This window comes from Phodopus roborovskii, unplaced genomic scaffold, assembly GCF_943737965.1.
Source record: "Phodopus roborovskii unplaced genomic scaffold, PHOROB, whole genome shotgun sequence".
NCBI classification, from domain to species: Eukaryota; Metazoa; Chordata; class Mammalia; order Rodentia; family Cricetidae; genus Phodopus; species Phodopus roborovskii.
The window spans coordinates 4,519,945-4,592,033 of NW_026126447.1; positions in this window are offsets into that span (position 1 = coordinate 4,519,945).

The window sequence follows — 72,089 nt, forward strand, 5'->3', positions numbered from 1 at the left end:
AAGGTATCCCTGCCATGCTTACTATAAAGAACAATTTCTGTTTAAGCCCAATCATCTTGTCCGTACTCACAATGACCATTCTCTGTTATCTACTTGACTATATCTGGAATGAATGATAATCAAGAAATGGAGGGCACACTGTGATCCAGAAATTGAGGCAAGAAAAAACATTCTGTTGATCTGAATCTTGAGTCTGGATGAAACAGACCTTGAGTTTCAAAGGCACATGTTTAACACAGACCACATCTTCTGCTGCAGGTATAATAGAAATAGGAAAGGGTATGCTCATCATTGGCCTGCTTGTCCTCACTTAATCAACACATCAGTTTCTTCAACGGTATTGGAGGCAACTTCTTCATGATTCTAGCATACACAGAAGTCCAGATAAGACATCCAGCATTGGGGGACTGAGAAATTCTAGATTCATAGACTTTACCTACACAGCTACCCACTGTTGGACTGCACCCTACAAGTCATTCCAATAAATTGCTTTTATGAATATATATACATACATATGAGAGAGAAATTCTCTAAGTTCTATGATTCTAGAGAACTCTGACAAATGAATATATATACATATATACAGGAGAGAAATTAATTCCATAAATTCTATGATTCTAGAGAATTCTGACACTTCTAATTTTCATAAACATAATTAAGTAATGGTTAATCACATATTAAATCTATCTTTAGCAAAGAGTGGCTACATTTCTATCATTATCACATCTATCACCATAACTACATATATGTGAATTCCATATGTCAGCTTGAACTAGTCGACTCTAAATAAATATTGAAAGAAACCTAAAAGATTGCTGTGATTGATGCCAAAAATAAGGCATTTCCAGTTACTCATTTTGTTTTCTTTCAGTGGGAGGCCCTAGAGTGGCTTAGCATAATTAATAATTCCCAATAGATTATCTATAGAAACAAGTTCAATTCTTCACTGGTAAAGAAAGTGTTAAGCAGCTAATAATGTTAAGCAGTTCTTTGCATAAACTGGGATGAGATGATGATTGTGCACACATTTTAAACACTAAACCTTTTTTTTTTCAGCACTTTACTATAAGAATAAATGTAAGACATGGCCATCACCCAAATTTTCCTTTAATAGGAATAGAATTTGAGACTGATTGGGTTAAGCCAAGTACAATTTCTGAAACATGCATTAGAAACCCTAATGGCTTTTCTTGTGTACTTAGGTTCAATAATACCACCCCAAGTACAAATATAAGACAAAACAACTTTAAAGTAACACAAACTGGATGAAAAACAATTTCAAAATTCTTTTTTTTTTTTTTATTTAATTTTTTATATAACAAAGTCCAATTAAATGAAAACAAACATTTATACACAATATTTGGGAATTTGGGCGTCGTTCCTTCCAAACTACTTCCTGCTGGTAAGGGGCACTGTCTTGGGGGATTCGAAGAAGATTCAGATATCCTAGCTGTAGTCTGTAGGGCTGTTTTGTCCAGCTATTTGGAATGTAGGATCAGCTTGTACTCTGTTTCAGGCGGTCTGGTGTGATCAAACCACATTAGTCTGGAAGGAATCCACATCTTTTCATTTTCTGTGGAAACAAAAATAGAAATACTTTTCCCCAGTAACTTGTTCTTCAACTTAAATTTTGGAGTCAAAGCGTTTTTTTTTTTTTTTTTTTTTTTTTTATTATTTTACATGTCGATCCCAGTTCCCTCTCCCTCCCTCCCTCCCTCCCTCCAAGCCCTCCCTCCCTCCTTTCCTCCCTTTTGCCCTCTCTACCCGCTCCCATACACTCTAAACCCCCTCCCCTCCCAACCCCCCACCACAATACAATATGTAGGGGAATGCCATCCAGTTGGGGTCATGTAGATCTGACAGGTCCTGTGAAGTAGAGACTAGGGCTTATCTCCTATCTCTAGAATAAGGCAGTTATCCCTCCATGGGGGATATGTTTGCAAAGTCCTTTTGTGCACCAGGGATACATCCTGGCTCCACTGTCTGAGGTCTCTTAGACTGCTCAGACCTTCTGGCTGAGACCCATATTCAGGGGGGGTCCGAGTCAGTCCCCTGTTGGCTTCCCAGCTATCAGTCTAGTGGCCCTTAGCTCCTCCTTGTTCAGGTAAGCTGTCTCTATGTACTTCTACCGCATGGTCTTGTCCTCTCCATCTGCTTCTGGGTTCTAGTTTGACTCAGTGTTTATGTATGGGTGTTTGCTCCTGTTTTCAACAGGCATTAGTTGAGGACTCCGTGGATAAGTTAGTTGTTGATCTCACTCTCCGGGAAGGGCATTCATGATAGCCTTTCCACGGAAGCTGAGATTGTTAGTTGGGAGCAGTCTTGTAGTTCCCTCGACCTTTCTTTGTGTTCAACTTTATCTTCAAACCAATATTGGCTCCCTCTTTTATGTTCTCTCTCTCTGTCTTTGTCTCTCTCTCTCTTTCTATTTTCCATTCCTAACCAGGCTCAATCCTCCTGGTCGCACATGCCTTCCTCTCCTCCCTCTCATTTTCTCCTACTTCTCTCTCCATTAGCTGTCCTCCCCCACTATACCTGAGGTCTGGGGGACTTGTCCCTTCCCAGTTCTGTGAGGGACTTTATATGAATCTCTTAGAATACAACTTGTATCCTAGTTCCTCTGGTGATGTGAATTATAGGCTGGTGATCATTTGATCTAGTTCTAAAATCCATATATGAGTGAGTACATACTGTGTTCCTCTTTTTGTGACTGGGTTACCTCATTCAGGATGGTTTCTTCAAGTGCCATCCACTTGCCTGCGAATTTCAAGATACCATTATTTTTTTCTGCAGAATAGTATTCCATTGTGTAGATGTGCCACATCTTCATTAACCATTCTTCAATTGAAGGGAATCTAGGTTGCTTCCAGGTTCTTGCTATTACAAATAGTGCTGCTATGAACATAGTTGAACAGATGTCTTTGTTGCATTGATGTGAATCCTTTGGGTATATGCCTAAGAGGGGGATTGCCGGGTCCTGTGGTAAACTAATTCCCATTTTCCTGAGGAACCGCCATACTGATCTCCAAAGTGGCTGTAAGTGTTTGCACTCCCACCAGCAGTGGAGGAGTGTTCCACTTTCTCCACATCCTCTCCAACATAAGTCATCACTGGTGTTTCTAATTTTAGCCATTCTGGCAGGGGTAAGATGGTATCTCAAAGTTGTTTTGATTTGCATTTCCCTGATAGCTAAGGATGTGGAGCATTTTCTTAAGTGTCTTTCAGCCTTTTTGATTTCCTCCATTGAGAATTCTTTCTTCAGTTCTGTACCCCATTTTTTAATAGGGTTATTTGGTGTTTTGTTGACTAGTTTCTTGAGTTCTTTGTATATTTTGGAGATCAGCCCTTTGTCGGATATAGGATTAGTGAAAATCTTTTCCCAGTCAGTGGGCTGCCGTTTGGTCTTGTCAACTGTGTCCTTTGCCTTACAGAAGCTTCTAAGTTTGAAGAGGTCCCATTTATTAATTGTTTCTTTCAGTGTCTGTGCCCCTGGAGTTATGTTCAAGAAGCAGTCTCCTATACCAATTTGTTCAAGGGTACCTCCTACTTTCTCTTCTAAGAGGTTCAATGTGGCTGGATTGATGTTGAGGTCTTTGATCCATTTGGACTTGAGTTTTGTGCATGGCGACAGACATGGGTCTATCTGCAGTCTTCTACACACCCTCATCCAATTGTGCCAGCACCATTTGTTGAAGATGCTGTCTTTGCCCCATTGTATAATTTTAGCTGTTTTGTCGAAAATCAGGTGTTCATAGGTGCGTGGATTAATATCAGGATTTTCAATTCGATTCCATTGGTCTACCTGTCTATTTTTATGCCAATACCAGGCTGTTTTCAGAACTATAGCTCTGTAGTAGAGCTTAAAGTCAGGAATGGTGATGCCTCCTGATGTTCTTTTATTGTATAGGGTTGTTTTTGCTATCCTGGGTCTTTTGTTTTTCCATATAAAGTTGATTATTATCCTTTCAAGGTCGGTGAAGAATTGTGGTGGGATTTTAATGGGGATTGCATTGAATCTGTAGATTGCTTTTGGTAAGATTGCCATTTTTACTATGTTTATCCTACCTATCCAAGAGCATGGGAGGTCTTTCCATTTTCTGTTATCTTCTTTAATTTCTTTCTTTAGAGTCACAAAGTTCTTATTATATAGATCTTTTACTTGTTTGGTAAACGTTACACCAAGATACTTTATGTTGCTTGTGGCTATTGTAAAGGGTGATGTTTCTCTGATTTCTTTCTCTGCCTCTTTGTCGTCTGAAAAAAATAGGGCTACTGATTTTTTTGAGTTTATCTTGTATCCTGATAGTTTGCTGAAGGTGTTTATCAGCTGTAGGAGTTCCCTGGTAGAGTTTATTGGGTCGCTTATGTAAACTATCATATCATCTGCAAATAGAGACAGTTTGACTTCTTCCTTTCCAATTTGGATGCCCTTGATCTCCTTTTGTTGTCTTATAGCATTAGCTAGAACTTCTAGTACGATATTGAAGAGATATGGAGAGAGAGGACAGCCTTGTCTTGTTCCTGATTTTAGAGGAATTGGCTTAAGTTTCTCTCCATTCAGTTTGATGTTGGCAGTTGGTTTGCTGTATATTGCTCTTATTATGTTTAGGTATGTTCCTGTTATCCCTGACCTCTCTAATACCTTTATCATGAAAGGGTGTTGAATTTTATCGAAGGCTTTTTCCTCATCTAGGGAGATAATCATATGGTTTTCCTTTTTCAGTTTGTTTATATGGTGGATCACGTTGATAGATTTTCGTATGTTAAACCATCCCTGCAATCCAGGTATGAAGCCTACTTGATCATGGTGGATGATTTCTCTGATGTATTTTTGAATTCGGTTTGCCATTATTTTATTGAGTATTTTTGCATCGATGTTCATCAGGGATATTGGTCTGTAATTTTCTTTCTTAGTTGTGTCTTTGTGAGGTTTGGGTACCAAAGTTATTGTGGCCTCATAAAAAGAGATTGGCAATAAACCTTCTGTTTCTATCTTGTGGAACAGTTTGAGGAGTAGTGGTAGTAGTTCTTCCTTGAATGTCTGGTAGAATTCTGCACTGAATCCATCTGGCCCTGGACTTTTTTTCGTTGGAAGGCTTTCGATGACTACTTCTATTTCATTTCGGGTTATAGGTCTATTTAAGTTGTTTGTCTGTTCTTGATTTAATTTTGGTAAGTGATAGTTATCCAGAAACTTGTCCATTTCCTTTGAATTTTCAATTTTTGTGGAATACAGATTTTCGAAATATGACCTGAAAATTGTCTGGATTTCCTCTGTGTCTGTTGTTATGTTCCCCATTTCGTTTCTGATTTTGTTAATTTGCATGTTCTGTCTCTGCTTTTTCGTTAATTTGGATAAAGGTTTATCAATCTTGTTGATTTTCTCAAAAAACCAACTCTTTGTTGCATTGATTTTTTGTATTGTTTTCCTGGTTTCTATTTTGTTGATTTCAGCCCTCAAGTTGATTATTTCCTGGCGTCTGCTCCTGCGGGGTGAATTCGCTTCTCTCTGTTCTAAGGTTTTCAGTTGCGCTGTTAATTCATTTATGTGACTATCCTCTGTTTTCTTCATATGGGCACTTAGTGCAATGAACTTCCCTCGTAGCACTGCTTTCAAGGTGTCCCATAAGTTCGGGTATGTTGTATCCTCATTCTCGTTGAATATTAGAAAGTCTTTAATTTCTTTCTTTATTTCTTCTTTGACCCAGGAGTGGTGCAATTGCACATTGTTAAGTTTCCATGAGTTTGCAGGTTTTCTGCTATTTGTATTGTTGTTGAATTCCAATTTTAAAGCATGGTGGTCCGATAAGATACAGGGGACTATTTCTATTCTCTTGTATCTGTTGAGGTTTGTTATGTCTCCTAGTATGTGGTCGATTTTAGAGAAGGTTCCATGTGGAGCAGAGAAGAAGGTATATTCTTTTGTCTTTGGATGGAATGTTCTATAGATGTCTGTTAGCCCCAGTTGAGACATAACTTCTGTTAATTCTTTTGTTTCTTTGTTGAGTTTCTGATTTGTGGTCCTGTCTAGTGTTGAGAGTGGTGTATTGAAGTCTCCCACTATAAGTGTGTGAGGTTTTATATGAGCTTTGAGTTTTAGTAGTGTTTCTTTTACGAATGTGGGTGGCTTTGTATTAGGGGCATAGATGTTCAGAATTGAGACTTTGTGTTGATGGATTTCTCCTGAGATGAATATGAAATGACCGTCTTCATCTCTTTTGACTAGTTTTGGTTTGAAGTCTAGCTTGTTAGATATTAGGATAGCTATGCCTGCTTGCTTCTTATTTCCATTTGTTTGGAAAATCTTTTCCCAACCCTTTACCCTGAGGTAATGTCTATCTTTGGAGCTAAGATGTGTTTCTTGTATGCAGCAGAAGGATGGATTCTGTCTTCGTATCCATTCTGTTAATCTGTGTCTTTTTATAGGTGAGTTAAGACCATTAATGTTGAGGGTGAGTAAGGACCATTGATTGTTGATGGTTGTTTGATTTAGGTTTGTTGTTGGCAGTGGTATTGTGAATATATTTGTTCTGCTTCTCCCTAGGTTTCTGGTGTAGTTGGATTATCTGTTGCCTACATTTTTGTGGGCGTAGTTACCTTCCTTGGGTTGGAATTTTCCTTCCAATACTTTCTATAGGGCTGGATTTGTAGATACATATTGGGAAAATCTGGTTTGGTCATTGAATATCTTGTTCTCTCCATCTATATTGACTGAGAGTTTTGCTGGATATAGTAGCCTAGGCTGGCATCCGTGTTCTCTTAATACTTTTAGAACATCTATCCAGGACCTTCTGGCCTTGAGGGTTTCCATGGAGAAGTCAGGTGTAATTTTGATAGGTCTGCCTTTATATGTTACCTGTCCTTTTTCCTTCGCTGCTCTTAATATTTTTTCTTTATTCTGTATGCTAGGTGTTTTGATTATTATATGTCGAGGGGTCTTTTTTCTTTGGTCCAGCCTATTTGGGGTTCGGTATGCTTCTTGTACTTTCATGGGCATGTCCTTCTTCAGATTTGGAAAGTTTTCCTCGATGATTTTGTTGAATATGTTTTCAGCACCTTTGAGCTGGGCTTCCTCACCTTCCTCTATGCCTATTATTCTTAGGTTTGGCCTTTTCATGGTGTCCCACATTTCCTGGATATTGTGTGTTAAGGATTTGTTGGATTTATGGTTTTCTTTGGTCGATGAATCTATTTCTTCTAGTTTACCTTCTGCGCCTGAGATTCTCTCTTCCATCTCTTGAATTCTATTGGTTATGCACGTGTCCGTGGTTTCTGATTTTTTGCCCAGCTTTTCAATTTCCAGCTTTCCTTCCATTTGTGTTGCCTTTATTTTCTCAATTTCGGTTTTCAAATCTTGAACCGTTTCCTTCACCTGGTTAATTGTTTTTTCTTGGCTTTCTGTACTTTCCTTAAGGAATTTGTTCATTTCTTCCACTTTTTTGTTTGTTTTTTCCTCTATTTCTTTAAGGGATTTTCTCATATCTTCTTTGAGGGCCTCTATCATCTTTATGATGGTGATTTTTAAGTCGTACCCTTCTGCTTCCTCTGCTTTGTTGTTGTGTTCCATTCTAGTTGGTGTAGATTCCCTAGATTCTGGTGGTGTCATGTTTGTCTTTCTGTTGTTAGGTGTTCTCTTGTATTGCCTTCTTCCCATAGTTTCTTCCTGTAGGTGTTGGTGGTGTCTCTTCCCTCTCTCTATGGTCCTTCCCAGATGGGCTTATGTGGATCAAATATTCAATGTCTGTATCTCTGTGTGGTCCAAGCTCTCTAGGAGGCTTCTCTCTGGCCAATAGCCGGCAGAAGAGGACGAGGGCTGGACTGGAACTTTAGAAGGTTTTGCAGGGTAGTGGGATCTCACTGGAAACTGGCGCTCTCCAGCTGAGACCTTGTTCTTTGGCAGGGGCCCGGATTTGTGGGTCAAGGATCTTGCCTGCAGGAACTCCAAGTGGACCCGCAGAGATAGGCGGATCTCTGGGAGGGGACTGGGACTCCAGCAGAGGACTGGAGGCGGAGTCAGGGACCAAGCCGGTGGAAATTACAGGTGGTCCCATGTGGATAGTCAGGTCTCCTTTGTTCGGAGTTGCTCTGAGAGGTCTCCGAAGTAGGGTGGACTGTTGGCTCCACCCTCTGTCCCAGTGCTCAACCAGAGCGGCAGGACTGTAGGTGGGGTAGGGCACAGGGTAGGGGGGTGTAGGCTGGAGGTTGGGATGGGTGGGGGTGTATCAGAGCTCCAAGGGTGCTCTCAAAGGGGACCGGAGACAGGAGCAGCAGGATCAGGGGCCAATCCAGGGAGTTCAGGCGGGGGAGGGGGGAAAAGAGGTTGAAGGGGACAGGCAGCCCCGATTGGGCCCAGACTCACCTCTGGCAGAAGAGGACGAGGGCTGAGCTGGAACTTGAGAAGGTTTTGCAGGGTAGTGGGATCTCACTGGAAACTGGTGCTCTCCAGCTGCGACCTCGTTCTTTGGCAGGGGCCCGGATTTGGGGGTCAAGGATCTTGCCTGCAGGAACTCCAAGTGGACCCGCAGAGATAGGCCCAGGGAGAAATAACTTACAACCTAGACAGATGAACACCAGGAAATTCAACCCGATCCTCTCCTGTCCGAGTCACGCCAGAAAAGCTAAATCTTTTCTTTAGACTCTCAAAATTCTTAACTTCCGTTTTTTCTCAAATTTTCTTTCAGTCTAGTATTAAAGAAGAATTTCCAAGTTTTCATATCTATGTTCATAGGAAAACTAAAAATATACACACTTAATACCTATTGCCAGAGAGTCAACAAGAGCAAATGACAAGAACTCCATATCCAGTCCTAGACCCCATAACATAGATACCTATAGAGTTGTCCTATTCTTGATAGTTTAAGTCTTGTACCTAATATTCCTGTTTAAGAAAATAAAGCAATAATAAAGACAGTCTAGTCTTCAGCCTTATCAAAGACTTGATAAGGAGAATAACAATACTAGAGTAGGCAGGAAGTGCAGTTGAACAACATAAAAAAGGGTCAGTGAAGACAGAAATAACAGGCTACCTCGACAGTCACCCTGTCTCTCAGAAGCATAGGGGCAGCCATCTTTGGCTAAGGCCTAGAGTAACTGACTGACTAACAAATAAACAAGGAATTAGAAAGGCTGTCTAACTCTGATTTGAAAAAAAAATTAAGGCAAAAAAAATTTCTAGAGGTGACTAGCTGTAACATTTGTAGGTAGTCTGCATGGCAAGAAATGCTTGACTGAATTTTTTACCTGAGGCTCTGGCCAGGGTATAATAAGAAGGTGCATCATTTCAGCTAGCTAGTCTGGAGTTGTCTCAAGCATTTTAGTCCCAAACCAATTTTAGGGTTATGTTTGTAGTCCAGATGCATCAAGTGGAATCAATGAAGTGGGGCTCCATCTTCTTTCTAGAGAGTTTGAAGACTGCTGTTATTGTTCACTGTCTATTGGCTTATTAAAGATGGGTGTTTTCTGTTTTCCTGTAAAGACAAGTACAGAGCACTCCCCTTACTTTTGAGAAGTCTCCACACAACTTCTGGGAAGTACTTTGGTGGATGATCTATCATTTATCCTCATCAAGAGATTTCTCTTGTTCAAATCAGATCATTATCAACCTAGATGGTATGCAAAGTTTTTCTTCTCCTGTAGATACAAAGGTGAATCCCCTACTCCAATGTAACACATATACTGGTTCCCATATTGTGGTCAATACATACTTGAAGTACACTGGCTGGTTTAGTTCAGAATTTTTTTCTATCATCCAGTGTCTTTCTGCCCCTGTTTTCCTTTCTCATTAGCTTAAGAAAGTTTAATGTTAGTAAGGCATTATGTAATCTGTGTTTGGGGGGTCTTGGTTCCCTCTGCCTCTTTATATAGCATTTCCTTTAAAGTGCTATTAGATCTCTCAACTACTGCTTGTCCTGTAGGATTGGGTGATATACCAGTTACATGCTTGATGTTATAATATTTTAAAAAATGTATAAAAATTCTTGAGACATATGCTGGAGCATTGTCAGTTTAATTTTCATTTTTTGTTTTTGTTTGGTTTTTGTGTGTGTGTGTGTGTGTGTAGATACACTTATAATGGCCATTACCTCTAATAATTTTGGGATAACAGAATCAGCCTTTTCAGAGTTCAGTGAAGTCACCCATTAGAACCCTGAAAATGTGTACATATTATAATTTTTCAAATTTTGCAAAATCTATTTGCCAGATTTCATTCCTGTGTATACCTTTAGGATTACTGCCTGCTAGTAGAGGAGTTTGATTACAGAATAAACAAGTAGGACCTTTTTTTTTTGTTTGTTTGTTCACTATTTTCTTAGCTTGTTGCCAAGTAATAGAAAAAGTGGGCATGGATTCGTATCCCATTCCTGACACAAGATAGTGATGCTTGGAATAATACACATGGGACAAATATCAAATATGTGTTGTGTATTTTATTCTGGGAGAAGTCATTTACATGAGAAACCAATGACCTAAAATTTCCTACCCTAAGGGTCTAGATCCAGGGTGCTTTCCATGAACAAACTGGAACCAAGAGAGCTAGTTGGTGTCCAGGACCCCAAACTAACCTACCCTCTATTAAGTCTGCACCTGTGACCACACCCAACAAAGACTTCACCAACAAACAATTATTATAGGGTTAGGGAGGTAATTCATCAGTACTGAATTTGTAAAGAACACATGAGGACCTGAGTTCAAATCACCAGCAACAACTAAAAAACATAAAAAACAATCAATAAACAAACAAAAAACAGATGCAATGTACCTACCTATAATCTCAATAATGAAAAGGCAGAACATCAGATCCTTTTATATTCCTGGACTGGCCAGATATCCAGCTTAGCCCAATCAGTGAACTCCTTGTTTGGGGACAGGCCCCATCTCAAAAATAAATTGGAATGGCATTAAGTAATTCACAAGAAATTGACTCTGATGCCCATATGTGCATATTTACACAATGTGAAGTTCTAGTCCATGAAAGCTAGTATGAAAAACTGTATAGGATAACCAGGAAATGCAGATTAGTAGTTACTTATCTATACCAACCAAACTAGTGATCAGGTATGTTTTCAAGGTTAAAGAGAGAAATATTTTAGATAGATAGTCAACAAACACTCCAGAGATCTACAGATACTGCATTTAAATGCTTTAAGTGCTTTCATGACTGTAAAATATGACTGTTCCTTGTAGTACCAATCCAATTCAGAGAGTAGGATGGGCAACAAAGAATGTCCATGTGGAATTTGCTTTAAAGAAACAAACCTTTGCCTTGACTTCTTACAGTATGCTATCCGAATTACATCTTCTAATGAACTTTGCCAAGACAGAAAATGACAGTCTTTCATATTATTTGTATCAAAAAAAAAAAAAAAAATCGGCCAAAGATGGATATACCAGTTTTATAGAGAAGCTTGGATGATGGTCCAGCCAGCATGCTGACTATCATTTCTATAGTTTTGAAAGTTACTTACTCTTCACTTCCTGTGTACTCTGGTAATATTTTATTCTTTTCACATGGTGGTTAAGACTAAATTAGTTATAGTCTTACAGTTTTCCTTGTTACTAATTTCAGAAAACTAACACACAAAATAGATAAAATGTGAAGTTTTAGAGACATAATAACTTAAGTTGTTTATCTAAGAAAATATCTTTCAGGTCTAAAAGGATATTTTTAAGTTGGTAAATCATGTTATGATAGAAAGTGTTTTAAGTTCAAAATTTGGACTCTTCAAGATAGGATATACTATACTATACTAGAGTAGTTTCTCAGAAGATGACAAATGCAAATGGAGTACACATTGTGAATTAAATATTTATCTGATTTTTTTTTTAGTGTATCTATTTTTACGGTGGTAGAGTTAAAATCTTTCTTTTTTACATTTCAAATAATTTTTTATTGAAATTTGAAAGATGTTTTACATATCGATACCACTTCCCATATCCTTCCATGCTCCCCTGTTACCCCCACCAACCCCCATCCCATCTCCTCTATGGTCCCCAGTGAGGGTGAGGACTTCCTTGAGGAGTCTTCATAGTCTGTCATATCATTTGCAGCAGGGCCCAGGGCCTCCCCCATGTGTCTAGACAGAAAGAGTATCCCTCAATGTGGAATGGGCTCCCAAAGTCCATTTGTATACTAGAGATTAATACTGATCCACAACTGGAGGCTACATAGACTGCCCAGTTTGTCCAAATAACACCACATTCATGGAAACTGGGTCAGTCCTATGCTGATTTCCTAGCTATCAAACTAAAGACGATGAGCTCCCATTTGGTCAGGTCAGCAGTTTCTATGTTTTCCTTGAGCCTCAACTTGACCACTTTGCTCATCACTCCTCCATGTCTGCAACTGGATTCTAAGAGTTCAGCTCAGAGTTTACTTGTGGGTGTCTGCTTCTGCTTCAATCTGCTACTATATGAAGGCCCTAGGATGGAATATAAGGTAGACATCAGTCTCATTATCAGGGAAAGGCATTAAAAGTAGCCTCTTCATGTTTGCTTAAATTGTTATTTGGGGTCATCTTTGTAGATATCTGGACATTTCCATAGTGCCAGATTTCTCTGAAAACATATGATGACTCCCGTTATTATGGTATCCATTTTCTTGCTCTCCTCAATTCTTTCCCTGACTCAATCTTCCGGCTCCTTCATGCCCATCTCTGCCCTATCTTCCCCCAACTTCCTCTCCCCTCACCCCCACCATGCTCCCAATTTGCTTGGGAAACCTTGTACCTTTCCCATTCTCCAGGGGACCATTTATGTCTCTATTACAGTCCTCTTTGTTTTCTAGCTTTTCTGGTGGTTTAGAGAACTAGGATAGCCAAAATAACTCTGTACAATAAAGGAACTTCTGGAGGCATCACTATCCCTGACTTCAGTCTCTAATACAGACTATAGTCCCGAAAACAGCTTGGTATTGGTACAAAAATAGACAGGAAGACCAATGGAATCTAATTGAAAACCCTGATATTATCCCACATAACTACAAACACCTGATTTTTGACAAAGAAGCTAAAATTATATAATAGAAAAAGAAGAAAGCATCTACAACAAATGGTGCTTGCATAACTTGATGGTGACTTGTAGAAGACTTCAGATAGACCAATATCTATTGTCATGCACAAAACTTAAGTCCAAATGGATCCAAGACTTCAACATAAATACAGTCACACTGAAACTCTTAGAAGAGAAGTGTGGGTACCCTTTAATGAATTGGTACAGGACACAACTTCCTGAAAATAACAACAGCAGCACAGACACTGAAATCAACAATTAATAATTGGGATCTCTTGAGAACTGAAAACTTCTGTTAGGCAAAGGACAAAGTCAAAAAAGAGAAACTTCAGCCCACAGAATGGGAAAAAGTATTCACCAACCCCACATCTGACAGATATACAAAATGTACAAAAAAACTCAAGGAGCTAGTTACCAAAACACCAAATATTCCAAACAAAAAGTGAAGTACAGAACTGTACTAAGTAGAGAATTCTCAATAGAGGAATCTAAAATGGCTGAAAGACACTTAAGAAAGTTGTCAACATCCTTAGCCATCAGGCAAATGCAAATGAAAACAACTCTGAGATACCATCTTACTACTGTCACAATGGCTAAAATAAAAAAACACCAAAGAACAGTTCATGCTGAAGAAGATTTGGAGAAAAGGGCACACTACTGCACTACTGGTGAGAATGCAAACTCATACAGCCATTTTGGAAATCATTAAGCAGTTCCTCAAAAAAATGGGAATCATTTTACCACAGGACCCCACAATTCCACTCTCAGACACATAACCAAAAGATATATATCCATATAAAGACATCTGTACAACATTGTTCATAGAAGCATTACTGTTAATAGCCAGAACCTGGAAGCTACCTGTATGCCCCTTAACAGATGAATGGATGGAGAAAATGTGATACATTTACACACTTCAGTAGTACTCAGTGGAAAAAAAGAAAATGAAATCTTGAAATTCTCAAGCCAATATAAGGAACTGGAAGAAATCATCCTCAGTGAGGTAACTCAGTCACAAAAAGAAAAACATTGTAAGTAGTCTCTCATATATGGTTTTTAGACATAGAGCAAAGGATTACCAACCTGCAATTCATACCACCAGTAAACTTTTCCTTTTGTTTAGACAAAGTATGGGAAATGTTATAGAATAATGTTTTTGAACAGTATGAAGATGTGTCTCTGCCAAAGCACCTTCTGTTTGGTTTAATAAAGAGATGACTGGTCAATAACTATTTAGGAGAGGATAGGTGGGACTTTTGTGGTGAGAGAGAAACACAGGGAAAAGAACATGAGATGCTGGATATCGACTATCCATTCAAGAAGGAAGTGTCACATATTGTACTAGGAGTGGTAATGAGCCACATTGCAGTACATAGATTAATATAAATTGGTTAATTTATATTATAAGAGATAGGTGGAAATAAACCTATGTTAAGGCCAAAATTTCATTATAAACAAGCAGTCTCCTTGCCATTATTTGGGAGCTGGCACCCAAAGAAAGACTAACAACATATACCACTCCTAGTATTTCTTTTTATCTTTATATGTGGATTACGTATATTGCATTAGCTCATCTCCATCAATATCCACTTCAAAAAACTAATGGTCATAATAAAATTAAATTCTCCAGATTACACATGATTAAGAAGAAACAGAAATAGTAGTTTCCCTGATCTCTGAGTCACTAAACTTGACTCCAATATGCTCCAAGGAAGGTATTTTCTATTTACAAATAACTCAGAAAGATATTTATAAATTTTGTTACTAAATTATTTTGCTCAGTGCAACTTTCTGTGCAGTCCTTAGTTCACAGAAAACTCTTCCATGTTGGACTTACAAAGAAAATATTGTTCAATGAAGTTACACATATTGGGATACTTAACACATCCAGGCCATTAAACATCACTTTCCAATCTTTCTTGCACCAATTCCAGACAAATATCCTACAAGATGTGTGAAGAATCAGTGACATTTTCAAAGTCAAAGAATTATTTTATCTCATGTGCACATGCAGATAAGTACCAGAACTTTGATTTAAACAAGGCTATTAACAAAATTTGATTGTATTTCTTTTTTCTTTTTCTTTTTTTTTTCTGTTGATCAGAATGGCCTCATACAGAGATCTGCCTGCCTGTGCTGGGATTAAAAAAAAGGCGAGCACCATCAACATCCATCTTGATTCTATTCCTTAACTTGCAAGTGGATAAATGTTATCTATCCTGATCTTTACTAGAGTCTATATCATGAAATACTATGGAGAAAATAAACTGCAGTATAACAGTTTTATAGTTGGATGTTCTAGTCTTTCTATCTGATGTTCTCTTTGTTTCTCTTTCTCTGCTTGTGTGTGTATGTTCTCTTGACTCCAAGTTTTCATTGACAAAATATCAACATCATCAATAACTTGTTGCTGTAGTTTCTTTATCTTCCCTAGTCCTGCTGCCCTTCTCAACCCCCAATAATTACACAGACGCTTTATAATTATAAAACTGCTGATTGATGGCTAGGTCTTCTTATTGGCTAAGTCTGTCTTAATTATTAACCCATTTCTATTAATCTGTATATTTCCACATTGTCTTATCTTACCAGAGAAGGGTCAGATTTGTTGCTCCTTCCTTAATAAATGGCATCCCTTTGCAGTCTGGATCTGCCTACCTTTGCCAAAATTGTCCTCATTTTCCAATCCCATCTGTCTTCCTGCCTCTATTTGACAAACAGTGTTTTATTCATAAACCAATAAGAGAAACACAAATACATGACATCCCTCATCAATAACTGAAGTTTTTTTCCATGAAAATATCACAGATAGCTGATGAATATTTTCAGAGGTTCCTGTTTTTTGACCTTAATGTGTCCTAGATAGTGACAGATCTCTTTAGACTGAAATAAGTTTATGCTTAACAGTGATTAAAAGAGAAAGAATCAGATGGAAATTACCAAATTCATCTTTATTGCTGAGATCCCATTATATTTATAAGGAGATGAAAAAATCTGATTAGTGCCAGCTGTAATCTGGTAAGGAGTTTAAAAGCCTGTCCCACTTGGGAAATTCCCTTGAGTAAACAGATTTTTCTGTCTCCAAAAGCTTCCTGATATGTGGACTTACTTATCATGGACTCGAATGTTGAGGTCTACATATTACATTTTTGAAGAAGTGGCTGGTGACTTGGAGAGAGAGAGAGGAGAGAGAGAGAGAGAGAGAGAGAGAGAGAGAGAGAGAGAGAGAAATGCAAGAAAAAAGGTCAAGGAGACATCACCTGGTATAAAATTTCTTTACACTTGATCTCTGGTACCTGCAGGAATAGAAGTGGGTAAATTTTAACACCATGTGTATTTGGTCTCTTTCTTATTAGTGCATGCTTTGAATATCACATACATTTTTCCTTGTATTTGTTCGTGGGCTCACTAGGACTCTGGGTCAAAGACCTTATTCAAGATCTCATTGGATCCACCATAGTCTTTACATAGAGTATTGCATGCCTAGTAGGAAAAGCAAACACTAAAGATTATAAGTAACAGAATCACAACTTTCCCACTTGTTCTTAAAAGTACCATATATTAAGCTCATCTCATTCATCATAGTCAGCAAGAGAATGAAGACTGTGATCTTAGTAAAGACAATACCACCTTCTCCCATAGCAGCTAGAGAGAATACAGCTCATTTTCTCTTAAAACTGAAAGCAAAAATTTTCAAAACACTGACTATCCCATTTCAACAGAATGAATGTGTGCTGAGAACTTACAATGTGCCAACTTGATACGTGATGTCTCACTCAATACAGGAAACAATGAAGTTAGTATTCTTTTTTCAGGTTTTACAGATAAGTGAACAGAAGCTCAGGAGATGAATTGATTTTTCAATGGGACACAGAGCTATCCAGTAGGAGACAGAAAAGCTGATCTTACACCTATTATATACAAAGACTCATCTTGTTCCACTGTCCTCATTAAATCAGACAATAGGCTTTACTGTACGTTTTTGTTCAACCTCTTACTGGCTTTGAAATCTTGGGAAAATCATTATATTTCCCAAATACTGATTTTCTCATCTGCAGAATAAGGGATGAGATTGTCCACTGTTCTTTTTCACCAGTGAACATGAGACTCTATGGTCTAATGTTTCCAACAGACCTTTGTAAATATAAGCTACTATCATTATATAGTTTACCTTCACCAATGTGTGAGTGTTCTCCATAGTAGTATATCTCACATTAGTATATATTTTGAAAGAATAAAATAATACACCCTTCTCCAAATTTGTAATTCAAATTTTCTTAATTATTAGTAAACATATGTTAAAAGGAAACATTACCATATTTAAAGGCAGAAAATATATATTGAGTTAGTATCTCAAACTATTAATAATAAAGATAACAATAAAATAATTTTTTATTTGATATCTAGTAATATATCAGAGAACTCTGTGTAGAACACATGAGGCAATTTATATCTGGTGTGTGTTCTGAGCAAGGGAAGGTATGGAATAATTATACCATTATGACCATGCAATGCATGTTAACAGTTGTGTATGAGGGGAAATTACAAGAGATCAAGGTTGAGATTTTGGTCCAGATATTGTAAAGATTTTGGAGAAAGTTATTTGACTTAGTCAAACTTCATGTGCTCTGTTGTGATAATAGAGTCATGCTCTAGGTAGTATTTTTATTAAATATTTTTTAAAAATGTTTCACTTTATGTGTATTGGTTTGTTTTATATGCAGCTGCATGTGTACCTGTGCATGTATGATACCTGCAGAGAAAGAAGGTATTATATTCCAAAAAATCAGAGTTACAGATGTTTGTAAACTACCCTGTGCATACTGGTAACTAATTCAAGTTACTCTGCCAGAGTGAGAAGTGCTCATAACCAGTGAACCAACTCTTTTTTCCTCTGATTTCCTTAATGTTGTTACTTGGTAGAAATGTATTTTCCCATATACTGAACGTATAATAAATGATACTTAAATTCTGAAAATTTACCTACCCCTTTAGGTCTCAATGGTGTAGATATCTCAGACATAATTTAAAAATGCTCAGTGTAACAGCATACATCTTTAGCTTTAGAACTTTGAAGTTACAGGAAGGGAAATTTCAGAGTTTGAGGCCAGCCTAGTCTACAAACAATGTTTCAAGCCAGCCAGGTTTATACAGTGAGAACCTGTCTCTGATCTCATAAACAAATAAAAACTATTGATGTATTCTAGGTTGTAGGTTAACATGGTCATCTTTACCTGAATAGAATCCTGTTGCACTAGGTTCAAGGAAGTCATAAAAATAATAAAAGAAGGCAATTGATTTAACATCGGTAGTATGAGATGTGAAATGAATCATGAATATGTGCATTAAACTGATTCTCTAGTTCTCTTGATATCTCACCCATAAGTAGGAGATGGAATAACAGGATCAAAAGGAGGAATCCAAAGAGAAGAAGGTAAATATAAAGATGAGACTCATAGAAGAGGAAGGAAGGAAGGAAAGAAAAAGGAAGAGAATGGTGAAGATGGTAGATCATTTAACACAGAAGCTAAAATACTCCATGAAAATGTTTGTGAAGGAAGCAAGAACAACATGGTAAAAGACAGCTCTTATAACTCTCAGTTTTACAGTGAAATGTAATTTGAAACTGAGTCAATGATTTGCTAGAATTTATTACATAATTTCTCACCATGGTTGAAATATCTCTTTGTATTGAGTTTTTTTTTTTTTTTTTTTTTTTTTTTTTTTTGTTTTTTTGTTTTTTGTTTTTTGTTTTTTTTTTTAGGATATCTTTTTTATTATTAATTTATTTTATTTTATTTTATATAACAAAGTCCAATTAAATGAAAACAAACATTCATACACAATATTTGGGAATTTGGGCGTTGTTCTTTCCAAACTACTTCCTGCTGGTAAGGGGCGCTGTCATGGGGGATTCTAAGAAGATGTAGAAATCCTGGCTGTAGTCTGTAAGGCTGCTTTGTCCAGCTGTTTTGAATGTAGGATCACCTTGTACTCTGTTTCAGGTGGTCTGAATTGATCAAACCACGTTAGTCTGGAAGGAATCCACATCTTTTCATTTTCTGTGGAAACAAAAATAGAAATCCTTTTCCCCAGTAACTTGTCCTTCAACTTAAATTTTGGAGTAAAAGCATTTTTTTTTAAATTTAATTTATTATTTTACATGTCAATCTCAGTTCCCTCTCCCTCCCTACCTCCCTCCCTCCATGACTCCCTCCCTCCATACCCACTTCCCTCCCTTTTACCCTTTCTGCCCTTTCACATGTACTTTAACCACCCTCCCCTCCCATTCCCCCACCCTAATTCCATATGTAGGGGAATGCCATCCAGTTGGTGTAGTGAGGTAGTCCTTCTGTAGCACTGACCACGCCCATTGGGGGGTGGAGCAATGGGCGGAGAGGACCTGAGGAAGGAGGTCGGAGGGGGCCAGGAAGGCACTCTCTCTTTCTGGCATGACTCGAACAGGAGAGGATCGGGTTGAATTTCCTGGTGTTCATCTCTCTAGGTTGTAAGTTATTTCTCCCTGATTAAACATCTATTCGGCCTATTTGTTTATCCTGATCCTTATTTACCTCAATATCTGGTTTCAGAAGTGGGATTTACCTGGGTTTTGCCCCCAGGCGGCAGAAGCCGCCCCCCTCCCACACCTTCCCCAACAGGCAGGGTTTAACCAGGTGGACTCACCACAGCTTTGGGACATTTGCCTCTTCCTTACTGCAAAGGATATCTTTGCCGCTAAAGCAGACCTGAGAAGGCACTTACCGCTTAACATTTTTTGCCCATTTCCGCACAGGACTTTGCATTCGCGCAGAGCCTCTCGGCGGCACCCGCCCGGGGGCACCCGCCCGGCTTGCACACGTTTCGTCTTGTGTTACAAGTAACTCCAAAAGTCCCCTTTTAACAAAATTCTGCTTGCCATAGATTGTTAAGAACTTTTTACAGGAACCCTCCCCTCCCATCTCCCCACCCCAATTCCAAATGTAGGGGAATGACATTTAGTTGGGGTCATGTAGATCTGACAGGTCATGTGATATAGGGACTAGGGCTTCTCTCCTGTCTCTAGATTAAGGCAGTTATCCCTCCAGGGAGGATATGTTCCCAAAGTCCTTTTGTGCACCAGGGATGCATCCTGGCTCCACTGTCTGAGGTCTCTTAGACTGCTCAGTCCTTCTGGCTGAGACCCATATTCAGGGGGGCCTGGGTCAGTCCCATGCTGGCATCCCAGCTATCAGTCTAGAGGCCTTTAGTTCCTCCTTGTTCAGGCAAGCTGTCTGTATGTTTTTCTGCCGCAATGTCTATTCCTCTCAATCTGCATCTGGGTTCTAGTTCGACTCAGTGTTTATGTATGGGTGTTTGCTCCTGTTTCCAACAGGCATTAGTTGAGGGCTCCGTGGATAAGTTAGTTGTTGATCTCACTCTCTGGGAAGGGCATTTATGATAGCCTTTCCACGGAAGCTCAAATTGTTAGTTGGGAGCAGTCTTGTTGTTATCTAGACCTTTCTTTGTGTTCAATTTTACCTTCAAACCAATATTGGCTCCCTCTTTTATGCTCATTCTCTCTCTCTCTCTCTCTCTCTCTCTCTCTCTCTCTTTCCTATCTTCTATTCCTAACCAGGCTCAATCTTCCTGGAAGCACATGGTTTCCTTTCCTCCACCACATTTTCTCCTACTTCTCTTTCCATTCACTGCCCCCCCCCCACTTCACCTGAGCTCTAGGGGACTTGTCCCTTCCCAGTTCTGTGAGGGACATTATATGAATCTCTTAGAATACACCTTGTATCCTAGTTCCTCTGGTGATGTGAATTATAGGCTGGAGATCCTTTGCTCGAGGTCTAAAATCCATATATGAGTGAGTACATACTATGTTCCTCTTTTTCTGACTGGGTTACCTCTTTCAGGATGGTTTCTTCAAGTGCCATCCACTTGCCTGCGAATTTCAACATACCATTATATTTTTTCTGCAGAGTAGTATTCCATTGTGTAGATGTGCCACATCTTCGTTAACCATTCTTCAATTGAGGGGCATCTAGGTTGCTTCCAGGTTCTTGCTATTAAAAATAGTGCTGCTATGAACATAGTTGAACAGATGTCTTTGTTGCATGGATGTGAATCCTTTGGGTATATGCCTAAGAGGGGGATTGCTGGCTCCTGTGGTAAACTAATTCCCATTTTCCTGAGGAACTGCCATACTGATCTCCAAAATGGCTGTATGAGTTTGCACTCCCATCAGCAGTGGAGGAGTGTTCCCCTTTCTCCATATCCTCTCCAACATAAGTCATCACTGGTGTTTCTAATTTTAGCCATTCTGGCAGGGGTAGGATGGCATCTCAAAGTTGTTTTGATTTGCATTTCCCTGATAGCTAAGGATGTGGAGCATTTTCTTAAGTGTCTTTCAGCCTTTTTGATTTCCTCTATTGAGAATTCTTTCTTCAGTTCTGTACCCCATTTTTTAATAGGGTTATTTGGTGTTTTGTTGACTAGTTTCTTGAGGTTTGTGTATATTTTGGAGATCCAATTTGTTCAAGGGTACCTCCTACTTTCTCATCTAAGAGGTTCAATGTGGCTGGATTGATGGTGAGGCCTTTGATCCATTTGGACTTGAGTTTTGTGCATGGCAACAGAAACACAAGACACAGGATAGACAAAACAACCCTATGCAATAAAAGAACTTCAGGAGGCATCACCATTCCTGACTTTAAACTCTACTACAGAGCTATAGTTCTGAAAACAGCCTGGTATTGGCATAAAAATAGACAGGTAGACCAATGGAATCGAATTGAAAATCCTGATATTAATCCATGCACCTATGAACACCTGATTTTCGACAAAACAGCTAAAATTATACAATGGGGCGAGGACAGCATAGTCAACAAATGTTGCTGGCACATTTGGATGAGGGTGTGTAGATGACTGCAGATAGACCCATGTCTGTATTGAGTCTTTAGCAGATGACACAATGATATAATACATGTAGTAGCATTCAAACATGTTCAGGCAATAGCAAAGGTATTTAGTAATACCAATAAATATTGAAGCAAATAGACTTTGCAAAAATGCTATTTAAAGGAAAAAATCCCAAAGAGAAGATTTCTAACAACACAGTTATGTCTAAATATACATCTTATATGAAATCTCTTTCTGGTTGATTCCTCCATGAAGCTGACTACTCATCAGTAAACACAGGATACTTAATCTCTAGCACCATTATCTCAGCTACCTTCCATTTTATAAACATGGGATGATAAGAAAGGCTGTGAATGGAAAAATGACAACAATATGTCATGGACAGTCTCAAATGATGAAGGCATAAAACTATCCCCCATATGCCACTGGATGAGTCTCAGCCACACTGTCCTGCCATAAATAAATAAATAAATAAATAAATAAATAAATAAATAAATAGTAACAAAGAAATACTTTTACTTCTTGACCCGAAACAAAACTAAACTCATTCCTGCCTCTCTCATCCATACAAGTCATTCTGAATCTTTCTGAAACAATCTACTCTTAAAATACCTGACATGTTCCATCTCAACAGCTTTTATTCCAACAATCTTGTGTGTTTTATCAAATTATAAGTCTTACATGATTTTCTTTCAGTTATTTTTTTCTCTTTTTGTTGTTCCCCTCCAAATGTCTCAGAAAAAAGAAGCAAATTAAAAACTTCTGACATAATTAAATATTGCTTGAAAGAGTCTCTTCTACCGTGTTATTTACTCTGATCCCCTTCTTACATCTATTCCATTAAGAAGTCTCTCCTTACTATAGTCAGACATTATTTAGCTCTCTTATTACAAGACAGATACTAATTATAATTTATGGAAGAATATAGTACCTGAATATAGAATGTTGGATGTTTGTGAGTTTGTGTATAATGAGGAATGTAAATGGGAGAGGAAGATGGATGTGAGCTTAAAGTTTCCCATAATATCTTATATGGATAGAACACTACTATCCTGAAATACTTTTTGTTAAAAATTTGGGATTTCAAATCTTCCTTGTGAAACAAGTATGGAAAATTTCAAATATAAAATGCACAAAGTTTTTATCAAATTCTATCTTCCACACAGGAATTCATCTATGTCTGTATTGCTGTTTATTTTTACCACAGTTTTCATTGTTGTTGCTTAGATCCAGGAAGAGCTGGCTTTTAGTCACTACTCTGCCATTTTTAGCAATCTAAGTTGGAGGAAATTTATCTTTTGATTTCAATCCTAAACTTCTTTACATTAAATACATGCAATTCTTTCTTTAATAAATAGAAGATAAAAGCAAGTTGGTCCTACTGTTTGATACACACATGGCAGAAACACAGATACCACTGCTTGATTCTAGTACAAGGTGGAAGGATGACTATTCACTCACTGATGGTACTTAGGAAGGAAAAAAGAGCAGCCTCCTCCATACAGTTTGCTTTTGTGCCCAAGGACACAGCTCAACTGTTGTTCATTAACTCCTCTCTAAATCTTCAAAGCTGTAATCGAAGCTGTGTTCTTTCTTGTTGTGAACTTAGTCAGCTTCCTTCTTTTGCTGCTCTCATAGGCACTTGAAGACTGTTAAGTCAGACCCTCATCTTTCTTATCTCCAGGCTGAATTACTTTCATTCTTCATCCCAAGTTCCCTTCTCTGCTCCTTTAATTATTTCCTATTGCACTGTTCTACCAATTCTGCACAGTGCAGAAACATAGGAGGATACTGAAAACCCTACAATAATGAGTGGAAATTGCTCAAACTTGCATTTAAAAAAAATAAACAGCTAATACGGGACAGTGTTTATGTGTACAGGGAGAAATGGACAACCCTGAGACAATACATTTCCACTATCAAACCAATACCCATTTTCATCTGCAGCGAGGGACATTAAGTGGCACATTACTTCCTATATGTATACCAGAATTAATCAATCATGTCAAGATATTTTTATTCATCAATTGAAAATTAAGTACCCACAATGTGCTTACAGATAGAAGACATTCTGAAAAAAATCTCCTTTTCCTGTAAAAACAAAATAACTAATAAATGAGCCATGCACAACCATAAATGGCAGCAGTGTGTATATCAAAGAAAACTATCATGCATGGATAAAAACAAATAGCCTTTGGTCCCATGCATTATGACATAACAAGACTTGCAGTTGTGGATGTTGCATGAATGATCCTTTCTTTGTCCTCCGCTTCTATCTGTTGTGGAACTGCATATTCAAACAACACTTTAGGGCTGTTTCTGAGAGATAGCATAAAAAAATACACAAACATTATCAAGTTTAATCTGATATTGAGGGAAAAAAATCACTTTAGTGTCTTGTCTCTGTCTTCCAAGGACTAAGACATATCAAATCATAATGGCAGAAATTATTTTGTAAACACTGTACTTAATCTTGCTTTTGTTAATAAACAGTTGTTTGTAGTATTTTTATATTAAGGGATGAATTCATATTATATTATACAAAGCAAAGGGGTCCACATACTTCACTCAGTCAAAATACCATTGTTTTATTTATTTATTTATTTACTCAGTCCTCATTTTTCTTCATTTCACATAATCCTCTCCATTCTTTTGTTCTCTGTGACCTGTCTCTGCTATTGTCCTCTACTCCTCCTTTTCCTCTATTTCCTTCCCTAGCCATGAAATCAATTCTTATCCCTTAATCACCTATTTAAAAGGAAAGAAGAAACTGCACATAGAGTGTCAGCGACAGCAGAGAACCACAGTGAAGGACATGATTTTCAAACTCTTAGGTCAAATGCTCTTTAGGCTCCCATTTTCTTCACTGATGATATTGATCTCTGTAACATCTTCAAGACTCAGTTGCATATTCTAATGGTCAGACAACCAAGTACCTATTTGGGATATCAAAAAAAATCATAAAGTAGAAGGCACAAACTAACATAATAATATATCCATCCTGTATGGAATTTTAGTTAACATTTAATAAAACTGTGGCTATAGATTGTTTAACTGGCAATGTATTTTAACAGCTTCTATTGTCACTTTAAATATATATATTTATTTAGTTCAAAGAAAGAGTCTGTTGTTTCAAACATCATGTCCAACCTGACAAGAAATGAGATCATGAAGGCAGATCTTTACTACTCAAGGACTTAACAAATAGCACAGTAGTGAAGACAACCAACTAAGGCATGGATGCAATGCAAAAAACCATGAAGCGGTTTTTGTCGAGAGTTAGCAGAAATCTCACCGATGAGATTTTGATTAAAAACTACCTCTAATGTATTAGTCCCAGCTGCATAGATAGGCATATTAAGAACAATTTAAACAGAAGAAACAGAATAATTAAGAAGAGGGAGAAATACCATAACATTAATAGTGCCTGCCAAGCATAGACGAAAGAGATTGACCATGTTGAGTGCAGAGAATAAATGTTTTAGGAGATGTGTTTTAAGAAAAGGAAAAATGTTTGCCAGAGTATTCCTTTATGAGCACTCTATATTTTCAGTCTTCCTCTCAGGATAGGTTGGGTATTGCTTTACCATTACAACAGAAACTATACATAGAGAAATTAATTTATCTTTCTGGAATACACAAGATAGAAAAGTAGCTTAAAACAAATACAAAACTGAGATTGATTTAAACACTCATATTCACTATAGCTCTGCACTCTGCTGGAATGAGAGCAAATTACTTCTGACAATAGTGATGTTGCAGAGATTGAGTGGGTCTCAGTCTCTTTTTACATTTTTGTTTAGTAGTTAGTTTGTATTAAAAAGTGTAGGATGTCCTCCCAAAAGATCTTTGTCCATAAACCAGTCCCTGACATACAATAGGTGCTTAATGCTGAATCAAATGAATGTCACTCTCAACAGAAACAGCTTATTCATAGAGAATGGAATAACTGTAAAATTCTACTAACTGTTTATCTTATCAATTTCTTTCATATTTTTGAGCCCACAAGAAGGCTATCTTTTCAAGTCTTTATACTTTCACATTGGGGTCATCTATTGTTCTCGAAAACAGTTGATCTGTCATATGTTACTCAGTTTTGCAGAATTTGTACATACAATTTTATTAAATGTTAAAAATGGATGAGTGATTATAAATCTCCATAGACCTCTCCATGAGTCCTATAAGATTATTGATTGTGTATTAATTTTTCTTAAAATAGATTCAATGGATAAAGAAAGTTTTCCTAACAACATCAGTTGGTAGAGATAGAACAATTTTCCTGCCTATTTTGAGCAGGAAGAAGTGCTTCTGAGTGGTAGAGTCCAAGCAATGTATTCAATGAAGGGAGATAACTGACAAACAAATGAAGAAGACATATGAGCTGTGTTTTCTAGATACAGGGTCCTCACAGAAAAACCTATGTTAATAAAATATTGAGGAAACTGGGAATACTGGAATATAAAGGTAGACAGTGGCTGGGAGTAGACCTCCAACCTCCCATTCTATTATTAAGTAGTCAGTTATTGCTGTTCAATATCAAGTATAAAGATAATACTATTAAACACAAAACCTGTGTATAAATTTTTACATTTGTACAGGGTTCCCTTGGTTGAGTTTTCCTGCATTAGACAAGTTTACTGACTGTATTTAGGGATACGTAGAGACAGATACTCACTTCAGGTTTTGGTTGTGTAAATGTTTCCTCAACACAAATCACTCAAGAAAAGTACACTCAATGGTTCCTAATAATAACCTATGCATATATAGAAAGAAGAGGAAAGAGGTATTTTACAGACATCTCCAACTGTCTAGTTCCCTTTATTAATGCCTTCTCATTGTGATTGTATTGGTAGAGGTGTATATCAATTTCTTCCACATATACCAAAAGAAACAAAATCAACCAGATCATAAGGGTCCAAAAGCAGTGTTCTTTCTTCCAAACTATCTTTCAAGGGCATAGCTTACATGTCAGACTTTCAGAGTGGGGTATCATGGGAGAACGTTACTCCTTCTCTACTGACATATAGAAACTGTATAAGTGCTTCTAATGTATGAGTTCCCATTCATTTCATGAGAATCCAGAGGGGAACCCCCACTTCTGATTTTCCTGCAGCAGGATTATGAAGAAATGTAAATACAAACCAACCTTGCAAGCATCCATGAAAATAAGAAGTTGAAAAATTAGGACATTGGTTCTGCTTCACATGGCGATTAAGAGTCAGAGATAAAAACAGTATAAAAATTAGTTACCTCTGCAGTCAAGTCCCTTCTTTTTCTCACATGTTTCATCCTTTGTCTATGAAATGTTTACAAATTTTTTAAATTTATTTATTTTATATAACCAAGTCCATTTAAATGAAAACAAACATTTATAGACAATATTTGGGAATTTGGGCATCGTTCTTTCCAAACAACTTCCTGCTGGTAAGGGGCGCTGTCATGGGGGATTCGAAGAAGATGCAGAAAACCTGGCTGTAGTCTGTAAGGCTGCTTTGTCCAGCTATTTTGAATGGAGGATCACCAGGGACTATGTTTCAGACGGTCTGGCTTGATCAAGCCACATTATTCTGGAAGGTATCCACAGCTTTTCATTTTCTATGGAAACAAAAATAGAAATCCTTTTCCCCAGTAACTTGTCCTTGAACTTAAATTTTGGAGTTAAAGCATTTTTTTTATTTAATTTATTATTTTACATGTCAATCTCAGTTCCCTCTCCCTCCTCCCTTCCCTCCCTCCTTTTTACCCTCTCTGGACTCTCACAAGAACCCTAACCACCCTCCCCTCCCATTCCCCCCCACCCCAATTCCATATGCAGGGCAATGCCATCTAGTTGGGGTCATGTAGATCTGACAGGTCATGTGTAGTAGGGACTAGGGCTTCTCTCCTGTATTTAGATTAAGGCAGTTATCCCTCCATGGGGGATGTGTTGGCAAGGTCCTTTTGTGCACCAGGATACATCCTTGCTTGACTGTCTGAGTTCCCTTAGACTTCTCAGTCATTCTGGCTGATACCAATATTCAGGAGGGGGGGCTGTCAGTCCCATACTGGCTTCCCAGCCATAAGTCTGGTGGCCCATTAGCTCCTCCTTTGTTCAGGTAAGCTGTCTCTATGTGTTTCTGCTGCCTGATCTTGTCCTCTCCATCTGCATCTGGGTTCTACTTCGACTTAATGTTTATGTATGGGTGTTTGCTCCTGTTTCCAACAGACATTGGTTGAGGGCTCCATGGATAAGTTAGTTGTTGATCTCACTCTCCAGGAAGGGCATTTATGATAGCCTTTCCACTCACATTGTTAGTTGGGAGCAGTCTTGTAGTTCTCTAGACCTTTCTTTGTGTTCAATTTTATCTTCAAACCAATATTGGCTCCCTCTTTTATGTTCATTCTCTCTCTCTCTCTCTCTCTCTCTCTCTCTCTATCTCTCTCTCTGTCTCTCCTGTCTATTCCTAACTGGGCTCAATCTTCCTGGTCTCATGTGTTTTACTTTCCTCCCCCTTGTTTTCTCCTATTTCTCTCTCCATTTGCTGCCCCCCCACTTCCCCTGTGCTCTGGGGGACATGTCCCTTCCAGGTTCTGTGAGGGACTTTATATGAATCTCTTAGAATACACCTTGTATCCTAGTTCCTCTTGTGATGATCCTTTGCTCTATGTCTAAAATCCATATATGAGTGAGTACATACTATGTTCCTCTTTTTGTGACTGGGTTACCTCTTTCAGGATGGTTTCTTCAAGTGCCATCCACTTGCGTGCAAATTTCAAGATACCATTATTTTTTTCTGCAGAGTAGTATTCCATTGTGTAGATGTGGCACATCTTCATTAACCATTCTTCAATTGAGGGGCCTCTAGGTTGCGTCCAGGTTCTTGCTATTACAAATAGTGCTGCTATGAACATAGTTGAACAGATGTTTTTGTTGCATGGATGTGGATGATTTGGGTATATGCCTAAGAGGGGGATTGCTGGGTCCTGTGGTAAACTAATTCCCATTTTCCTGAGGAACCGCCATAGTTTGGTTTATTTTACTTTATTGTATTTTCTTTGCTTTTGAGAAATCCCTCACTGTACCACTAGGGACAACTTACCCTTTTGTTCCATTCCAAGAAAGAACATGATGCAGACTTGCTTCAAAGAAGCTGAGAAAAATTCAGTGGGGATCTGGTAATGAAGAAGCCCTACTTTGTTTTCAAGCAGGGATATGAAATTATGCCATAAATTGTGCATGGCAGGGGGTTGGTAAGAATTGAGAGATGAAAACAAGTCAAAATTATTGGTCCCCTGGCTCGTTTTTTTTTTTTTTTTTTTTTTAGCTACAATTAAGAGTTTCATAGATGATTTTAGAGTAGAAGAAACTTTTTAAACTCTCTAATTCACTTCATATCTACCCAAGTATCTTTCCATGATGCTTTAAACAAGTCCAGAGATGTGAAGCTGACCTGATTCTCCTTTTACAGATATTCTCTGTTTGTTCTTATTGAACTTCAAGGATCCACAATTCTAATTTTTAAAAAGAAATTAAAGAGTTCAGGTTGTTTTAATGTGTTAACACTCACAACTTCTTCAATACTTTCTCAAGTCATTTATTTTTTATAATTCAAATTATTTCTGTCTCCTGGGAGCATAGAAAAGCCATAGAAAAGTAATTAGACAAAAATTAGGGAAAAATATAGGTGAAAAGAAGTTTGATTTTTCTGACCAAGGCTGATAAACAACTCAGTGGGTAGGGAGTACTAGGAGGCTAGAGAAGTTTCTAAGCAGGAAACCTGGCTTGGTCATGACACAGGAGGGAATGGAGAGGAGAAGTGAGAGTGTAGGAAGGGCCTGAAAATTGTTAGCAGATTCTGTAGGCTGAAGGTCGCTGTGCCAGCTACAGAAGGGGTGATTAAGGCTGCTTTATAGAAGCCATAAGGAGGTGATTGCCTTAATTATGTGGGTGGAGACAGATTAGTAGAATAATGGAGAGCCAGGTGAACTGTAGCTTTTTAAGAAGTTCAGGTAAAAGGGTAGGGATAGGAAACAGGACAAGGTTAAGGGAGAGACTGGGAAAAGGAAGGCAAGATGGAGCTTTATATGAAACTTGAAAATTAAATTCATTATTCAAAAGGCATGTGTGTATCTGTATTCTCTGACAGTTTCCAGGGAAATCTTCCCTTCCACAGTCTGCACTTTCTTTTTTTTGGGTGTAATTTCACTAGGTTTATATAGGCTATTCTCTCTCTCTCTCTCTCTCTCTTTCTCATATATATATATATATATATATATATATATATATATATATATATTATCATAGCTATTATCATAGCTACCTAATTTAGTTACTAGAGCTCAAGATCAACGTAAAGTACTTTGTCAAAGTGACCCTTTAAGGGACTTTATATCAAATGCTTAGCATCTCACTTATGTCAATAAGACAAAAAAGAGTAAAGCACTTGCTCAAGCTCTAACCAATATCTATGAGACAAACATTCAGGCAATAGTTGATCACATGCTGACAACAAGATCCTGGAAAAACTAAATGTAGGGGAAATCTTAGTGTGTGTGGGTGAGTAGTACCCAAATGAAAAGAGGAAAAAAAAAGATACTGGTCATATGCAATGTTAAGAAAAGAGATGACATGGAAAGAGGGTAATACTGTGGTCTCTTCCAGCCTACCTTTCACTATTCGAGTCCCCTGACCTGCAGCCTCCAGAAACTTCTTGCCACTGAATCCCACAGAGGGATCTGGAAGCAGAATAAAGCATGCAACATTGGCTACCAATCCTGTCTTGCCCCTTTAACCTCCGGAAAAGAGGTAAGGAGACAACCTTGAACCCATACCTAATGGGAGAGGGAGAGACTCCATGGGTACCTACTAGAAGAAGATTGGATGATGACAGTACTAGAACACATTCAACAAATTCAACAACAGAAATATTTATATGACACCACCAGAGTCTAGGAATTCTACATCAACAAGAACTGAACAGCACAATGCACATAAAGCAGAAGAGAATGACCATAAAAACAACTTTATGAAAATAATAGAGGCAGTCAAAGAAGAAATGAGAAACTCCCTTAAATAAATTAAAGAAAAAACAAAAATTGGAAGAAATATAGAAAAAGTTAAGCCAAAAATCGCAAAACATCAATAAATCTCTTAAAGAAAAGAGAAAAGAAGGAAAGTAAAGAAAAATAATCAAAAAATTAAAAAAATAAAATAATGCTGGTAAGGGGCGCTGTCATGGGGGATTCGAAGAAGATGCAGAAATCCTGGCTGTAGTCTGTAAGGCTGCTTTGTCCAGCTATTTTGAATGGAGGATCACCTGGGACTCTTTTTTCAGGCGGTCTGGCTTGATCAAGCCACATTATTCTGGAAGGAATCCACAGCTTTTCATTTTCTGTGGAAACAAAAATAGAAATCCTTTTCCCCAGTAACTTGTCCTTGAACTTAAATTTTAGAGTTAAAGCATTTTTTTATTTAATTTATTATTTTACATGTTGATCCCAGTTCCCTCTCCCTCTCTCCCTCCCTCCCTCCTTTTTACCCTCTCTGCCCTCTCACATGCACCCTAACCACCCTCCCCTCCCATTCCCCCACCCCACTTCCATATGTAGGGGGATGCCATCCAGTTGGGGCCATGTAGATCTGACAGGTCATGTGAAGTAGGGACTAGGGCTTCTCTCCTGTCTCTAGATTAAGGCAGTATCCCTCCATGGGAGATGTTTGGCAAGGTCCTTTTGTGCACCAGGGATACATCCTGGCTCCACTGTCTGAGTTCCCTTAGACTTCCCAGTCCATTTGGCTGAGACCCATATTAAGGGGGGCCTGAGTCTGTCACAATTTTGGAAAGAACGAAGCCCAAATTCCCAAATATTGTCTATAAATGTTTGTTTTCTTTTAAATGGACTTGGTTATATAATATAAATAAATTAAAAAAAATACTGGAAAAAAGAGCCTGTATTTAAAGATTACATTTTTGCAAAAATAAATAAATAGATCACAAAACATTAAAAAAAATACAAACAGTTCAAGACCTGAAAACTGAGAAACAATAAAGAAAACACAAACAGAGGTATTCTGTAAATAGAAAAGCTGGGTAAATATTTGGGAACTACAGATGCAAGCATAACCATCAGAGTAGAAACAATGGAAGAGGAAGTCTCACGCACTGAAGATTTACTAGAGGAAAAAGATTCATCAATGAAAGAAAATGTTAAGTCCAAAAATATTTAATACAAAATAAAAATATCCAGGATATAGAGAAAACCCTAAATAATAGGTTTAGAAGAAGGTGATGACACCCAGCTCAAAGTTACAGAAAATATATTCACCAAAATCATAAAAGAATCCTTCTCTAATCTGAAAAAACACATGCCTATGAAAGTACAAGAAGCATACCAAACACCAAATATACTGCACCAAGGGGAAAAAAAAAAACCTTGCCACATAATAATCAAAAACCGAACATACAAATTAAAGAATGAATTACACCTGCATTCTCAATGGAAAATCAGGTCTTGAATAAATCTTCTACAAACACTAAGAGACCAGGGAACCAGCCCTGACTACTATACCAAGCAAACTCTCAATTACTATAGATGGAGAAAACAAGATATTCCATAACTATATATATATATATATATATATATATATATATATATATTCACAAATCCAGCCTTAGAGAAAGTACTTAAAGGGGAACTCAGAGGAAGTTAACTCCACTAACAAAAATATAGGCAATTGAAAATCCCACTACCTAATGGCAGAAAAAGGGGGTAAATTTACACACATCAACATCACCAAAAACAAATCCATAATAAACAAAAATCAACAAGCAATGTTCCTTAATATCCCTCAATATCAATGCTCTAACTCACCCATAAAAAAGACACTGGCTAACAAAATGGATATTAAGACAGTAAACATCCTTCTGATGCACACAAGAAAACCACCTCAACTTCAAAAATAGATGTTACCTCAGAGTAAAGAGTTAGGAAAACATTTTCCAATCAAGTGGCCCTAAGAGGTAAGCTGGTACAGATATCTTAAAAGCTAACAAATTGGACTTCAAACAAAAATTAATCAAGAGAGATGAAAAATGTCATTTTATATTCACCACAGTAAAAATCCATCAAGATGACATCTCAATTATAAACATCTATACACCAGATACAAATTCACCCACATTCATTTTTTTTTATGAATATAGAGTATTTTTTTATTTAATTTTATATAACAAAGTCCAATATTTGGGAATTTGGGCGTCGTTCTTTCCAAACTACTTCCTGCTGGTAAGGGGCGCTGTCTTGGGGGATTCAAAGAAGATTCAGATATCCTAGCTGTAGTCTGTAGGGCTGTTTTGTCCAGCTGTTTGGAATGTAGGATCAGCTTGTACTCTGTTTCAGGCGGTCTGGTGTGATCAAACCACATTAGTCTGGAAGGAATCCACATCTTTTCATTTTCTGTGGAAACAAAAATAGAAATACTTTTCCCCAGTAACTTGTTCTTCAACTTAAATTTTGGAGTCAAAGCATTTTTTTTTTAATTTATTATTTTACACATCGATCCCAGTTCCCTCTCCCTCCCTCCCTTCCTCCCTTCCAGCCCTCCCTCCCTCCTTCCCTCCCTTTTGCCCACTCTACCCTCTCCCATGCACTCTAAACACCCTCCCCTCCCAACCCCCCACTACAATACAATATGTAGGGGAATGCCATCCAGTTGGGGTCATGTAGATCTGACAGGTCCTGTGAAGTAGGGACTAGGGCTTCTCTCCTATCTCTAGAATAAGGCAGTTATCCCTCCATGGGGGATATGTTTGCAAAGTCCTTTTGTGCACCAGGGATACATCCTGGCTCCACTGTCTGAGGTCTCTTAGACTGCTCAGACCTTCAGGCTGAGACCCATATTCAGGGGGGTCCAAGTCAGTCCCCTGTTGGCTTCCCAGCTATCAGTCTAGTGGCCCTTAGCTCCTCCTTGTTCAGGTAAGCTGTCTCTATGTACTTCTACCGCATGGTCTTGTCCTCTCCATCTGCTTCTGGGTTCTAGTTCGACTCAGTGTTTATGTATGGGTGTTTGGTCCTGTTTTCAACAGGCATTAGTTGAGGACTCCATGGATAAGTTAGTTGTTGATCTCACTCTCCGGGAAGGGCATTTATGATAGCCTTTCCACGGAAGCTGAGATTGTTAGTTGGGAGCAGTCTTGTAGTTCCCTCGACCTTTCTTTGTGTTAAACTTTATCTTCAAACCAATATTGGCTCCCTCTTTTATGTTCTCTCTCTCTGTCTCTGTCTCTCTCTCTTTCTTATTTTCCATTCCTAACCAGGCTCAATCCTCCTGGTCGCACATGCCTTCCTCTCCTCCCTCTCATTTTCTCCTACTTCTCTCTCCATTAGCTGTCCTCCCCCCACTTTACCTTAGGTCTGGGGGACTTGTTCCTTCCCAGTTCTGTGAGGGACTTTATATGAATCTCTTAGAATACAACTTGTATCCTAGTTCCTCTGGTGATGTGAATTATAGGCTGGTGATCATTTGATCTAGTTCTAAAATCCATATATGAGTGAGTACATACTGTGTTTCTCTTTTTGTGACTGGGTTACCTCATTCAGGATGGTTTCTTCGAGTGCCATCCACTTGCCTGCGAATTTCAAGATACCATTATTTTTTTCTGCAGAGTAGTATTCCATTGTGTAGATGTGCCACATCTTCATTAACCATTCTTCAATTGAAGGGCATCTAGGTTGCTTCCAGGTTCTTGCTATTACAAATAGTGCTGCTATGAACATAGTTGAACAGATGTCTTTGTTGCATTGATGTGAATCCTTTGGGTATATGCCTAAGAGGGGGATTGCCGGGTCCTGTGGTAAACTAATTCCCATTTTCCTGAGGAACCTCCATACTGATCTCCAAAATGGCTATATGAGTTTGCACTCCCACCAGCAGTGGAGGAGTGTTCCACTTTCTCCACATCCTCTCCAACATAAGTCATCACTGGTGTTTCTAATTTTAGCCATTCTGGCAGGGGTAAGATGGTATCTCAAAGTTGTTTTGATTTGCATTTCCCTGATAGCTAAGGATGTGGAGCATTTTCTTAAGTGTCTTTCAGCCCTTTTGATTTCCTCCATTGAGAATTCTTTCTTCAGTTCTGTACCCCATTTTTTAATAGGGTTATTTGGTGTTTTGTTGACTAGTTTCTTGAGTTCTTTGTATATTTTGGAGATCAGCCCTTTGTGGGATATAGGATTAGTGAAAATCTTTTCCCAGTCAGTGTGCTGCCGTTTGGTCTTGTCAACTGTGTCCTTTGCCTTACAGAAGCGTCTAAGTTTGAAGAGGTCCCATTTATTAATTGTTTCTTTCAGTGTCTGTGCCCCTGGAGTTATGTTCAAGAAGCAGTCTCCTATACCAATTTGTTCAAGGGTACCTCCTACTTTCTCTTCTAAGAGGTTCAATGTGGCTGGATTGATGTTGAGGTCTTTGATCCATTTGGACTTGAGTTTTGTGCATGGCGACAGACATGGGTCTATCTGCAGTCTTCTACACACCCTCATCCAATTGTGCCAGCACCATTTGTTGAAGATGCTGTCTTTGCCCCATTGTATAATTTTAGCTGTTTTGTCGAAAATCAGGTGTTCATAGGTGCATGGATTAATATCAGGACTTTCAATTCGATTCCATTGGTCTACCTGTCTATTTTTATGCCAATACCAGGCTGTTTTCAGAACTATAGCTCTGTAGTAGAGCTTAAAGTCAGGAATGGTGATGCCTCCTGAAGTTCTTTTATTGTATAGGGTTGTTTTGGCTATCCTGGGTCTTTTGTTTTTCCATATAAAGTTGATTATTATCCTTTCAAGGTCGGTGAAGAATTGTGGTGGGATTTTAATGGGGATTGCATTGAATCTGTAGATTGCTTTTGGTAAGATTGCCAATTTTACTATGTTTATCCTACCTATCCAAGAGCATGGGAGGTCTTTCCATTTTCTGGTATCTTCTTTAATTTCTTTCTTTAGAGTCACAAAGTTCTTATTATATAGATCTTTTACTTGTTTGGTAAGCGTTACACCAAGATACTTTATGTTGCTCGTGGCTATTGTAAAGGGTGATGTTTCTCTGATTTCTTTCTCTGCCTCTTTGTCGTCTGAAAAAAATAGGGCTACTGATTTTTTTGAGTTCATCTTGTATCCTGCTAGTTTGCTGAAGGTGTTTATCAGCTGTAGAAGTTCCCTGGTAGAGTTTATTGGGTCGCTTATGTAAACTATCATATCTGCAAATAGAGACAGTTTGACTTCTTCCTTTCCAATTTGGATGCCCTTGATCTCCTTTTGTTGTCTTATAGCATTAGCTAGAACTTCTAGTACGATATTGAAGAGATATGGAGAGAGAGGACAGCCTTGTCTTGTTCCTGATCTTAGAGGAATTGGCTTAAGTTTCTCTCCATTCAGTTTGATGTTGGCAGTTGGTTTGCTGTATATTGCTCTTATTATGTTTAGGTATGTTCCTGTTATCCCTGACCTCTCTAATACCTTTATCATGAAAGGGTGTTGAATTTTATCGAAGGCTTTTTCCTCATCTAGGGAGATAATCATATGGTTTTTCTTTTTCAGTTTGTTTATATGGTGGATCACGTTGATAGATTTTCGTATGTTAAACCATCCCTGCAATCCAGGTATGAAGCCTACTTGATCATGGTGGATGATTTCTCTGATGTATTTTTGAATTCGGTTTGCCATTATTTTATTGAGTATTTTTGCATCGATGTTCATCAGGGATATTGGTCTGTAGTTTTCTTTCTTAGTTGTGTCTTTGTGAGGTTTGGGTACCAAAGTTATTGTGGCCTCATAAAAAGAGATTGGCAATAAACCTTCTGTTTCTATCTTGTGGAACAGTTTGAGGAGTAGTGGTAGTAGTTCTTCCTTGAATCTCTGGTAGAATTCTGCACTGAATCCATCTGGCCCTGGACTTTTTTTCGTTGGAAGGCTTTCGATGACTGCTTCTATTTCATTTCGGGTTATAGGTCTATTTAAGTTGTTTGTCTGTTCTTGATTTAATTTTGGTAAGTGATAGTTATCCAGAAACTTGTCCATTTCCTTTGAATTTTCAATTTTTGTGGAATACAGATTTTCGAAGTATGACCTGAAAATTGTCTGGATTTCCTCTGTGTCTGTTGTTATGTTCCCCATTTCGTTTCTGATTTTGTTAATTTGCATGTTCCGTCTCTGCTTTTTCGTTAATTTGGATAAAGGTTTATCTATCTTGTTGATTTTCTCAAAAAACCAACTCTTTGTTGCATTGATTTTTTGTATTGTTTTCCTGGTTTCTATTTTGTTGATTTCAGCCCTCAAGTTGATTATTTCCTGGCGTCTGCTCCTGCGGGGTGAATTCGCTTCTCTCTGTTCTAAGGTTTTCAGTTGCGCTGTTAATTCATTTATGTGACTATCCTCTGTTTTCTTCATATGGGCACTTAGTGCAATGAACTTCCCTCGTAGCACTGCTTTCAAGGTGTCCCATAAGTTCGGGTATGTTGTATCCTCATTCTCGTTGAATATTAGAAAGTCTTTAATTTCTTTCTTTATTTCTTCTTTGACCCAGGAGTGGTGCAATTGCACATTGTTAAGTTTCCATGAGTTTGCAGGTTTTCTGCTATTTGTATTGTTGTTGAATTCCAATTTTAAAGCATGGTGGTCCGATAAGATACAGGGGACTATTTCTATTCTCTTGTATCTGTTGAGGTTTGTTATGTCTCCTAGTATGTGGTCGATTTTAGAGAAGGTTCCATGTGGAGCAGAGAAGAAGGTATATTCTTTTGTCTTTGGATGGAATGTTCTATAGATGTCTGTTAGCCCCAGTTGAGACATAACTTCTGTTAATTCTTTTGTTTCTTTGTTGAGTTTCTGATTTGTGGTCCTGTCTAGTGTTGAGAGTGGTGTATTGAAGTCTCCCACTATAAGTGTGTGAGGTTTTATATGAGCTTTGACTTTTAGTAGTGTTTCTTTTACGAATGTGGGTGACTTTGTATTAGGGGCATAGATGTTCAGAATTGAGACTTTGTGTTGATGGATTTCTCCTGAGATGAATATGAAATGACCGTCTTCATCTCTTTTGACTAGTTTTGGTTTGAAGTCTAGCTTGTTAGATATTAGGATAGCTATGCCTGCTTGCTTCTTATTTCCATTTGATTGGAAAATCTTTTCCCAACCCTTTACCCTGAGGTAATGTCTATCTTTGGAGCTAAGATGTGTTTCTTGTATGCAGCAGAAGGATGGATTCTGTCTTCGTATCCATTCTGTTAATCTGTGTCTTTTTATAGGTGAGTTAAGACCATTAATGTTGAGGGTGAGTAAGGACCATTGATTGTTGATGGTTGTTTGATTTAGGTTTGTTGTTGGCAGTGGTATTGTGAATATATTTGTTCTGCTTCTCCCTAGGTTTCTGGTTTAGTTGGATTATCTGTTGCCTACATTTTTGTGGGCGTAGTTACCTTCCTTGGGTTGGAATTTTCCTTCCAATACTTTCTATAGGGCTGGATTTGTAGATACATATTGGGAAAATCTGGTTTGGTCATTGAATATCTTGTTCTCTCCATCTATATTGACTGAGAGTTTTGCTGGATATAGTAGCCTAGGCTGGCATCCGTGTTCTCTTAATACTTTTAGAACATCTATCCAGGACCTTCTGGCCTTGAGGGTTTCCATGGAGAAGTCAGGTGTAATTTTGATAGGTCTGCCTTTATATGTTACCTGTCCTTTTTCCTTCGCTGCTCTTAATATTCTTTCTTTATTCTGTATGCTAGGTGTTTTGATTATTATATGTCGAGGGGTCTTTTTTCTTTGGTCCAGCCTATTTGGGGTTCGGTATGCTTCTTGTACTTTCATGGGCATGTCCTTCTTCAGATTTGGAAAGTTTTCCTCGATGATTTTGTTGAATATGTTTTCAGCACCTTTGAGCTGGGCTTCCTCACCTTCCTCTATGCCTATTATTCTTAGGTTTGGCCTTTTCATGGTGTCCCACATTTCCTGGATGTTGTGTGTTAAGGATTTGTTGGATTTATGGTTTTCTTTGGTCGATGAATCTATTTCTTCTAGTTTATCTTCTGCGCCTGAGATTCACTCTTCCATCTCTTGAATTCTATTGGTTATGCTTGTGTCCATGGTTTCCGATTTTTTGCCCAGCTTTTCAATTTCCAGCTTTCCTTCCATTTGTGTTGCCTTTATTTTCTCAATTTCGGTTTTCAAATCTTGAACCGTTTCCTTCACCTGGTTAATTGTTTTTTCTTGGCTTTCTGTACTTTCCTTAAGGAATTTGTTCATTTCTTCCACTTTTTTGTTTGTTTTTTCCTCTATTTCTTTAAGGGATTTTCTCATATCTTCTTTGAGGGCCTCTATCATTTTTATGATGGTGATTTTTAAGTCGTACCCTTCTGCTTCCTCTGCTTTGTTGTTGTGTTCCATTCTAGTTGGTGTAGATTCCCTAGATTCTGGTGGTGTCATGTTTGTGTTTCTGTTGTTAGGTGTTGTCTTGTATTGCCTTCTTCCCATAGTTTCTTCCAGTAGGTGTTGGTGGTGTCTCTTCCCTCTCTCTATGGTCCTTCCCAGATGGGCTTATGTGGATCAAAGATTCAATGTCTGTATCTCTGTGTGGTCCAAGCTCTCTAGGAGGCTTCTCTCTGGCCAATAGCCGGCAGAAGAGGACGAGGGCTGGACTGGAACTTGAGAAGTTTTTGCAGGGTAGTGGGATCTCACTGGAAACTGGCGCTCTCCAGCTGAGACCTTGTTCTTTGGCAGGGGCCCGGATTTGGGAGTCAAGTATCTTGCCTGCAGGAACTCGAGTGGACCCGCAGAGATAGGCAGATCTCTGGGAGGGGCCTGGGACTCCAGCAGAGGACTGGAGGCGGGGTCAGGGACCAAGCCGGTGGAAATTACAGGTTGTCCCATGTGGATAGTCAGGTCTCCTTTGTTCGGAGTTGCTCTGAGAGGTCTCCGAAGTAGGGTGGACTGTTGGCTCCACCCTCTGTCCCAGTGCTCAACCAGAGCGGCAGGACCATAGGTGGGGTAGGGCACAGGGTAGGGGGGTAGGCTGGAGGTTGGGATGGGTGGGGGTGTATCAGAGCTCCAAGGGTGCTCTCAATGGGGACCGGAGACAGGAGCAGCAGGATCAGGGGCCAATCCAGGGAGTTCAGGCGGGGGGAGGGGGGAAAAGAGGTTGAAGGGGACAGGCAGCCCCAATTGGGCCCAGACTCACCTCTGGCCAATAGCCGGCAGAAGAGGACGAGGGCTATCACCCACATTCATAAGAGAAACACTAATAAAACTCAATTCACACATTAAATAATCCCACACATTTATTAGGATACTTTAACACTCCACACTCACCACTGGACAGGACTACCAGACAGAAACTTAAAAGAGAAACAAAGGAACTAACAGGAGTTATGACATTTGTATTTAACAGACATCTATAGAGCATTCCATCCAAATACAATATAATATACCTTCTTCTCAACGCCACCTGGCACCTTCTCTAAAATCGACCACATATTCAGCAATAAAGCAAACCTCAACAGATACCAAAACAAATTGGCATAACACCCTGTATCTTAACAGATTACTATGGCTGAAAATTAGAATTCATCAACAACACAAATTGCAGATATCCTACAAACTCTTAGAAACTGAATAATGCTAAATTGCATCACTCCTGGCTAAAGGAAGAAATAAAGAAAGAAATTAAAGATTCCCTAGAATTCAATGAGAATAAAGACACAACATACCTCAATTTATGGGACACTTTGAAAGCAACGCTTATAGGAAAGTTCATAGCACTAAGTGACCATATGAAGAAACTGGAGAATAGTCATTCTAGAGAATTAACAGCACAACTGTAACCTCTGGAACAAAAAGAAGCAAACTCACTCTGAAGTTGTAGGATGTTAGGAAGTAATCAAATTGAAGGCTTAACAAAATAAAGTAGAAACAAAGAAAACAATACAAAGAATCAAGGAAACAAAGTGTTGTTTCTATGAGAAAATCAAAAAAATGTTTATCCAACCTAAGCAAAAGGCAGAGAGAGAACATGCAAATTAACAAAATCAGAAACAAAAAGGGGAACATAAGAACAGACACTGAAGATCCAGAGATCAATGAAATTGAAAAATTTAAAAGAAATGGACAATTTTTCTGGATAGATATCACTAACCAAAATTAAATCAAGAACAGATAACCAATTCAAATAGACTTATAACTCCTAATGAAATAGAAGTAGTCACCAAAATCTCTGAACCATAAAACCCCAGGCCAGATATATTCAGTGCAGAATTCTACCAGAAAGTGAAAGAAACGCTAATACCAATACTCCTCAAGTTTCACACAATAGAAGATGAAGTTCATTACCAAACTCTTTTTATGAGGCTTCAATTTCATTGGTATCCAAATCACACAAAGACAACACTAAGATAGGGAACTATAGACCAATCAAACTGACGAACATCAATACAAAATTATTCAATAAAATACCAGCAAATAAAACCCAAGAACACATCAGAAAATTCATCCACCATGATCATGTAGGCTTCATATCAGACATACAGGAATGGTTCAACATTCAAAAATCCATCAATGTAATTCATCACAGAATCAAAATGAAAAAGAAAAACCACATGATCTTCATGCTAGACACAGTAAAAGCCTTTGACATGCACAAAACTTAAGTCCAAATGGACCCAATACCTCAACATAAATCTAGCCACACTGAAACACTTACAAGAGAAATTGGGAGGCACCCTTGAAAGAATTGGCACAGGAGTATATATCGTGTTTGTCATTATCTGCCTGGATTTCCTCACTCAGGATGTTTCTTCTAGTTCCATCCATTTGCCTGCAAATTTCAAGGTTATATTGTGTTTATTTTTCTGCTGCTTAGTACTCCATTTTGTAAATGTACCACATTTTCCCCATCTGTTCTTCATTTGAGGGGCAAACAGGTTGCTTCCATGTTCTGGTTATTACAAAAAATGCTGCTATGAACACAGTTGAATATACATCTTTGTTGTATGAATGAGCGTCTCTTTGTTATATGCCTAAGAGTGGAATTGCTGTATCTTGAAGTAGACTGATTCCCCTTTTCCTGAGGAAGTCTGATACCCAAAGTGGCTGTATTAGTTTACACTTCCACCAACAGTGGAGGAGTGTACACCTTTTTCCACATCCTCTCCAGCATAAACTGTCCTAGGTGTGTGTGTGTGTTTTGTTTGTTTCTTTAGCCATTTTGACAGGAGTAAGATGGTATCTCAGAGTTGTTTTAATTTGCATTTTCCTGATGGCTAAGGATGCGGAGCACTTTCTTAACTGTTTTTCAGCCATATTAGATTCCTCTATTGAGAAATCTCTAGTTTTGTACCCCACTTTTTAATTGGAATATTTGGTGTTTTGGTATCTAGCTTCTTGAGTTGTTTGTATATTTTGGAAATCAGGCCTATTTAAAATGTAGGCTTGGTGAAAATATTTTCCAATTCTTTGGGCTATTGTTTTGTCTTGTTGACTGTGTTCTTTGCATTACAGAAGATTTTTCAATTTCAGGAGGTTCCATTTATTAATTATTGATCTCAGTGTATGTGCTCCTGGAGTATGTTTAGGAATTGTTCTCCTTTACTAAATCAAATGACTTTTAGACTTAGAGCAAGGTATTACCAGCCTACCATCCACACCACCAGAAAAATCTAAGAGACAAGGAGGACCCTCAGAGAGACATACATGGTCTCCTGGATCAGTATTCATCCCTAGTATATAAATGAAATTGGAAGCCCATTTGACATAGAGGGATACTCCTTCAGTCTATACACATTGGGTAGCCCTGGGCCCTGCTTCAAATGATATGACAGAATTTGAATACTCCCCGAGGAAGCCCTCATCCTTCCTGCAGAGCAGAAATAAGATGGGATGAGAGTTTGTGTGATAACAGGGAAGACAAGAAGGTAGGGGAACTGGGATTGGTATGTACAACAAGCTTGTTTCTAATATAAATACATACAAACATACATGCATATATACAGGCACAGGAAACGTCATCTTGAATGTAACACGAGTAGCACAGAAATTTAAATCAACATTTATTAAATGGAACCTCCTGAAACTCTAAAGCTACTGTAAAGGCAAAAGAAACAGACATTTAAGAATGTGTTCAACATCCTTAGCAATCAAGGAAATGCAAATCAAAACAACTCTGAGATACCATCTTACTCCTGCCAGAATGGTTAAAATTAGAAACATCAATGACAACTTATGCTAGATAGGATGTGGAGAAGGGAAACACTCCTCCCCTGCTGGTGGGAGTGCAAACTTGTACAGCCATTTTGAAGATCAGTATAGTGGTTCCTCATGAAAATCAGAAACAGTCTACCCACAGGACCAGGTAATCCCACTCTTAGGCATATACCTAAATAATCCATATTCATGCAACAAAGACATGTGTTCAACTGTGTTCATACCAGCATTATTTGTAATAGCAAGAACCGGAAGCAACTTAGATGCCCCTCAACTGAAGAATGGATAAAGATGATGTGGTACATTTACACAGTGGAATACTGCTCTGCAAAATAAGTAAATAAATAAATAAATAAATAAATAAATAAATAATTGAATCTTGAAATTCACAGGCAAGTGGTTGAAACTTGAAGAAACCATCCTGAATGAGGTTACCCAGTCACAAAAAGAGGAACATGGTATGCACTCATTCATATATGGAGTTTAGACATTGAGCAGAGGATCACCAGTGTATAATTCAAACTGCCAGAGAAACTAGGATAAAAGGAGTATTCTAAAAGATCCATAAATGGTTCCTCACAGAAGGAGAGAGGGACAAGATGTCCTGAGCATATGGGGAGTTGGGGGGGGCAGTGAGTGTAGAGGGAATTAGGAGAAAGAGAAGGGGAGGAGAGACTAGCATGTGGGACTAGGAAGATTCAGTCAGGGGAGGAATAGACAAGAGAAGAGAGAGAGAGAGAGAGAGAGAGAGAGAGAGAGAGAGAGAAAGAGAGAGAGAGAGAGAGAGACCATAATAGAGTGAGCCATTATAGGTTTCAAGAGAAAACTGACTTTAGAGAAATTTCCAGAAACTGACCCCAACTAACAATTTGAGCAACAGTGGAAAGGCTACCATAAATTTCCTTCCCTGATAATGAGATCAACAACTAACTTATCCACCATCATGAAGCCTTCATCTAGTAGCTGATGGAAACAGAAGCAAACACCCAAACTAAACACTGGTCCGAACTGGAATCCAGATGAAGAGAGGGAGGACAAACCAGGCTGTAAAAACACATAGAGACAGCTTACCTGAACAAGAGGAGGTAAGGAGGTAATGGCCCCCAGACTGAAAGCTGTGTATCCAGCATGTGACTGACTCAGACCCCCTGAGCATGTGTCTCAGCTAGAAGGCCAGAGCAGTCTAAGGGACCTTGAACAGTGGAACCAGGATTGCACAAAAGGACTTTGGGTGCACTTTTCCCAAGGGGGGCTACTCCCTTAACCTAGAGACAAGAGAGAAAACCCCATATTTCAAATGACCTGATAGATTTAGATGAACCTTTCTGGAGGGCATCACCCTACAAGTGGAGTAGGGGGATGGGAGGGGAGAGTGGTTGAGGGGCATGAGAAGGTGGGAGAGAGAGGATGAAGGAGGGAGGGTGGGAGAGAAAACTGGGATCTATATGTAATTTAAAAAAAGAAAGAAAATAGAATCAGACACATAAATAGAGGGAGCCATTACAGCTTTATAGAGACATTTGGCACTAAGTAATCATACAGAGATCCATAATGATGACCCCTGCTAGGATTTTAAACAATAGTGGAAAGGATACTTCCCCCATAATGATGATGACTTCTACCTTAAATGACATACTAGGGCCTTCATCCAGTAGCTAATGAAAGCAGAAGCAGGGATTCACAGCTAAGAACTAAGACAAACCTGGACTCCAGTTGTAGAGAAGGAGGTGTGAGATGAACAAAGTGGTCAAGACCATATTGGGAAATCCCACAGAAACAGTTGACCTCAGCATGTGGATACTCATGGACCTCAGTCTGACAGTTGGGTGACCAGCATAGGACAAAACCAGGCCCCCCATAAAACTGAGCAGTCTATGGGGCCTCTGGTATTGGAATGCAGATATATCCCTAGTGGATGAATGGACTTCCAGCTGAGATACAGGGTGAGGACCTAATTCCTGCTCTGAAAGTCTTGACAGAATTTATGAACCCCCATGGAACGGATCACCCTCCCTGGGGATTGGATGTGGATTGGGTGGGGGGCAGGCATGGTGGTCCTTGGGAGGATGGCAGGAGAGGTAACTGGGTTTGTATGTAAACTAAGGTTGTTTCTAATTTAAAAATAATTTATTATAGAAAAGAACAAAGATGGCAAAATATAGACGTAATAATTAGTAAATATGAGTTACATAGATTTGCTAACTTTGTTACAATATTAATCTATTTAGTTTTAAGTCTACATAATTAAGTTTTTTAGAATTATTCTATTTAACAATTGTATTTAAAATTACAGAAAAATTGGATGACCTGTGTATGACCTGCTTTCTTTTAACACTTGAACTATCAGTCTAGGGGTGGCATCACAAACAATGCTTTGACCCATCCCACAAACAAATCACTAATAACGAGAATTTCTTATAGATATTGTTATAGCCCAATATTAAAGAGGTAATTTCTCAACTGATGTTGCCTCCTTTCATATGTCTCTAGATAAATAAAGTTTGTCCACACACACACACACACACAGAGAGAGAGAGAGAGAGAGAGAACAATATGATTGTATTATTTCATTATCTGGATGAATTTATGGTTATGGCCACTGAAAACACAGATTTGGAGTAAATGATTTTAATTCAACAACTTTAGTATTTGTGTGTCTGTACACACACACACACACACACACACATACATAGTATACAAGCTTTTACGAAATTCTTGAGTCCAGAAAGTTTATGACTACACTTTTTTTTTTAATTTTTTCAGATTTGAGAATATTTGTAATACACACAATTGGATATTTTGGGTATGGAACCTCAATTAAAACTTGAAGTTAATGTTTCACGTACTTGTTAAGCAAAACCTTTAAATCAACATTTATTATATTCTTTTGTTGTGTCTGTAGCCTATCCCATAGTGCCAAATAGGGAATTTTCTTTCTTTCTCTTTTTCTCTTTCCTTGCTTTCAAAAAGATTTGTATAGTTTTATTTTAGGTGTATATTTGTCTTATACATATACATATACATATACATATACATATACATATACATATACATATACATATATATATATATATATATATATATATATAGTAGGAATTCAGTAACTGTAGAAGACAGGCAAACTTCTCAGTGTTCCTATAAATAAAGCTATATACTGATGTTTACCATCATTTGAGTGTTGGGAATCAAACCCCAGTTCAGAACAACCAGTGCTATTCTGAACTATGGAACGTGGCCTCAGCCATAAAGTGTGGAATTTTCTACTGGGTCATGAATTTTGGAGCACTTTGGAAATTTTAACTTGTAAACGTATGCTACAATTTGTATATGTTAGTATGCATTACATTTTATGTACAAGGTATAAGTATGTAAATATTTACTGCATTAAATGTGATATATGCATGTAAGTTAACAGAGCATATATGACTACTTATATGATAGGGTTAGCATGTGAACCTATAGGGGAAATTTTATGTTTAAACAAATAAAACTCCATATTAACAAATGTTCATGTATATATAACATTCATTGATGCCTATAAACTAAATTTGTATATATAAACTATACGTATATATGTATATGTGTGTGTGTGTGTGTGTGTGTGTGTGTATTAGTAACAAAGAAAACTGCCAATACTTCATCACATTTAAAACCTTTACTGTATTTCATTCTTCATACTGGCTTACAGACTTTATATGATCTCTATACACATAGCTCTGTGCATTCATTTCAAATATGATTGTAGTCTACACTTGTATAATTGAACAAATGTTTAAATAACTAAGCCTCTCTATATAGCAGCATAGGCATGGTCCGAATTTCCTGCATAAAATATGTTTGTTTGCTTGTTTTTAGAAAAAAGAACATCCCTCATCAACTAGTCAATATCCCAGACAGTGTAGGAAAAAGAAGTAGCCTTCCATTCTATGCTTAATTCCTGGATATGGTGAATAAAAGAAAATTTCAGCTTGGAGAAACTTGGAAACTATGTTTGAGGCAAGAAAGTTAATTTAATGAACCAAAATATCAGTAATTATGTGACAATGTCTAATAATAGTTATTAGACATAGAGTTTATCATCTGCTTCCTGTTTCATCTCAGATGATTTTCATGAAAAGTTTTCTGCATTGAAAAATTTATTATTTTCATTTTGTGATGAAGTCACTACTTTGAGGGGGATTCCTTCAGCTTGCTTAGGGAACAGCAAATTATCAAAGGCCCAAAGGGTTTCCTTAGAGTTATGACTCCAATGTAGATTAAAATCATTGTTTCCCTCTCTAAAGTAGCATGATAATCCATATCATTAATGTGTCTAAGGCAACATAAAAAAGTCAGTGTTTTATGAATTTCATAGAAACAAAATATCTCAAAACCCTGAAAGAGATTTGGAGATGGTATTAAAAAAAATAATATTCTCGTGAATGGTAGTTGAGATAGCTTGATGCAGTAAAGTGCCTCACAAACTTTAGGACTATAGTTTTAGCTACAGAACATGAGTACCCAAAACAAGCATGGTAGATCACCTACTGCTGGGAAAAGCCAGACAGGCAGATCCCTGTAACTCATGGTCCAGGAACTCTATCCTATTCAGTGAGATCTAGGTCTCAGTGAGAGAACTTGTCTCATACACAGTTAGTAATTCCTTGAAATGCCACCATATATTGAGCTATGGGATTCATATGTATGCTTAAACACATGTGCATGTATAACCAAACACATATGTATCAAAACAAATACAATAAAAATAAAGAAATTTGAACATGATTTCAATAAAAATATATATTTTCTATTTGATAATATTTTAGTTCAGGACCTGTTGAGTTCATGTAGGGAACATTCAGCCCAATTATAACTTTGGTCTGTCTGAAATAATTTGTGATGATTTGCACACAGAAATTTTTGATACAAAAGAAGTTGATAAATTACAGTTCCTTAATAAAATTAATTAGCTATATCAGTACTGATATGTGATTATTTAGAGTACCAAAATGAACAACAGTTTCAATATCACTTCAAAAATTTAGATAAGCCCATTTTTAATGCTATAATCTCTAGGCTAATTGCAAATTAGTCTTATCTAATCACTGCAAACTTAATGGCCTTTCCTAGCAACAGTTGGTTAGTCTATATATAGTTCATATACAAATTTGAGACTAATTAAGAACTTAGAGTATATCTCTTTAATGTTCACTAATATATTCCTAAAATGGAATTCAGTTTATATATTTGTATCAAAATAGAACATGCTCACTTTTTCCTTATAGCATTTCATAAGTTACCCTTGATGTTGTCTAACTAGTTGGTGATTTTTCAATATCTATTTATGATGTACCTACATTCTAAATAGTCTTATAATGATAGACCTAGTATTCAGTGCTATTGTGAGAACTTTTTATCAGCTAACACATTTCTTACATTACTCAACAAAAGCAGTAGTATTCATCTTTATCTTATTATAGGCAGTGACTCAGATATTTGCCTGCTTCATGAGGAGAGCTCTGCCTGAGTTCTCATCTGTCCTACTTATAATCTGTATTTTCTACACCATTGTTTGAATGGCAAATCCCTGCTAAGGTATTTAAAATCATAAAGGATCACTTTTCATGAGTGTGGTTCTATTACCTATTTGAAAGGTAGTTATTATTGGCATTATTATTTACAATAATCAGAGATAAAGATCAATTTGCAGAGAGAATCTATAACTTGCCCAAAGTCACAAACCTAAGATTTCAGCAAGAGTTTTGAGCAAATTGGTCTCCTTAAAACACAGTGCATTTTGACCTTCCCAACCTGTCCTCTGGAACCAGAAATAAGGTTCAATAGGCAGGTAAACACTGTAAAGTAATGTAAAATATTGATAGATGCCTGTTGATTATATAAATGTTCAAGTGAGAGGGACAAGTGAATTTTTCTTGTCTCTGTTGGGTTTTCATGGTTGACTGTAAACATTTGCTGGGTATATCTGACTCATGTTATCTTCAGTTTTAAATGAAAAAAAAAAAAAAAAACGTATTTAGCAATTTTTCTCAGAAATGTTAATTTAAAAAATCATAAAACATATTGAGCTGATTTTCTTTCTTCTCCAAATATTTAAAACATGAGTGATGTGAGAAGGCATGAGTATAGAGTATATGATAAACCAACATCCCAGGGCCACTGGCTTTCACTTCAGAATTACAATAGAAAAGATATGCAAATAAGATCTCATTTGAATTGTATATGGACAAAAGGACAAGCTAAGTTAATAGAAGTGGAAAGTCATGATCAGGTAACCATAAAGATGCTAGTCTGGACATCTTAAAGACATTATTGTACAGCATTGAAAAAGCCATAGGAAATCTTCAGATGTCTTTCAGGTGGAGATTAATATTATGCCATTGGTTTTAGTATTACTATGACTACCAAATGATGTGCAGTCTCAAAATTCAAATATTTTCTTTTTCAGTCCTAATCCACTGTGCATCATTACACCCGTGGGTTCTGGACATCACAAGCTGTGAAATGACATTCAAGAAGCGTGATCTGGGTAGGAAAAGATAGAGAGAAAACAAAAATGCCAGAGGGAAAAAGCCATGTCTCAGGAGGTACCTCTAAGACCTGTGCTATGTGCATGGTTTTGCTAACATGAGGAAAACTAGAAAAACAAGGAACACATTACAAAGAAGAACATGTTTATGCATGTATTAACATTTCCAGCATGTATTTAATTTTCAGTATTCATCTAACCCACTCAGGGCCCAGTGTATTTTATCTAAACCATCCTACAGTTGCCTGCAAGCTGTTGTCTTTTTAACATGTCCTCTGGGGAGATCTGTAAAAAAATTCTAAATGTTACTTATAAATGCTTCCTTTTCAAATGCTGTTTATGTTCAGTCTTTAACCAGTGCCCAATTGTACATGCTCACACTATCATTTGAACCCTTTTCTTTTATAGCAACAGATGGTTTTTCACTTTTGGAGATACCTAGGTAGAGCTAAACCAGATAGGTTACATTATCAGGAAATAGTCATAAGCCAGGTTTAATTCATTACTAGGTAGCTGTTTCATCTAGGCAACATTGTTTGACCTGTCTGAGGCAAGATGACATGATCTAAAAGATTGAGACAATCATAGGAATAGGCTTGCATGCTAAATAAGATGATGTCTGCAAATTTTAGCATATCTTTGAGCATACCTTAACTTCACTAAGTCAAGCAATCATTTGTAATTCTGTTTATATTTGTTCCTATTATAACACTTTATGAATTTATCTGTTCATAGTTATTACTAAATATGTCTAAATTTCATTTCTGCATAGTAAATGTTGAGGATATCTAATATTTAACTTAATGTGCTATATTTTAACCAGTAATAGTTAATTATAAACAATTTATGTGTCTTCTTTCTTATAATAACATTAATTGAGCAAGCACAATTGCTAGGGTCAATTAAAAGATTGAGTATGGTATAGATGAGTTAAATAACAACAAAGCCATACCACTAACAGACAGTGGAATTAACATCCAACTTTTAGCATGTTTAAAGCATACCTTTCTACATACTGAATTAAATATCAGAAGTGTTGGTATTTGGAATAGTTTACTAGGCTTCTTTGCTTGTTATGCTAATATTTTTAACTTTTCCTCCTTAATAAAAAAATCATGCATGGAACAAGCATTCTGAGAAGAACATGACTTAGATAAAAGTAAGGCTATTTAATCCTAAGGGCCAAGTAAGATGAAAATAATATCATCTCAGCTCTTTCAGTGAGTCCTATTGCTTATCATGGTTTGGGATAACATATAAAGTAGCAAATGACCACATTCCTTCTCTCAAGGATTGCTAAGCCTATTATGAAGATGACATTCATAGAATTATCAAGGGCACAATGAATGTTTATACTTGAATCATAAGGGATGCTATGGATTTACGAGAAATGATATTTATTTCTATTTGGCAACAAATATATGTTCATTGCAAAGCACTGATGAGAGAAGGGATTATATAAGCTTTTCCACAATACAAACAACATATATTCATTAATATTACTCCTCCTAGCCTACTCACCATATGAAAAGGGGCTAAACTATGTTGAAGAAAGAGAGACTTAGGATATAGGATTACCTTTAGACTTTACATAGGTAAAAGGAATCCCTGAAATTTATCGGAGGGATTATTCAAAGAGCACATCTAAATACACATCAGGCTCCTGAATATATTTGCATACATAAAGAAAATCGAATGGAAGCCAGGATAACTGGTCAGCCAATCCAGGAACTGTATTTAAGTCATTGTGTACATTAAAAAAAAAAAAAAAAAAAAATTCTGCCCAGTTCCCACTGGGAAAATGAGCTGAATATGGAATGAAGACTCTGAACTACTGCATGATAATGGGTTTATATTTGTTTGGTAGTTTTATGATGATCAACAATGATAGGCAATTCTATGGTCACTTACTATATACAAAGCTAACAATAGTGCAGTAGTGAATATTTCTGTCAACACAAGTTGTGTTCTATTAACAGATAAGAGGTATTTTAAGCCTGATACAAAACTTTTTATAATGATAACAAATATCAATTATAGTACAGAAGAAAGGAATGTAAAACCATACAAATTTAGACCTACAAGGAGCCGGAAAAACATTAATCAAGAAATACATACAAAATGCCAAGGGTAATAGCAATAACAGAGATTACCCCAAAACCTATCTTATTCTGGCAAGTCTAAGTCTTACACCTAAAATGCACTAGCTAACATAAGAGAGGATATAGCTCTGACTATAGCTCTTATGGTGGATCTCTGTGAGTTCAAAGCCAGACTGGTCTAGAGAACTAGTTCCAGGACAGACTTCAAAACAATACAGAGAAACCCTGTTTAGAAAATCAAACAAACAAATAAAGAAAGAAGCCTTTGTGATTATAATCTGTAATTCTCAAAAAACATATACTGTTTACTTTAAACAGATGTAAAGCATAAGGAAAAAGACCTAAAATTTGTAACTATACACATATTTATGTAAATCTCTAGATTATAGGTAAAACTGAAATAACTTGAACTGTAGAGTACAAAATAATAAAAATATCCTAAATTGTATCAATATACAAGATATCTTAAGCACATGTAGAAACATATACACATACAATATAATAAAGATAATGTTACATTTGTGTGCGAAAAGCATCATACTGTATAAAGAAAAAAATATTAAGAGCAACTAAGGAAACTGCCAGGTAACATATAAAGGCAGACCTACTGGAATTACACCTGACTTCTCCATGGAAACCCTGAAGGTCCCGCATAGATGTTCTACAAACATTAACAGTCCGCATACACTAGCACAGATTACTATATACAGCAAAACTTTCAATCACAATAGATGAAGAAAACAAGATATTCCATGACAAAACCAGATTTATACAATGCATATCCTCAAATCCAGTCCTACAGAAAGTTCTGGAAGGATAATCCAACCCAAGGAATTTAACTACACTCATAAAAAACAGGCAATATGCAATCCCACTTTACTTGAAGCCAAAAGAAAAGGTGGGGAAAATCTACTCACAATAATGCCACCACCACAAAATCTAAAACACACAAGAATTAACAATCAATGGTCTTTAATTTACCCCAATATTTATTAATGATCTTAACTGGCTTATAAGAAGACACAGGCTGATAGAATGGATAGGAGAACAGCACTCATCCTTCTGCTGCATACAAGAAACAAACCTTAGCTTCAAAGACAAAGTTAAATGTTGTGAAAATATTTTCTAATCAAATGAACCCAAGAAAAAAAGCAGGTGTGGCTATCCTAAAATATAAACAAATTAGACTTCAAATTAAAATCAATCAAAAGAGAAGGTCATTTCATATTCATAAAAAGAAAAATACATCAGGACAAAGTCTCAATTCTGAACATCTATGCACCAAATACAAAGGCACCCGCATTCATAAAAGAAACATTACTAAAACTAATATCTCATATAAAACCTCACACACTTATAGTGGGAGATTTCAAAAGCTCACTCTCACCACTAGACAAGACACAAGACAGACACTTAATGAAGGAAAAAAAAGGACTAACAGAAGTTATGTCCCAATTTGGTGTAACAAAAATCAATAGAACATTCCATCCAAACACAAAAGAATATAGCGTCTTCTCAGATTCAAATGGAACCTTATCTAAAATAGACCACATACTCAGCAGCATAAAAATCTTCAATAGATAAAAAAAAATTGTAATATCTCCTGGTCTCTTTTCAGACCACCATTCTTTAAAGTTAGAATCCAACAACAACACCATTTGTGAAAACCCTACAAATTCATGGAAAGTGAATAGTGGGCAATTGCACCATTCCTGGGTCAAGTAAGAAATATAAAAAAATTAAACATTTCCTAAAATTCAATGAGAATGAAAACACAATTTCTTGAACACATTGTAAGTAGTACTAAGAGAAAAGTTCATTGCACTAAATTCTATCATGAAGAAAATGGAGAATAATCACATTAGAGAATTCACAGCACAACTGAAAGATCTTGAGAAAAGAAGCAAGCTGAACCAGGAGAAGTAAATGCCAGGAAATAATCAAATTGAGGGATGAAATCATTAAAGTAGAAATAAAACAATACAAAGTATCAAAGAGTTGGTTCTACCTGAAAATCAACAAAATAGACAAACATTTATCCATCCAATCTAACCAAAAAACAGAGTGATAACATGCAAATTAGCAAAATCAGAAATGTAAAAGGAAACATAACAATGGACATGGAGAAAATCCATAGAATCTTCAGGTCATACTTCAAAAACTCGTACCCCACAAAATTCCAAAATTTAACCACTTCCTGAACATAACATCAGTCATTAGCACAGACACTGAGATTGACAATTAATAAATGGGACCTCCTAAAACTGAGGAGCTTCTGCAAGGCAAATGACACAGTAATAAGACAAAAAAGCAGCCCATAGAATGGGAAAAGATCGCTACCAACCTCATATATGACAGATGTCTGATCTCCAAAAAATACGAAGAAGAGAAGGAGCTAGTCAAGAAAACACCAACTAATCCAGTTGAAAAGAGGTGTACAGAACCAACTAGAGAATTCTCAATAAAGGAATCTAAAATGGCTGAAAGACAGTTAAGAAAGTGCTCAAAATCCTTAGCCATCAGAGAAATGCAAATCAAAACATCTCAGACACCATCTTACTCCTGCCAGAATGGCTAGAATCAAAACACCAATAACAGTTTATTCTGGAGAGGATGTGGAGAAAGGGGAAGGCTCCTCCACTGCTGGTGAGAGTGCACACTTACACAGCCGCTTTGGAAATCACTGTGGTGGTTCCTTGGGAAAATGGGAATCTGTCTACCACAAGAACCAGCAATTCCACGCTTAGGCATATATTCAAAAGATGCACATTCATGGAATAAAGACATCTGTTAAACTATAATAATATCAGGATTATTTGTAATATCCAAATCCTGGAAGCAATCTAGATGCTTGTCAACTAAAGAATGGATAAAGAAAATGTTGTACATTCACTCAATGGAGTACTACTCAGCTGAAATAAAACAATGGAATCTTGAAATCTGCAGGAAAATGGACAGAACTAGAAGAAGCAATCCTGAGTGAAGTAACACAGTCACAAAAAGACAAACATGGTATGTACTCATTCATATATGGATTTTAGACAGATCACATAATCACCATCTTATAGTCCGCAGAGAAGTTAGCAAAAGAGGAGGACCCTAAGAGAGATGTACATGGTCCCTCACAAAAAGGAAAAGGAACAAGATTTCCTGAGCATATTGGGAGTCGGGGGTGGGGAAGAAGTTAGAAGAAAGAGAAGGGGATAAGAGGAGGGGAGCAGAGAACACGAGGAGCTGGAAAATTGAGTCGGGAGAAGAATAGGAAAGAACAAGAAAAGAGATACCATAATTAAAGGAGCCATAGAGGTTTAAAGAAAAATCTCACATAGGGATATATCCAGAGACCTACAAGGATGACCCAAATAACAAACTAAGCAATAGTGGAGAGACACCTTAAATGCTGTTTCCCTATAATTAGACTGATGATGTCATCTTAGAGCCTTCATCTAGTAGCTGATGGAAGAAGAAGCAGAGATCCATTTATAGAGTTAGCAGAACTCTTAGAGGGAGAAGACATGAGCAATAGAGTCAACACTAGGCTGGAGAATTTCACATAAAAAACTGACATGAACAAGGGAGAACAAGGGACACCAGATTGTTAGCTGGGAAACCACAAATAAAGTAAGGAAGGAAAAGAAACAAGGACAGAAAAGAAAGGAGTTATCTATACTTTGTCATATACTAAAGCCATTCTTTCATTACTATTAAGTGGATTTATCTACTTACAGTGTGAATAACCTATATATCCCTGGGTAAACTATAGCCATATATATTGCTGAATAAAGCAGATATGATAACAAACACTTATCCAGAACTCAGGAGATCTTAGTGATCATCAGCTGCCCAGTAAACATTGTCACTTTTTTCTTAGTCATTTTGAGTTTTTGTGTCTTATTATATATTTTTCCCATGATTTCAATAGCTTTAAAATTATGTATATCTGTCTGACTGTTTTTCTGTATCTGTGGTTTTAAAGGGAGGATTTTGATGCTTGAATCCTGAGCCTGCCATGCATTACACAGTAAATTTCTGTTGAAATAATTTTTCTGTTGAAGATACAGTTTCCTCAATTATAAAATGGAACTATTAATAATGAAACTTACCACCCAAGATTATTGTGTTATATTAAAGAATGCAGTCTAACAGATGGAGCAGGAGTGCAGCCCAATGGTTCAGATAGCAGTCAGGAGCAGAGAATTATTGTCAGCCAGCTGAAAGTTGTGTCATTTAGAAGATGTGTGACCTCTGCAGGCTATTTACCTTGTTTATGGTTCATTGTTCTCAATGGACACAAATTAAACCCAGTATTTATTTGATGATTCAGTTTAAGAATAGGTGTGTGACTTGACTCCCCAAATATTTGCCTTCATTCATTATGAACTGCCCATATATTAATTAAATATAATATGATATTGTTTTGTAGCCATTAAATGATCTATACATTAAATTAAATGAAATATAATTGTTACTTGCTGACCAAAGGATTAAAACAATGGTGAATTTCATGAAAGGGCTGGATAGTTTTCTATCCCAATTTCATTTCAATAAAGGAAGACTTTGGTAACTCGCCATGTCCTAGATTGAACTGATGACTTTAACTAAGCCCAAAGCATCTCCTTTTGTTGTGTGACAACAAAGAATGTAAAGAACACTTTAAGATTTATCTCATAGTTATAGAATGCTACAAGGTGGTCCAGATCTGGGCGGGGGGCAGAAATCCTTTAAACAGAGTAAAATATGAAAATAGATAGTCGTAAAAATAAGTTTTTAAAATAGTTTTAAAAATAGTTTTTTAAAATTTTAAAAGAGAGAGTATATAATATAAAAAAATAAACCATGTATAGATGGCAAATACACAATATGTTTAGATACCATGTTGTACTTGGTTGACTGAAAATTTTAACTGATAATCTACAAAAAAATGGCTGCTGAGAGGCATTGGATTTTGAAATCTATTAAATCATATCAACATAGGAATGTCGAAAATGTCATACATTTTAAAATGAAAGGTTATGCTTTTGTTTCTACAAGAAACATAGAACTATGGCTCACTTCAAAATTACATTAGACAAGATTTGTTTGGGTAACATCTTGGCTACAAATATATATTTGAAAAAAACACTATGAAAGACTACAGGACAGGTGAAATATATGTTGACATTTCTACATGGGAAAGTTCTGAGACTAGATGAGACATGATAAATTTTGTTGGCTATAGGATTACTTTCCATCCTTTCATATGTCAGGGGAGTTATAGACAGCAAACGGGCAGATAAATAAAGCTAACAGATTATTTTTTATTTTCTCAAACATAAAACAAAAATAATCTTTACATGACTGGATACAATATACATTCTATACTTGTTTTTTTAATACATATATATGTGTATTAATATATATATGTACTATATATATATATATATATATATATAAAAAACCCTTAAATGTTTTTATTTTCATGTTTTCAGAAAAAAGAATCAGACACCTATAAAGGAGAGCGATTCATCCTCTCATCACCTCTGTTGAAGTTTCCTCACAATTGTACATCCAGACCATTTTTTTTTTTTACTGATTTATTTATTTGCATTGGTGCATCTGTGTAAAAGGCTTTGGATCATTTGGAACTGAAGTTAGAGACAGTTGTGAATGTCATGAGGGTGGTGGGAATTGAATCCAGGTCCTCTGGAAGAGCACTTAACCACTAAGCCTTCTTGCCACTTCCAAAACAATTTTCAAACCTGCTAAATAAGATGGTTCAGCCTCACAGACTACTCCAGCCAAGACTTCAGATAAGCCCTGTATTTTCCTTTTACATATAGACTAGGCAAAAAATGATACCGCTAGCTGTCCTAAGATTTGACCATATCCCAATGTACTCAGAGTATCAAAAAGGTACTTTCACTCCTAGACAACTGAAGCAGTCTAGAGAAGAAGAGGTTTACATTCCCAAGAGATTAAGTGGGTGATTTTTGATAGCTCTGTAGTTTATCAATAATTGTTATTATTTAGAGTGTACTGCTAAGAAGTTATTATTGGTCATGTTCAGGAAAAAAAAACTGAAGATTAGATTTGGAAATCTGTTTCAGAAGGAAAAGGTGATGATGAGGAAAAAGTGTGTATTGGTGTGTCTACTTTTAAAAAATAACTAGTCTCAAATATTTTACATTGGAATGGATTTTTATATATTGATACAAATTTAATGTTACTTTTGTTATATTATATATACGTTTCTACTCCTGTTTAAGTTATTGTACTTGTGAGGCTCATTTGAAAATATAATATGAAGTTTTACTCCTTGAAAACTATGTAGAATTGTAAAGACAATTTAGTAGTTAGTCATTTATGACATTCAAAATTATCATCATGTTATGTATTTTTTAAAAGTCAAAATTAAATACATTTTAAATACATAGTCTTCAAATACTTCACAATTCCCCATAAATGCCCTTCCCGAATAGTGATATCAACAACTAACTTATCAATGGACCACTCAACTAATGCCTGTTGGAAACAGGAACAAACACCCATACATTAAAAATGAGTCGAAGTAGAACCCAGATGCAGATGGAGAGGACAAGACTAGGTGGCAGAAACACATAGAGACAGCTTACCTGTACAAGGAGGAGCTAACAGGCCACCAGACTGATAGCTGGGAAGCCAGCATGGGACTGTCTCAGGCCCCCTGAATATGGTCTCAGCCAGAAGGACTGAGCAGTCTAAGGGACCTCAGACAGTGGAGCCAGGATGTATCCCTGGTGCACTAAAGGACCTTGCAAACACATCCTCCATGGAGGGATAACTGCCTTAACCTAGAGACAGGAGAGAAGCCCTAGTCCCTATATCACATGACCTGTCAGATCTACATGACCCCAACTAAATGTCATTCCCCTACATTTGGAATTGGGGTGGGGAGATGGGAGGGGAGGGTGGTTAGGGTGCATGTGAGAGGGCAGAGAGGAAGGGAGGGAGGGAGGGAGAGGAAACTGGGATCGAGATATAAAATAATAAGTTAAATAAAAACAAATGCTTTGACTCCAAAATTTACCTTCAAGGACAAGTTACTGACGAAAAGGATTTCTAATTTTGTTTCCACAGAAAATGAAAAGATGTGGATTCCTTCCAGACTAATGAGGTTTGATCAAGCCAGACTGCCTGAAACAGAGTACAAGGTGATCCTACATTCAAAACAGCTGGACAAAGCAGCCTTACAGACTACAGCCAGGATTTCTGCATCTTCTTAGAATCCTCCATGACAGCGCCCCTTACCAGCAGGAAGTAGTTTGTAAAGAACAATGCCCAAATTCCCAAATATTGTCTAGAAATGTTTGTTTTCATCTAAATGGACTTGGTTATATAAAATAAATAAATAAATAATTAAAAAAATAAGCCTTTTTATGGCAGTGAGTTATGTTTGCTCCTGCCAGCACCAACCTACTTCAGAGAAGATTCAGGGCATCAAAGATACAAACTATATGGAGTTTGCTTTTGTTTTAGCAAAAGTTATCTACTGGGTAAGAATATGACCTTGCTTCTGTTGCTGACAGCATGTTGTAAATACTGGGCAAGCACAACAAAATAGGAAATTTTTACCAAACATGACCAAGACAAGGGAGGAGAGTCTTTCAAAATTTATGCTTCATAGAAAACTTTGTTAGTTTTTCCAGGACTATACATCACAGATATATATCCCATCATTTTAGAGGAACTTGGGTGATATCTTTGACAGTTTTCAACCTGCTTGCACTGCATTTCCTATTTCCTCAGATAACATTATATAATTCTCAAATCTAGAATGTGATTGAAGATGAGATAGTTATAGCTACAGATTTTCTTGTTACTAAATTCAGAAAAAGATATTCCCATGAGAGATATAAAGTCCATTATGGTTTATAGACATAAAAAATTATGTTGTTTATCTAAGAAAATATTTTAAGGATAATAATACAAATTATGATTAAAAATTGTTTAGATGTAAAATATTAGCTTCATGTAGATAAAATAAAATGATAGAATTATTTCTTCTAATTTGCCAAATAAAAATGAACTGGACATTGTATGTCTTATTTCATAATTGTTTTTAATTTTATATAGTTTTACTAAGTTAAAGTTAAAACCTTTGTCTTTCATTTAGACAGAAAGTGGGAATTTTACAGAATGTTTGTACACTATGTGAAGATATGATTCTGTCATTGGTAGAATAAAAAGATAAACAACCAATATCTAGGCAGGAGATATAGGTGGAACTTTGGATCAGAGGGAGGAAAAGGAGATAACTGAGACATGCAATAGATGCCAGTGGGACCCTAAAGAATTCATGTGGTACAGATCAGAAGTAATTGATCCACAAGGAAGAACAGAGCTTAAAATTATAGGTTAATTGATTTGTAAGTGTTAGGTTGAAAGAAGTTAAAGTTAAGACTAAGCTTTCATAATTAATAATAAGTCTCTGTGTCATTATATTTGTGAGCTAGTGTTCCCCACCTTGTGAGCTGGTGTTCCCCATCCACCCCCACCCCTGCAAACAAATCAGTCTACACATAGCAAATGCAATGGTCTTTTATTGTTCTCTCCATTATTGATATTCAGCAAGAAACATTGTGCAGAGATAGTAGGTAGATAGACAAATGGTGAATAGATGAGGGTCATATAGATATTACTTCCTGGGAGAATTTTAACTGTATATTTAATCCTTTAAAGCAATCATGCATACTACCAAGAAACATCACAGGCCCCAAAGAAATAAAATAGTACATACAAGGCAAAATTTCAAATTATCATTTTTAAGTACTTCCTTTCTAAAAATTGGTATTTGCTAGGTCCAAATGTTATGTCTTAATTGCTTTTACATTGAATTATACAATTCCTTTCAAGGAACTGGAATATTTCAGAATACTGAGTCACTTACATATAATTGTAAAATAATATACCCAGTGTGTTACAAACCTGGGCAGTAACTGATGAGACATGATACCAATGACCCTACAAAGAACTCATTAAAGATATCAAGCTATATAGAAAAGTAGATAAATGGCCTTCTAAGTTTTATATTTATACATTTAGTCTAGTTATATTATCTATCTTGGCTTCAGAAAAGTAGCCTGCCTATACTTAACAACACAGAGTCTTAACTGATCAAAATATTGGAAAACTAGTGACTATTGATGTCTTATACCTAAATGAGATATCTATAAAATACCATCTAAAACCCAGGAAACATCAAACACAAATGGATGTCAAGATTGTAAGAGCTAGAAGATAGGAATGAATCTTCTGATTATGACACTGAAAATGCAAATTCAGAAAAACACAGAAGATATGAGTGCCACCACAAAATCTATAAAAGAACATTAAAATTCAGTCAAAATTTCTGAATGGATGAGGGAGTAGTTCATGAGATTTTGCCCCTGACTGACAGACTATTGGCAATTGATGACTGATGGGAGATGAAGAGTTTGTTTTCTTCAAGTTTGTAGCAACTCATAAGTTGCCCACCTATGAATCACAAAGCATACATATGTTTAGGGTCAGCATTAATTGGATTTCATGTGTTAATAAATGATAAAAAGCAAGAACATGTAAAACAAGAAGAGGGTTATGGAGGGAAACTGGGAGAAGATAGATATGGTTGGGGTGGATATGGTAAAATAACTATATTTACATTATATATATATATATATATGAATGAAATTCTCAAATGGAAATGAAATAACTAACATATGCAAGTAAGAGACAGATGGGTTGAGAAAAAGAAGAAGATGTTTAGAATTTGGGGATAAGAGAGTACCCAATTCATATGTTCATAGTTCATTACTTATATGTAAACACTGTCAAAAATAAGTATGAAAATGGGAATATACTTTTCAAAAGAATTATAACACAAATTATTGGTATTTCAGCATCCATTCTTTTCTATTTCGTTCACTATATATAATTTTTTCTTATTTTACATGTCAATTCTACTTCCCTCTCCATCCCTCCCTCCCACTCACCCACCCTCCACTCTACAGGGAAGATGATGCCTTCCAGGAGGGATCAACAGATTATGGCAAGTTGTTTGGAGTAGGGACTAGGCGATCCCTCCTGCCTCTAGGTTAAAGGAGTATCCCTCCATGAGGAATGTGCTCCCAAAGTCCTTTCATGAACCAGGATACTGGTTTTACTGTCAGATGTTCCTTAGACTGCCCAGGCCTTCTGAGACCCACGCTCAAGGGGGTCTGAGTCAGTCCAATGCTGTTTTCCCAGCTACTAAACCTCAAAAGCTCACATAAAAAATAAATATTTCTCTTCTTGTAAAGTGTTTCTTGCCTAGCCTCAAAAAGTACAGCATCAGCATCTTTAGTTTTGAATTTCATAGACCTTTGAAGGTTCCTGCTCTGAACTGTCTGATAGCACATCTCCCAATTTTCTTCATGTCTCTTTTCAATATCTGCTTCATCAGTGCCTGTCTGAAAGTACAATAGAAAATCTGTGATGTTAGAGACTTTCTTTGATTTCTATCATACATCTAGAACTTCATATAGTGTCTGTAACACACTAGGTATTTAGCAATGCTTGCTGAACTCAAGCAATTTGTTATTCTTCAACTGAAGAATGGATAAAGAAAATATAATATATTATACAATGGGTTACTACTCACTTGGAAAAAATAAAGAAATCTTGTAATTCACAGGCAAATGAATTGAACTAGAAGAACCATCCTGAGTGAGGTAGCCTAGAACAGAAAGAAAGACATGGTATGTACTCTCTCATAAGTGGATATTAGTCATAGAGCACAGATTATCATCCTAAAATCCCACAAACCCAGAGAAGCTAAGAAGAAAGAGGAACCTAAGAGAGGCATACTTGGACACCCCCTCCCACCAAGATAAGGAAAAAGGGACAAGACCTTCTGAGTAAATTGGGACATGGGGGTGGGGGAGGGAGATGGGAGAAAAAGGAAGAGAAAAGAAGGGGAGGGACAACATGAGGATCCAGGAAAGTACAGTTGGGAAGAACAGATGAAAGCAAAGAAAGAGATACTTTAATAGAGGGAGCCATTATGGGCCTAAAAAAGAAATCTAGTACTAGGGAAATGTCCATAGATCCACAAGGATGACCCCAGCAAAGAGTCTCAGCAACAGTGGAAAGAATACCTTAAATGCCCTTTTCCTATAATGAGATTGATGGCTACCTAAAATGTCATCCTAGAGCCTTCATCTGGAAGGTGATGGAAACAGAAGCAGAGATTCACAGCTAAGCACTGAACCTAACTCCTGGTATCCAGTTGTTGAGAGAGAGGAGTGATGAGTGAAGGGGTCAAGACAATGCTGGGGAAACTAACAGAAACAGTTGATCTGAAAAAATGTGAACTCACAGACGTCAAACTGGCAGCTTGGGAACCAGCTTAAGACTGAACCAGGCTCCGTGAATGTGGATGTGACTTGGGGGGCTTGGACAGTCTATGTAGCTTCTGGCAGTGGAAGAAGCATTTATTCCTAGAGCATGAACGGTCTTTGGGAGGCCATTCCCTAAGGAAGGATACTCTCTCAGCCTAGATACATGGGAGAGGGCCTATGACTTCCCTAAATGATGTGATAGAATTTGATGATCCTCTATGGGAGGCCTCACCATATCTCATGAGTGGATGGGGGTGGAATATGGAGTTGGTGAGAGGAATGGAAGTATAAGAGGGAGAAGGAACTGGGATTGGTATGTAGAATATAATTTTTTTAATTTAAGTAAAAATTAATGAAACAAGAAGTTGTGCTTCCTATTTTTAAGACAAGAGATGCAAAATGAGTGATTCCAGACTTAATTATGGTTGGGAAATAACAGAGTAGGGCATGGTGCCAATTATTCTATTTCCTCACTACATGCTTTATACCCCTTGGCTCAGATCTGGCTATAATGTAATTGGCTTAGTGCACAGAGGCATCACAGCTCTGCATAGAGCTGTATCCATGTAACATGCCCAGCAAATAGATCTGAGTCCTGATTCTTAAGGGAATAATTGCAGAATAGGAACAATGGCCTCTTGTTTATATTTTTGAAGGCTACATTTGGGAAGTGCTAACATGAATAAATGACTCCAGTGTACACACAGGAATTGTAAACTTGTCCTCAATTCCAAAGTCACCTTTATTCTACTTAAACTGTAGAATTCTATACTGTGAACATAGCCTCAGACCTGCACCAGTGATTTAGAGAACCAACATCTGCAGAACTCTGTTGCACACATCTGTGAGGTTTGGGTAAGAACCAGAAATCAGTGAGTCATGTGATGCTTATAACCTAAAGGTATGACCAATTTGGTGCTAATTACTCTGGTAAGAGAGTATGTCCCTTGAGATTGAGAAAGGACACATGGGTACCATAAGCATTAGATATGGTGTAAGTCCAGAATTTCAGCCTGCATTTTGGTTGGGTAGTATACAAACTATGTAAAACTAAAACCCATTTGCAGAGTTAAAGAGCAAAACTTTAAAAAAATAAAATTTTGTTACTTATTTCATCATGAAAACAACACTGGGCCTGGAGACCACATGAGCAAAAACAAATAGTCGGCAAGGTTTTCCATTGGTGCTGAGAGCAGCCTCCTGATCTCTTTCCCTCACTTTGCACTGACTGTCAAATGCTCTATAGAGAGGTTATTTTGTAATTAAACCCAGCTCTAATTGCTGGAACAAGTTCCTAATTGTGTTCCTAAATCCTTTTATTCTATACCCTAGAAACCAGTGCTTTCTAGCCTTTGAATGCTAGTGGTTTGAGTGAATCGCATAAGTATAGCTTTTAGCTGAAATTTTGTTCATTTGAAGCTTTTACTCAGAGCATCAATCAAGAAAACTTAAAAACATGAAATCAATTGGTGAAGGGAATAATCCTCCCACCACGACAATAACAAAAAATAAATCTGAAAAAAGTGTTCTGCTTTCTCTCTTTCTGAAATATACATAGGACTGTACTTAATGTTAGTTAGTATACAAAGATTCACATTCAAGAATCTTTCCATTTTAGAATGGAGCTTCCTATCTTTAAAGGGTCAGTTGGGTGCTTTTGAGGCACAGAGAATCTTTCAAAGCCATGTCAATCTAACTAATTAGTTAACAAATTTTGAAAATGGAATAGGATTGAGTCAAGTGTCAGTTTAAATGTAATGTGAGTTACACAGAGTAAATAAAGCTATGAATCTACAACTAGATAACTTGGAAAAACAGCCGGAAAATACCTACATTATTTTTCTTGTCTATACAGTGTCTCTAAGGGACGGTAGATTAAATGTTTTATTTATAAATAGAAATTTTCATAGATATATACAATTTGATAATACTTACCTTCCTGCCTTTGCATCTCCACTTGAATACTCTGAAACACCCTTCCTCTCAACTTCATGGATGTTTGTTTGTTTTTCAGTATCTTTTATTCATGAAAAATCCATACATTTATGTATTATAACTGTCTGAATTAGTACCCTCCACCTTCTCTTTGTGCCTTGCATTGTGTTTCTCTCCAAATTAATGTACTCATTTTCTCTTGAGTTAAATTAGCGCTTCCCATTTGCACATGGTTTGGGGCCATCCAGTCAGCTATAAGTAAACTATTCATAGCCATGTCACTAAAGGAGAGTGTCTATCCTTCTCCAGCACCCATCAGATGCTACTAGCATGTAGCCAAAGGTGAGACCCCAAAGGATTTTAATTTTTTGCAGGTTTTGAACAAGTAGCTAAAACTGGTGTGAATTGATCTTTGTAAACACATGTTGTGTCTAGAAGTCTGCATAAACAACTTTTCTCATTTCCTTGCTCTTACATATTTTTCCTGGCCCTTTCCCTATGATGTTCCCATGGCTGTTTCTATTTTCTGTCTACAGTAAGGAAACAACAAGGGAATTAGATAATCAGATGTTTCTGGAAAAGGATGTGGAATGCTTTGGGTATATGCCAAAGAATTGTAAGGTTGTGGGATATGGTAGGTCAATTTTTAGATAATAAGAATGCAAAATATACCAACACAGGCTATTGCATTATAAAGTCTATTATAACCACACACTTGAATGTGTGTTTTTGTACTTATTTATTATTTATTTATTTATTTTTGTTTGGGACAGTGTTTCCTTTAATAGCTTAGGATGGCCCAACTCACTAGGTAGTTCAGGCTTTTTTTTTTAAACTTATACAGACAGTTCTGACCCACCCTCCTAAATATTATGGTTATATGCATGACCAACATTGCTAGGTTCTCAACTGGTATCTTAAAGAACAGGAATGAATGCCTTGTAGATACACATTATAGAAAATTAAGCACTAGGAATGGTACTAGTTGTTTATTTCTGAGGGCTGAGGAACAGTAATTCTCATATTATTTTCTTAATTTTATTTACAGTTTATGAATATTTTGCTTGAAGATATGTCTGCATATTGCATGCATTCCTTGTGACCTCAGGGACAGAAGAAGGAGCCTGATCTCTTGCAACTAGAGTTGTAAATGGTTATAACCTATTTTGTGAGCATTAGGAACTAAAAGCAGGTCCTTAGGAAGAATATCCAGGTTTTTAACTTCTGAGCCATCACACTTTGAATAATAGTTTTAGGAAAATATTAAAAATATTTTTGACATGAAAAAGAGAGATAATGTTGTATCTAAATCAGATTAGTAAAATGTAATATGGAATACAATTAGAAAGAATTAAAATAACAACAGAAACAAAAATCAACATTGAAAATACCTTTAGCCTTGCACTCAATGTATTTGACTGGTAAAGAATTAATAGTTCCCAATAAAATAATTGTTTGAGACATGGACCCATGTTGCTCAAGTTCTCTAACTCACTGTAAAGCCAAAGGTTGGTCTTGAACCCTTGACTTTTATACCTCTAATTCTCAAATATTGGGATAACAGGTTAGTCTGCTACTTGCTATTATTATAATTGGCATGATATGTACTTCATAACCATACAATATTTATTTTCTCCAATGCATAGCATTATGATATTTTTCTTCTTGGTTTGATTTTCCTATTGTAGTTTCTATTTTTCTTCCACTTTAAACTCTACTATTATGCACAATTCAGAAATTAATCATCATTTTGATCCAATTTGACACTTTGATTTCATGATCCTTTGGTAAATAAATGAAGGAGTTTAACCCTAGTTAAAAATCAGTGTTAAGCCTCTCAATGGGTAATAAGTGTCTATCCTCTATAAACAGACCTGTGAATCATAGCACATGTCAATTTATAGTGTGTTAATATTTCCAATATTCAAGATATGAAGCTACCAACATAACATTACTGACTAAGGCGTGAGGAATGTATACAAGTTCAGCCCCTTAAAACAGGTTGTACTCTTTTTCTTGCTTCTATCAGGGAATCTGCTTCTCTACCCACAAAAATAGTTCATGCTTTGGAAAGAGATTAATCTAGGTTATGCATTTCCTGTTAATACCTACATCTGTGCTATCTTCAGAACTTTATTTATCTCAATGAGTGTTAGTGTCATCTTCTATAACATAGGAGAAAAATTTGCTGCAATGGACACATACAAAAATTAAAATAAATTATTACTTATAATGAAATACCCATGAAATAATGTATATAAAATAAGTAACATAAGTTATCATTGTTTTATTTTGTGCATATTGATAGAAAAATTATCTTGTCTTAAATTTTGTCACAAAAATAAAAATGAATCTATTTTTTTAAATTCTATATGTAATGTTATTTGACTAGAAACCAATTCTTCCTAAGATTCTGAATATAGAAGCATTACAACATGTCAGGGCATGAATTAATGTCAATAACTGGACATTTGTATTGTAAACATGAAGCTTAATCTATACCTGGTTCCTGACAAATGGGGAAGAAATGATATTGGATTTTTTTTAAATAACAAAATCAGAGATTCTAAAAAGATAGCTCAAATGAATAAAATATTAGAGAAAAAGTTGAAACTTCTTGGAGGACTTGGTGATGTGTCAGTGTTCTTACACATGACTTCATTTAAACATGTTGGTTTTAATCTTTTTGAATGTGTTTCTCATATGTATGATGCCTATGTATGTGACATATATGCTTTGTGTATATATGATACATATATCTTTAGTATATATGCTGTGTATGGGCATGTACACTAATGTGTGTACATGTGTTTGTGTGCGCAAGTGCTGTTTACATGCTGAGATGCTCAGATGGAAATCAGATGATAACCTTGTGTGAATTTCCTTGCCTTGCACTTTGTTTAAGGCAGACCTCTTTGTAACTCTTCCAGTATGTATGTCAAGCTAGGTGGTTAGCATATTCCCAGTGATTTTCATGTCTCTACCACAAATGTCTCTTTAGGAGAACTAGGATTAAATATATTCATGTCCAGCTTTTATTGAGACTCTGATACAGGTTCCAACCAGGGAATGTGTAGAACATAGTTGTTGGATCTTCCCACCTCTATTAAGCTAGTCAGATAACATTCCACATCATACCCAGTGATTTGTCTCCCTGCTGTTTCTAAATGTCATTAAGTGGACAACTGAGATTAACCAACAAGTGATTTTACTAAAGACCCAATTTCCCCATTTCCTTAGCTTCACTCCTTAAAAAAGAGAGGAAAAAAATACAGTAGATTCAGCTATGGAATTGGGCTTCAAGTCACAATGGTAAATATGGGAAAGTTCAAATATGAAATTGAAGTGCAATTGTGTGTGTGTTTGTGTGTGTGTGTGTGTGTGTGTGTGTGTGTTTAGGGAGTAAGATAATAGAAGGAAGGATAGAAGGAAAGAAGAAAGTAGGGAGGGAAGATGAGTAGGTATAAATGAATTATAGGGGAAAACAGGAGGAGGAGAAATAGTCTATGGTACTATAGTTAGGCTTTCAACTAAGAAATCTGTTAGTGCTCTTGTAGAATTATAAAACACCACCATCTATGGAATGGATTCAGATCCAAGAATCTTTGCTTGACTTAGTGCCTTAATGCTTGACTTAATTTTGCTTCATATTTGAGAAGAATTTGAAACCTGCTTCTTATATCAAATTTGTACACCAGCATGGTTTTTAATGGAGATAGAAGGAATTCATTTAATGTAATTATTTTCAACTAGAATGACTCACTGATGGCTTTTACTTTAGGCTCTCTTATCCTCTTATCTACAAATGGATATTGCAAATATCCAAAACACAATAAAAATGTGCATGGTACAACATGTCATCAACATTAGAAGCTTCCAGCCAGAGAAATTTCAGCAAAAACTCCTCATTATTGTAGATACAAATGCACTATGTTCAGGCTACATATGTTCCTTTACTAGTTACAGTCAAGTCAGATGTAGGAGAAAGAGAAGGGGAGGAGAAAAAGCACATCAGAATAGGAAGATTGAGTCAGGGTAGGAATAAAAGACAGGAGAGGGATTGAGTGAGAGAGAGAAAGAGACAAAGAGAAAGACACACACACACACACACACACACACAGAGAGAGAGAGAGAGAGAGAGAGAGAGAGAGAGAGAGAGAGAACAAATATAAAAGAGGGAGACATTATTGGTTTGAATAGAAAACTGAACATAAAGAAAGTTCTAGAGACCTACAAGCCGGCCGCTAACTAACAATTTCAGCAACCGTGGAAAGGCTATCATAAATGCCCTACCGGGATAGTGAGATCAACAACTAACTTACTCACCATCATGGAGCCCTCATCTAGTACCTGTTGGAAACAGAAGCAAACACCCATACCTAAACTCTAAGTCGAACTAGAATCCAGATGCAGAGGGAGAGGACAAGACCAGGTTGCAGAAACACATAGAGACAGCTGACCTGAACAAGGAGGTGATAACAGCCCCCCCCCAGACTGATAGCAGGGAATCCAACACGAGACTGACTCAGGCCCCCCTGAATATGGGACTCAGCTAGAAGGACTGAGCAGTTTAAGGGACCTCAGACAGTGGAACCAGGATGTATTCCTGGTGCGCAAAAGTACCATGGAGGGATACTGCCTTAATGTGGAGACAGAAGTCCTAGTCCCTACTTCAAATGACTTAACAGAATTACATGACCCCACCTGGATGGCATTGCCCTACATGTGGAATTGGGGTGGGAGAATGGGAGGGGAGTGTGGTTAGGGTGCATGTGAGGGGGCAGAGAGGGTAAAAGGGAGGGAGGGAGAGGGAACTGGGATTGACATGTAATATAAAAAAATACATAATTAATAATAATAAAAGAAAGTGTTCTTAGTCAATATCTTCTGCCTATAATTTATAGCAGTAAATTATACTCAAAACATGCCCAAAAATGGTATTCTAATTTAGGTAACAAGATCTTGAATCTAGTGAGCGTCTACCTGAAAATAAAACATTTTTGATTTAGCCTCATTTCTGATAAGGTATAAGGGACAAAGGTTTCAGAAATTAGGAGACACTTGTTTGAAATTTACCATCCTTTATTTACATGGCTTATTTTACTTTTTCTTTTCCTGCCTATGTTTTATCTCCTCTGCATTGTTTTTGTAGATGACCTTTCATCTCATTTCTAATCTGCTGGTCCCATCAACCCTAACTTTGTATCTGCTAAAACTCAGGTAATTGCTTTTAGATGGGTATAATTAAGAAGCCATTAGTGTACAGTTTCATTCCAGTTTATGCCTTGGTCTGCATTTGAGCATAGAAATATGAAATTAAGGTATTAGCTCCTTTCAGGGGTATGAGTCACAAGCTAATAAGTTTCAAGAGCAGTTTCTCAACTGTAAGGATTGTGCTTTTCTCTTTGAAAATCTCTTAGGAATTATTACAGAGAGAATTGTTTTTTAAAGAATTGGGACTAAAAATAGAAACAGACTTGGGCTGCGTAAAAGAATCCTGAAATAAAAGCATCCGTGTTGCCCTGGGAAAAACACATGACATTTTAGGAAGACACTACTGCAATTAAGTCAGTTTCAGAAAGATACCCTCTTGTACTGTTTAAAAAACATTGGTCCTGGATTTTATAGAGTTGAATAAAAGTATGCATGGATATATAATATGAAAGTAGAATGACTTTCTGGGGATATAATGACAAGTGATATGAGAAAGAATCTCTAAACATGGACACAAAGTTTCAGTGGAAATGTTCAACATTCAGTATATACTTGTATAGAAATAACTTTTTTTAATGTATTACAATGTACAGTGAGTAGCATAATAAAAATTTGAAACATTAAATTTTTGAATAAGTACTTCATGTGAATTTGAGTTTTTCATGCAAGTATGCTGGACACCATGCGCATTAGCATCCAATACCTTGAAACTGGTGGTAAGGGTCATTGTGAGCTGTCATGTAGATGCTTGGAACTAAACCGCAATCCTTTGGGAAAGTAGCCAGTGCTCTCAACTTCTAAACCATGTCTCCAGTCCCAGTCTTAAATGAATAAACAAATAAGTGAGCAGACAAATAAATAAATAAATAAATAAATAAATAGTACCACTATAAAGTTCACTGTTTTATATATAGTGAATATTTAGAGAATTCATACAATGATGATGGAGAAATCAAGAAGATACACTCTAATTTGAGGAAGCATGACCTCAACCACAATGAGAGAGAACTTGTGTGCATGTTCCATCTATTTCATGTCTTCTACTATATTTTCTACAGAAAAAATATATTGTTCTCTCTTGCCTTTGCTTATTGTGCTGCATTTGTCTGAAGCTTGCATGGAGATGTTGCCCTTGCTTCTTCTGGGCTTCAGATATCTCCCATCAATGTTGGATGTTTCTGACTTGTAATAATGTTTCTGTCTAACTACAATTATCTCCTATAGTGAGAACTTTGTGGCTGTTTCTCTATTTGTGTACACATCATATTTTTAGAAAGACATTAGTCATTGTTTTCAAGCCCACTTCATTGTAGTAGCACTTTATCTTAACATCCACTTGATAAGGCATTTATATCTTAATTTTCCATTTGTAAAGATTTATTTTTAAATATGTTCATGTCAGTATGTCTTTATATTGATAATGCTAGCATGAAAATCATAGTTGCTCCTCTTCAGTCTTACAAATGAAAATATTTCATGCATGTACCACCATGCATTGGCCCTGTTTAAATCTCTGATCTTTAATTCTTTCTTTTCTTTATTATTTTCCTATAATCAACCAATATATCTCCCTCTGTTTCTATCTATGTATCTATCTATTATCTATCATCTATATACCTATCATCTATTATCTTTGAATTGGAGATTGAACCAAAGGATTTGTACATAAATGTTACCTATTGTACCACAAAACTAAATCTACAGCTTCATTTAACTTACTATACCTGAGATAATTTCTGAAACCCCGTTTATTGATGTTGAATTCATAATATTAAACTTAAAACAAAACAGGTACATACTACAAGG